The sequence below is a fragment of the Nuphar pumila genome, chromosome 16 (genome assembly GCF_984573655.1).
Source record: "Nuphar pumila chromosome 16, dmNupPumi1.hap1.1, whole genome shotgun sequence".
Classification (NCBI taxonomy): domain Eukaryota; kingdom Viridiplantae; phylum Streptophyta; class Magnoliopsida; order Nymphaeales; family Nymphaeaceae; genus Nuphar; species Nuphar pumila.
In genome coordinates this window covers 78,264,483-78,336,571 of record NC_143264.1, presented here as the reverse complement: position 1 = coordinate 78,336,571, position 72,089 = coordinate 78,264,483, and the positions used below count along the sequence as shown (strand labels likewise).

Here is a 72,089-nt window from a genome sequence, read left to right as displayed (position 1 = left end):
TAGCTAGTGGTGTTCCAAGCCGGCCTATTCCTCTACTCGTTGAACCAACTTTTCTTGTCGAGGCTGCGGGTGGTGGACTACTTGACATTTCCTATTACATTCCAGATTCTTTTCTGCTTGACTATCCATCCCTACCTTCATAAGTGATCCCACCATCCTAGACACCCACCGATCGAATTCTTGTTATCGACTGGCAACAAAGAAAATCTATACATTGGTAGTCCTAAGTTTAACCTGTTGACATTCAACATACTTGAAGGATAAACCTCCAGATTGTTCACCCTCTATTGATGATATTCACTACAAGAAAAAATATTAATTAGCGACAAAAATTTACGACAGAAATAATTCGTTGTAATTTTACAACAGATTAGCGAGAAAAAATTAGTCGTTCCTAAAATTGAAATTAGTTATGGAATTTGCGATGAAAAAAATCTGTCTGCGACGAAAACGTTCCGTCTCAAACTCCGTCGCAACTTTGTGATGGATGAGCGATAGAATTTTGCATCGCTAATTAGCGATGGATTATAAGACAGAATTTTTCCATCGCTAATTTTCGATGTAAAACAGCTTATGTAGGGTACAAAATTAACTTTGCTCTCTCTCTCTCTCTCTCTCTCTCTCTCTCTCCGGCGACCCACCGACACTCCCTCTGGAGACCTCACCGGCCACCTCTCGTTCTCCTCCCTTGATCGTTCCCCCACTATTGCCCCTTTCCCTCGGGTGAGCCCTCTCTCCCGCTCACTGTATTTCAGCCACCCAACGTCGGTAACCCCCACTCCATGTCTGGCCCTCTCAAGTGTTCTCTTCCCCCCTCTTTGTTGTCTTCTTCTTCATCTTCTTTCTTCTCATCTGTCATCTCTCTTCTCCATCCTCGTGTTGGCATGTAGCTCACCGACAACCCGACCCTCCCTCTCTGACAGTCTCGCCGAGCAACCCCACTCTCCCTATCTGGCAGCCTCATCGGGCAACCCCACCCTCCCTCTGTCGCTCCTTTCCCTCGTGTTGGCCTGCAGCTCGCCGATAACCCCACCCTCCCTCTTTGGCTGCCTCGTCGGGCTTCGCCCCCACCATTTCAGAGTTCCAACAGGCAGGGGCTTCGCCCCTGCCTCTCTATATTATGTCAGGCAAGGGCGAATCCTCTGCCATCGGCTTGGTCAAATTGGCAGGGGCAACGCTCCTGCCTGCTCTGATTTTTGGTAGGCATGGGCCTAGCTCCTGCCCCTGTTATCCCTGCGGGAGGTAGGGGTGAGGCCCTTTGCTGCCTTTGGGTTTCCGACACAAGGGTTTTGCCCATTGCCCCTTTTTCATTTCCCTGTCCGACAAGTGTATGTCTCTTGCCCCTTCTTCTTCTTTCATTTTTATTATTTAGCATGCTAATATGTTGTACCTTCATAGATCGCACGACGGAGCCGCACGCGCCTTGCAGCTTGAGACATTTAGCTCGTATACTCGAGACATGTGCAACCCCCGAACCCCCAAGGTAGGGGAAAGTGGATACAAGAATGCTAAGCAAAATATGCACATTTAGCTTGTATATAAATATGCATTGTAGGTGCGAAGCAGAGCAAAATGGGTGGTGCTTAATGCTAAGCATCACATGCGGCTTAAAATGCCATGAAAAAAGAAACAAAAAAAAATGCAAATGCAAAAGCATGCAAATCAGGTAAATACCCGTGGTGAGTAAGTGATGCAAGCGCATCACATGTTATTTACTTTCTTGGATGCAACACTTTCTTGCTCACACACTCACTTAGTTGTGAATCTCTAGAACTGTTTTGCTGGAGTTTGGAGATCATGTTGAGCATGATTTAAATGTATGAGAATAGAAGTGCTCTTATTTTTGAAGTTTGGATTTCATACTAGTCATGGTAGTAGTTAGCGGGATATTAGAGTATTTTGTTACAGGTACATGTTTGACATTATTGTGATATGAATAATTGAATGTATTGCAATGTTTGACATGACTATCCATGCTTGCATGAAGTTCATTTTTATTTGATTATGCATTTCATATAAAATTATATCATGAAAACATGCTTAAATTAAACGTATCATGTTTGTAAATGTGATTTTATCTTTCTAAATATTCGTGTGATATATATCAAATCATTATATCCATCATCAATGCATGATAAATTAGATATTTCTTCATCGAGCGTTATTATAATTCTCTTTTAATTGGTGAAGACAATATCTGTAACATTATAAGATAAAATGGTTGCAAACCGTGAATAGACATAGCGTAGAATAGTTGATAATAAGGTGTCGCTTGAATATATGGATGGTGTTGACAGTTTTATTGAATTTGCAATGGCAAGTGTCAGTACAGTGGATCCCACCGGTCGGATCAGGTACCTTTGTGCAATGTGTAAGAACAATCAATTTGTAGAACCTCATGGCGTTAGACATCACCTATACATGAAGGGTTTTGTGAGTGATTATCAGAATTGAACACTTCATAGTGAAGAATTTTAGAATAATTTTAACACATGGGTGGATGTGGTGCACGATAATCCATATGTAGATTTAATATTTGATGTTGCAGGACCAGAACTGGGTTCTGCTATGAGTCCTAGTGATGTACCAATTGGGGTAGAGGAAGAAACAACAAAAATGCAACTAGTAGATTTTATGACTTACTTAGAGGTATTGATGAACCACTATAAAATGGTTGCGAGAGTCACACTATCTTGTCTGCAGTTTTTCAACTACTAAATTTAAAGTTAGAGTATAATTTGAGTCAATAATGTTTTGACCGTTTGTGCTCTATTGTGAAGACTATGTTGCCTAAAGATAAAAAATTATCACAAAATTTCTACTGTGGGAAGGTTATAGTTAACGCTCTAGGTATGGGGTATCAAAAGATAGATGGTTATCTAAAATCACTGATGTTGTATTTCAAAGATCAAGAAAATAGCAGATCATGTTCATCATGTGGGTATCATCGGTTCAAGCCAAAGACAAGAGGCAATGCTAGCATGAGGTCAAAAGAAGTGTCATACAAATCACTCTGTTACTTCCCTCTCACACCTAGATTGGAAATCTTATATGTCTTCGAGGACAACTAAATACATGAGATGTCATGCAAATAAAGTTCAACATGATGAAGACAAGATCACGCATCCTGTTGACGCAGAAGCTTAGAAGCATTTTGATCGTACTCATCAGACCTTCGTAATAGAAGTGAAAAATGTTAAGCACACTTTATGTACAAATGGATTTAATCCATTTAGGGGTAGATCAACCCCATACTCATGTTGGCCAGTATTTGTCACCCCATACAACATTCCTCCAAGCTTGTGCATGAAGCAGCAAAATCTTTTCATGTCTTTATTGATCACTGGTCCGACATCTCCGGTCAAAATCTTAATGTATATTTAAGGTCATTGATTGATGAACTGAAAATACTATGGGATGACAGTGTTCTCACGTACGATGCCCACAAAAAACAAAACTTTAATATGAAGGTTGATGTTCTATGGATAATTAGTGACTTCTCTGCATATGGTATGTTATCTGGTTGGAGCACACATAGGAGGTTGGCATGTCCGTACTGTATGGAGGATATAAAATCTTTTAGATTCGTGTTGGTTTGATTGTCACTGTCGATTTCTACTCAGCGACCATCCATTCTGATGACAAAAAAATGTGTTCCGAGCATACACAACTGAAATAGAAGGTTCACCTACAGGGTTGTCTGGCATAGAGATTTTAAGACGATTGTAATACTTTCCATATGGACTGACAGATGCCCATAGTCTGACTCCCTTCCTTGAATTTTGGAAGTATCATAATTGAACAAAGAAATCTATATTTTGAAAACTATCATATTGGCCGACCTTGTTGATACAACATAATTTGGATGTGATGCATATAGAGAAAAATATGTTTGATAATGTGTTTAATACGGTAATAAATGTCAAATGAAAAACGAAGGATAATCCGAAGGCCCGTATGAATTTAAAAGTAATATATAAAAGACCAGAATTGGAGCTTCAAGAGTACAAAGGCAAAGTACTGAAACCAAAGGCAATGTACATGCTTGGACCAGATCAAGTAAAGCAGGTATATCAGTAGTTGAGACAGTTAAGATTTTCAGATAGATACGTCTCTAATATTGCTTGGGTTGTGAAGATAGACGATGGATAATTATATGGGTCGAAGAGCCATGATTGTCATGTCATTATGCAATAATTGATTTTCCTAGCATTTCATGATATGTTAGACAAACCTATATGAGGGGTATTATCCGAGTTGAGTAATTTTTTTAGAACATTGTGTGCATCAGAAGTTATATTAACTGAGGTAAACAATCTTAAGGATTCTATCGTCACTACTATTTGTTAGCTAGAGAAGATATTTTCGCCAGCATTTTTCGATGTTATGGAACATGTGATCATACATTTGCCATATAAACTTAGAGTTGGTGGTTCTGTGAAATATCGATGGATGTACCCATTTGAAAGGTATATTTTTATTTATATTTTTCTCTTTAATGCTATTAGGAATTTATTATATTATGAGATGTATATTATTGACAAATACATGTTTGACCTAAAAAAAAAGGTTCGAAATAAAGCAAGAGTGGAGAGTTGAATTTGTGAGGCATACACTTTGGAAGAGATTTCAAATTTCTCATCTATGTACTTTGAACCTCATATTCCAACACGTTATACTTGCCCACCTCGCAATGATGATAGAGAATAAGTTATCGTGGTTGACAAACTATGGATATTTAAACCACTTTGGCAGTTGTCAGTCAAGACTCTTGAAAGATCGAGAGCAAGACGCAACCCAAATCTATATCATTTTTAATTGTTCAGCGATTGACACCTACATCGAGTAAGTATACTTAATATATTATACTAAGTTCTCTACGTACGCACATAGTTCAGTAATATAATTATTTGTTAAGTGCAGACGATTTGATCTGGATTTGCGAAGAAAACTTCCACATCTCACTGATTCAGAAGTACAGAAAGAACGTGAAAATAAGTTTGGGTCATAGTTCAAAGAGTTGGTAAGGACGATAACATGCATTATTTCCGTGTAAACAATAATATGTTACTTAAGTGGTGGTGATTACAATCATTGTTTATGCTTGTAGGTCCACCATGGTGATGTTAATGACCAAAAAATATATGATTTACAAAATAGTCCAGGAAAAGTTGTGCAAAGTTACAATGGGTACATTGTAAATGGTTATCGATTCCATACAAAAGACTACAGTGTAAACAAGTCAACAATGAATAGTGGCATGTGTGTTAAAGGTAGTAGTTACGGTGAAAATGAACTTGACTACTACGGTGTTATTGAAGAAATAATGGAGTTGACTTACTTAGGCATACATAATACGATAACTTTATTCAAGTGTCATTGGTTTTATCCCACATCAAACAAGAGTCGACAAAGCCTCAGGCATTGTGGAGGTGAATCATAAATCAAGGTTTGGAACATATGAACCATTCATATTAGCATCGCAAGCTCAACAAGTTTACTATACTTCATATCTTAATACAAGGAAGTCAGATTGAAATGAATGGTGGGCAGTTTGCGAGGTGAAGTCTAAATTATACCCCTAGTATGATCAGTTACAGGAAGACAAGATTGCTGAAGAGTATGATTACTATCAATCAGATGATATATATGACTTCTCTTATGGTCATGATGTCACACATGATTTGTTTGTCACATCTCCTTTATTTGATGACACACGTATGAAATAATGTGATCCAAATGATATACCAAGTGGATGAGCGCCTAATGAAGAAGAAAACGAAGAGGAGGAGGAGGAAGAAGAAAAATATAAAAGTCAAACAAGTGATGAGGAAGCATACTCGAGCTAGTGAAATACATCTTGTAATACATACCACATCACTTTCTCATATGCTCTTATGTTTGTAGTTCGAAGACCATGATAGTTATGGTTGTAGTTAGTGGGATATTGAAGTGTGTTTGCTGCAGGTACATATTTAACATTATTATGATATGAATGATTTGAATGTATTGTCATGTTTAATGTGACTGTATGCATGCTTGCATGAAGTTATTTTCGATTTGATTATATATCAATGTTCATGGAATTGCATATCATGTTACATTTCATGCATACTTAGCATGTACATGCACAATTCATGCATAGTTATAAAATTGATTCATGTATGAGCTTTAAATATTTATATTTCATGCATATGTTATGTCCATGCTAAGATCAAGAGTTATGTAACTTATCCAAATAACAATTTTATTTGTTAGAATATGGTTCATGGAGGTCACAGTGGTCGAGCACCCAGTGGTCGAGGATCAAGTGGTGGTCATGGGACATCATTAGGTAGATGTCTTTATGTTATATTTAAATATAGGAATTCATTATGTTTTTCTTATATGTTAATATAAAAATTGTTACTTGTTAATCATCTTTATAGGATTCTAGCTCAATGATAGTCAATCTCAGTCTTCACGTAATGCTTCGATAGGTATATCATTTAAATAATTGTATACTTGATTAGTTTATATGTGTATTGTATAAATTTTTAACTTATTATTCTGTAGAGGATGTTTCGTCTGCACATGACCCACTTATAGCAGCTACTCATACACATCACGAGACAATGTCAGATACATGGTCTTTCTAGTCTGACACACGATGACTCATGTAAATAGTGTATATCGATAGTCGACCGTAAGTATTACATTGTCACTTGTCCAATACTTATCTTTTAAATAGTGTATATCGATAGTCGATTGTTAATGTGTATCAATTCATGTGCAGCACGAGGTTCAAGTCACAAAAAGTAATACAAAAAATTAGGAAGTCACTAGTTCAGCATTTTCAGAACCGATCGCTCAATGAAAAGAGTACCCGAAGGACGTGCTTGAAAGATTTTGGTCCTCATTCATGGTATATAATCATTTATCATAGCTAATGTGTTTCATATTTAATTTTTTGTTATAATCATGTGTACTAACTTTTAGAAATTACTTGTAGGCTTCGAATCGCTTCACAACTGTGAAGAAGAAGCAAAACGCGAAGGCTAGTGTGACAGAAGGTGGCTGCCAGTCGATTTGCGGACATGCAACATAATATGAAGACTACAACAATAAAAGTTGTTGGTGGGATAGATGATCCACTGCAGTGGAAGGGCCATGACCCTTCTACTATCAGGACAGATTATTGGGATGAATGTGTGACAAGTGAGCGAGCCATAAATTTTGAAACCGCTCAGTAAAGGCTACACAAAACTGAGCAAAGATGCTTGATGCCCAACTTCACACAGGTGGATTTAGGACTTTTGGGAGCCACTAGAAGAAAATGGTAACTCATCATTATATATTGTCAAATTTATAAGTATTTTTGCATACTTTTTAATTGATTTTTTTTATCATTTAACCTTGCAGGAAGTTGAAAAAGGAGACATTCTGCCTTATAAGGATGTGTTTGTTGAAACACATAAACGTAAGAACATGAGAGAATTTGTATCAAAAAAGGCGAGAGCGACAACGAAATGTATTTATTGTATTAATAAACATTGTAATATACAAGTTACCATAAATTACATTATCATAAACATTATAATTCTTAACTATTAATTCATACTCTAATCATTACTTTGTAGGAGTCATACGAGTAGCAGATGGTAGAACGATATGGCGATGACTTCACTCAGCATCCGTCTTTTGATCCTGCAGCATGGGTGACTGCAACCGGTGAACCCAAAAAGGGTTGTGTGTTCGAGTTTGAGAGTAACATGAACACCACACCAGTCGTTGCCTTCTGCAGTCAGGGCTCTCAGAGTTCTCCCGCCAGCATCAACTTCCACCGTCTGATTGTCCCTGTTGTTTCTTGGGATGGTGTATGTCAGCTTGTTTAGGACACAATGCATGACTTTTTACATGAAGTCATTCTCAACCTTGTCCATAATGAGTTGTGTAACTTTTTTTGGGACAGAGAAACTTCGTCTGTATTCAACATAAGCACTGGTGCCTGTCAGGTATAAAGTTTCATGTCATTTATTTCATGTCATTAGATTTCAAGCTAGTATATGCATAATTGAATCACTATGAATTTTTATTGATAGCATTATAACACATATATGCATGATTGAATTACTATGAAAGTTTTTTGACAACCTTAGAACACATATAAGCATGATTTCATTACTATGAAAGTTTTTTGACTACCTAATAACACATATATGCATGATTGAATTACTATGAAAGTTTTTTGACAACCTTAGAACACATATAAGCATGATTTCATCATTATTAAAGTTTTTTGACTGCCTTATAACAAATATATGCATGATTGAATTACTATAAAAGTTTTTTGACAACCTTAGAACACATATAAGCATGGTTTCATCACTATGAAATTTTTTTGACTGCCTTATAACACATATATGCATGATTGAATCACTATAAAAAAATTTGACTTTCCTTAGAACACATATAAGCATGATTTCATCATTATAAAAGTTTTTTTATTGCCTTATAACAAATATATGCATAATTGTGATACATAACGCATTTATTTGATAGCCTTATAAACCATATATGCATGCTTGAATCACTATGACATTTTTTTGATAACCTTAGAACACATATCTGCATGATTGAATCACTATGATTTTTTTTTGTCAGCCTTATAACATATATCTGAATTCTGTTAATGTCCTTCACTTTATTGCTAGTCTATGTGTCATTCAGTCATGTTACTTTGATTGCCTTAGATTAGGTGCATTGCATATAATTTATTTCATTATATTTTCTTTATCAATACTGATATTTCGGTTCTCTTGTAGGATGCTAGAGATGATCAGCGTAAAGGAGCTGATGGAGGCATGAATGAAGAAGCAGATCGAGTCAATGAAGAGGATGGTGCTCCGAATCTTGGCGATGATTAGATTCATGTGTTGAATTTTTGTCACGCACTTGTTGTTTCAAACGAAACTCTTTACCTATGTTCACTTGTAACTAATTAGAACTTGACGAGGATTATAGTGGGTTGTTAAATTTGTTTCACTTATGACTTTGTGTTAAATTTGTTTCACCTGCTTTGTATATGTATTTTTTATGTGTACTTTATTTTTTATACACAGGTTATATAAATTGTATAACGAATTTTTTTTTATCGATATTTATATTTCAAACAATTTGTTTTTAATTTTTTTAAATTTACGACAGATTAGCGACAGATATTATCTGTCGCTAATATCTATCGTGAATTTAGCAACAGATTAGGGACAAATATTTATCTATCTCAAAAACTAAATCAGTCGATGTTTTACGATGGAATGTAATCCGTCGATAAATGAGCGACGGATATTAGCGATGGATACTTATCCATTGTTAAATTTTAGCGACGGATTATCGACAGATATGTATCTATCACAAAACCAAATCAGTCCTTATTTAGTGTTGGATTAGTGATGGATCATGACATTCACTAATCCATCGCGAATTAGCGACAAAAGTAGCGATAGATCAGTTCTGTTGGTAATTAGCGACTAGAAAAATTATGATGGACGCTATCCATCGCTAAGCCATTGCCAATCCATCGCTAAACGGATTAACGATGAATTATCATCGGATAGCGTCCGTCGCTAATCTGCATAATTCTTGTAGTGATTCTCATGTAATTTGCTAACCTTTTGTACTGGTAGGGGTCTCCCTAGACCCCAACTTGCCTATGAAAAATATTGATTATAAGGATGTTTATATCATTAAAATGGTAAAGGAAAAAGTCAAAACAAACCATAGCGAAACCAAAACAAACCAAATAGAGATGGATTGGGACAAGCAAGTCCAAATTAAAGTCCAAAGTCATCCAAAGTTCAAAATTCAATTGACATATCCGACTCCGATTAGCCAATATCCAAGTAGTCGAATTTAGAATTGATTTTCATCCATATACGAACTATTTACGTCCACAGATAGAGATCATACCTTACATGTCTTTTCTAACATGCAAAATACAGTTCCTTAATATTGAAATTTTGGTACATTGTGGGCCATTTTAAAACTCTTGAAAAAACTGTATAAGCATCACCATCTTGTGACCCAAAACTGAGGATGCAAATGGGTCAGAACCAAGATGAAGTTTTGCAAATTCTGGCTGTTTTGGATTTGTCTGCCCAATTTATTTAGCTCTTATAGATTCAAACCTTTTGCACCCCTACCCAAAACACTTTATTTGCCAAGCAAACCATGTTCATCATATTTGTAAGGTAAAATCCATTAAAAAACTAGACCCCCCCCCGCGGGGATATATAACCTATAAGATCATGAATATTGCAAAAAAAAGTTCATCCCAGTGAATAAACATTCCTTGATTGTTGAATCTGACTTAATAGCCCACAAGGGGTTAAGTCGACAGGTAGGAGTGACTTATGAATCTCACCAAGTTGATGGGATCAAATACAAAACATATTAGGGTTGACAAAAATATAACCAAAATTCAAACATATACCAAATTTCTTATACAGATCCAATCAACTAATCAAGTACAGTTAAATACATACCTATACTTTACATGGTAATCTGTATTCCACAAGGGGAAATGTTTAAAATGTGTGATATTTATGAAAAGAGCAGAGGCATATTAAATTTCATAGGGATAAGATCCAGGAATGATAAGAAAAGTATGAACTCGATCCAAATGTATAATCTCATTTATTTCAATATCTAGACTCAAATTCATTCCTTGTTGGGCTTGCATCGAAAATCCAACCAAACTCAATCTATTTGCACCTTCTATATGGTAGGCATTTATATGACCATGATGCACTTGGTTGGGCTTGGACTGGAGTTCAAACCTTCAACTTTAGCAGCAAGATGTCCAAATTGTGTGTTTTATTGTGAATATATACATACTAGGAAGATTCTCATGCATTGTTTGATACTAATTAAGTGATTATGCACATGAGGGATCCGCTCATTTGGCTAGAGGACCTGTTATAAGTCATATGGTTGAAGGGATGCAATGAGTTTGAGATCCATGATATGTATACCTTATTGCGAGGCCGAAGCTGGTTATACTCTTCGGTGGGTATATGGGAAACATGGTTTTATCCATGGTTTTAAAACCTAGTGACTTATCACTTTCTTGAGTGACTCGTCACTCGATTGGGTCAACTCGGTGACTCAGTCGGGTCATGTTAACTTTATATTTTATATAAAATTTATAAATATATGTATATACTATTTATATTCTATAGTATTTTATCAATATATTATATATAATATGAATTATATGATATATTTTACATAATATTTAATGTATAATTTTATTAATACATGTATAACCATATTTTTATAAACAATATACATAATATTTATATTATATTATATATAATATATGTAATTATATATATAACATATTATATATGTATATATTTGCATGACTCAGCCAAGTTTTGTAAAAAAAGAGCTAAACATGTTTTTTGGCCCAGTGATTAGACGATTCGGGCCGAGTCAACTGAGTCACTAGGTTGACCCGACGAGTTTTTTACGCTATAGTTTTATGATGATAGATGCTGCAAATAATGCACGGTTCAACCACTTGCGCTTTCCAAGAATAAAAAATTAGCAATTGTTCCACCATTATCCACAAAATAATCAAATGATTATGATTGTTTTTTTTTTTTTGCTAGGCCAAGGGAAAAGGAAACCCCCACTCACAGATGGTACATTGCCTGGACTCTGGTTTACAAGCCCCCATGCTCCTAGGGTGTACACCCAGCTTTGACCTTGTGGTTGGGATGCTTCCTGCGGGTTTCGAACTTGTGTCATCCCATCAACATTCACAAGTTGCCCCTACCATATGAGATAGGCCACAAGTTTTTTTTTGCTAGTTTTCTTTGATAGTTATATGTAATGATGAATGAATCAGCGACAACTGGCTGGTTAAGTCTGACTATCATAACCATTGAGTAATCAGGGTTGAATTCAATTCGCATCTCATAACTTATCTATCACAAAACCAAAAGAGGATGAATTGAAATTTTTAAAGGGGTAGGGAAAGAACACATTATCTATCACAAACATATTATTTCTAGTTTTCTTGGAATGTCTGCCATGTTGTTTTCTTAATCATGATTTTTTTTTATTTAGGGTTATTTGGCTTGTATCTTTTAAATTGCCCAAGATGATTATTTGCATATTGGAATCACTCTTCAAAATTTTTCTTTGGCAGGATGGAGTTTTGGTAAAAGACACATCTTGTGACTTGCAATGTATTATGTAAGCCTAAGATGGAAGGAGGTATTGGCCTTTGTAGAGTTGAGAAAATTAATAAGGATTGTCTTGCAAAGTTAGTATTTGATTTATATATTAAAGAATCTATGTGGACTACCCTTTTGAGAGCTAAGTATACAAGGAACAAGAGCTTTTAGGGAGTGTATGTTTCATGAATTGACTCTTATGTTTGGAAATGAATCATTTGGGGTTAGTAGACTGTTTAGAATTTTGTTTGATGTGTAGTTAGGGATGGGAATGATGCAAAATTTTGGATGGATCCTTGGATTTGTGTTTCTTTTGTTTTTATTGTCGAAGACTATGAGAAGAGGTGTATTAGTTTGTCCAAAAGCTTGATGGTGACAAAAAATATATTTATATTTGCTATTTTTTTTAATTTATAACCCGAAGAAACCACACCCGATACGAAGACCTAGTCACACTGGCTCAGGTTGTCATACTTATGGTTGTCGTGCCGGTAGCGTAAAAACCTGAGGGGGCTGGGGCTGATGCTATTTGGTACTTGTTATGATCCTCATTTCCCATATTTGCAACCTATATGGAGTTGGGTTTTATCTCTCTAAAGGAAAAAAGTGCTATTTTTAGGGTTTCTTGAATGGTATATTTGGCATGATTTGTAAGTTATTGACTCAAGACTGGATGCAAAAGTTTGGTATATCTTTGCCTAATAGGTGTTATATTTGTGGCAAAAAAGATAAGAGCCATTGCCTTTTATTCTTTACTTGCCATGTTGTTGAATTTATTTGGAGATTTGTTTGTGACAGATTTGGCAAGAGAAAAATTCCACATACTAATGTAGTTATATCCATTAAATTTCATTAGTCGTGCCTCCATAAATGTTGGAATTCCATATTTCATACTATTCTATGGCAAATATAAAAATTTTGTAATCATGTTATTCAGTAGGAGGAGTTGGTTTCAAAAGACAAACTTGTGAGAAGCATTTGGTCTGCTTGTGTTGAAAGTTGTCACTGTCACTCTTGGTCTGATGGTTCTTACCATCAAACTATTTTGGTTAGGTGGACCTATGATTGAAGCTCATATGTCACCACAAGAAGGGCAAATTATGTTTAATTTTGCAGTTTCATCTATAGTTTAAAAACTCATCGGGTCAACCCAATGATTCGGTTGACTCAACTCAGATTGCTCAGTCATTGGGTCAAAAATGAGTACAAACTCATTTTGTACAAAACTCGACCAAGTTACCGAGTTGACCCAACCGAGTCATGGGTGATGATGCATGAAATGCATATCATATTAATATAATATTCATGCATTTTTACGTGTTTTTAAGGTTTAAAACCCATGTATTGATGTATTTAGGTACAAAGAGGTCTCAATTAAAATTTTACTCAAATCGAAGTTAAAACAAAGAAAATATTGCATTTTTAGGGTTTTGGATCGATTTTCGAGGTAGACTGGATCCAGTTCTGACCCAAGAGATCAAATTTGGATCTTGAACTGAATCCAAACCTTAAATATCCCATACCCACGTGAGCCAAAGTATTTTTCAATTATATTTTTTGAAACCCCCCTCTTTCTAACTCATTTAGGTACCTAGTTGTAAATTCTAACTAGTTTAGCATTTCTATTAAAACTAACTTTGTAGCTAGGTGGTTTTTAGAATTAGGACTAACTACTAATATAAACAGTATAACTTTTTAGGGCTGGACGTTTTTGGAAGTTTGGAAAATCACCCCCCTCTCTCTTCTCTCTCCTCTCTCTCTCTTCTCTACCTTCTTCTCTTTCACACGCCATCCTCTTTTCTTCTCCATTTTTTCTTCACTTTGGTGTTGTTTTCCTTGCAGTTTTGTTGTGTTCTTGCAGGTGTTGCAGACCTAAGAAGGTTGTCCCCATCGATGTGCCGTCTACATCTACGGGGAGGATCGATCCTCCCTCCAATGCGGTATTCTTCTTCTTTTCCTAACCTTCTTGAATCGACCTCCGGACAGGTGTAGCATCGAAGATCTACCGTGCAACAACCAAGAAACGTGATGGGTGTGACTCCATCTTTCATCAACCGCTCTTTTTCCCCTTCACTCGTCGGACAACCCTTGAGGTATGTTCTCTCTCCCCCTTCTTCTAGTGTAGATCGAGTCGATCCCTTGTGTGTCAAATCATGTCGTGTTTAGCCCAGTTATATGTCGATCTTTTCAGTATTTTGTCAGCCCTAAAGTTGTGTTAGTTATTGTTAAGAATCCTCTTTTGATCGAGTTCTTGCATGAGCAAGAACCGATCTTGATCTTTCTCATTAGCCAATTTGATCAAATCTCACAGTTTCAATCTTTATGCATCAATCGGTTGGTAAGAATATCTTGTATACACTGTAAATAGTTGTAAATGTTAATTTTAATTTTTCTTTTAGTTCATTAACTGTAAAATTTCTGTAAAAGTTTGACAGGTCTGGGCGTGATCTAACAGCAGCTAGAACACGCCATTAGTTGTGTAGTTACAGTCATAATTTCAGCCGACTAGGTTAGGGTTAGTAATTAACGTAGGTATTTGCTAAATTCTATAGTTAGTATTACTAATTAATGAATTTTGTTAATTCTGATACTAATAGCAGAGTAGCAGCATATTATTAATACATGTTTAGGTTTAGGTGGTTGTGCATTAGCAATTTTAATTCATGTGGTGTATTAGGTATTGTAGATAGCTACTAAATAGCCGAATATTGTAGTTCCCTTTATAATTCTGTTTGTATCATTTATTTTCTATATAATTAGTTTAGTTTAGGCTAATGTAGATTTAGGTTAACATATCCTTTTCAACTAGGTTAGAGTTTGACTTCTGTGAAATTCATTAGCAATGAGTTTTGATGTTGCATAGAGTAGAATTCGTGAAAAGTGTGTAGGTGGTTTAGGGAGTGTATTTGATTTCTTTATTTAGCTTAGGTAATTTCCTTTGTGAATTGTTAGGTTAAATACTAGATGTTGACTTTTAGGGCTGGTTTTGGTAAATATTAATTTTGGTATGTTATCATAAGTAATCTTGGAGTGTCATAAATCTTAGCAATTTGAATTTTTTTAGAGTTTACAAAATTGTGAATTGTAGCTTAGGTAATCTTTGACTCCTTTGCTCAGCTCTTAGATAAATTAAATATTGAGTCTTAAGTTTAAGTTTGGTAAATATTCATTTATGGTAGGATAGCATAGGTAATGTTGCATGTTATACTTTTTAAAATGTGTTGACTTTTAATTAGCATGTCTCTCAAAACCGTGTAATGCATATTAAGTAGTAACTAATTTCTTTAGGTCTTGGTATACTTTCCATGTTAAATATCAGGCTAGATTCTCAATTCAAGTTTTGTATATTGTTTTTAACAAGTATTGACCTTTAGTAAGGATTTTCCAAAATCGTGTAGTTTTTTTTAGAAAGTTAGTTGCTTGTGTTATTTAGCTCTAGGTACATTCCATACTTTGCATTGGTAGGCTGGTTATTAACTTTTATGAGATTGTTAAAATTAGTAACATTTGACTTTGTTTAGATTTTTGAAAATTTGTGAGGTAGGTTAGCTCTAATGTAGGCAAGTGTAGTGGATTAATTCTTTGTCATTAATTTAGATTTTATTCTTGATTATTAGGCCAGATTCTCAATTTGATTTTTTTTTAATGCTTTTCATTATTATTAGCTAGTACAATTGTAGTAAGTGTTTAATTGTCTTACTTACTCATTTGATTGTTTTTATTTAATTAGTAATTAATCCTAGTTGGGTCCACCTAGGGGGGTGTGAGCCTCTAAGTCAAAGTCAACTTCAAATCCGTCACCTTTAGACCCTAGTTAGGTCAACTAACCCTAGTTAGGTCTAAGCTAGCTTTTAACTTTAATTTAAGAGTTAGTTCTAATTTCAATTTTCCTTTTCGAGTTAAGTAGTTAGTTTATATTAAGTTAATTGTATTAGGTTAGTTCATTTCAGTAGTTTGAATAATATAACTCTTAGTTATATTTTAGTTTAAAGTAGTTTAGTAATTGCATGTAATTTAGAATTTTAGTTTATAATTAACTTGCATTTCTTTCAAGTAAAGTAGGTATTCATGCTAGATTTAATTCTTTAGTGCAATTAGCTTTATTTCATGTCATTAATAGCATAATAGAGGTGTTTAGGTCTGTATTGCATCAGTTTCAAATTATTAAATCATGAATTGAATTAGTGAAAGTGAATAGTGCACTGAATTTCAAAACCGGATTTTGCACCATTTTGCAGTCGATATTTTATGTGCCTTTTTCTGAAATTTTTGTTCTATTCTCTTCATTGGTGTGTTATCTGTCAATTGACCAAAAATCAGCTTTATTGGAGTTGATTTGGTCTAATTTTTAAGCATTTTTTGAAAATAGGTTTTTAGGGTTTTTAAATTTCGGGACAAACGATTTTCAAGTTTTTATTAGATTTGAAACACTTATATCCAGAGCTTCCGGATGAATTTTCCAATTCTGTAAAATCTGACAGATTCTTGAATCTTTCAGAAATAGAATAGAAGAATATTCAGTAAAATCGGACTTTGTTTGCCCCTCCAAACAATCTATTTTCGAAAACCTATTAGATTTCAATTTTGTACTACATCGAGGGCAAAACAGTTATTTTGTTAATTATTTAATTTTTGATAGTTTTTCCTATTTTTCTGCATATTAGTTAGTGTATTTATATTAGTTAACTTAGTTAGAGTTAAATTAATTAGTTAGTTTAATCAAATATTATCTTTTTAGCTTATTTTCGGCTTAATTGCAATTTAGATTTAGTAATTAATTTTAGAATTAGTATTAGTGTAATTTCTAGAATTAATTATTATAATTGTTTACTGACTTTTATTTTCTGTTTGTTTAGGTTGATAGGTTCAATACATATCAAAAGGTTTATTCATATTGAGAGCGCGAATGCAGATGTGGTGAAAAGACAAAAATGCCCCTGGTGATCTGGAAAAGACTTTAGCAACCTCTTTAGGAGTTAATTTTTACTTCTAGTTTGTAACTTAATTAGAATTGCAGTGTTTGACTTAGTTGTACACATTTATGATATTAATAAATTGAAAATTTTAGATCTAATTTGAATATTCTCTCGTTCCCTGAAGATTCTACACGTACTCGCCATATTTTTGGAAAGTCGTTTTTTATATCTTTGGTTGACGATTTTCTAAATCTTTTAGTGAAAAATATCTTTTAAAAATACTATTGCAAAAAGATCAACCAATGGGCTAGTCATCCGAGTCATGAGCAAGTCATGCATATATATATATATATAATATTTTACATATATTATATAAAATCTAATATAAATATTATATAAAATATAATATAAATATTATATAAAAATATGATTATACATATATTTATATAATTATACATTAAATATATTACAAAAATATCATATAATGCATATTATATATAATATATTAATAAAATATTACAAAATATACATAGTATATACATATATTTATATATTTTATATAAAATATAAAGTTAACATGACCCAACTGAGTCATCAAGTTGACCCAACTGAGTCATCAAGTTGACCCAAGCCAAGTGATGCGTCAAAGAGTTTTAAAACTATGGTTTCATCATTTCGACAACATGGCCTGTTTTTTTGTACAATGCATAATATGCAACAAATCTTCTTTGTAGGTGTTACGAGATGTCCTATTAATTGTTGTCAATTTGAAGTTGAATGTTGTCGTTTCTTAAGGAAAGCATTGCGCTTGGGATGGAGGTTGTTATTGCATCTAATAATGGAAGGGGGTGTGCCCTCATTAAGGAAGTTGTGGAGGGTGGAAGGAATTCTTTAACTGCTAGTGCTATCTTTTTTTTTTAATATTAGATCTATTTGTTTGAAGGGGCCATGAGCTATATTTTTTTTTAAATAAATGATAAATATTTGTATTGGAAATATAAGTTATCAGATTATCTTCTCCTTTGGGATGATTGATTGTATCTTGTGATTCTTTATTAATAGAATTAAGAGCATAGTCTCCCGTATTTGCATTAAAAAAATGGGTGTTCGCACTTGACAAATTCACATGCACAAGTTGTTAGAATAAATTATGGGTTTACCATTGTGGCCAGTCTAGGGATGGCAGTGGGGTGGGGCGGGGTGAAGGACAAGGTCTCCACCCCTACCCCGCCTCAAGATTATAACCTCCATCCTCGCCTCCATCCCCGACGGGAATGGATTTTAACCTCCACCCCCGCCTTCATCCCTGTTTCATGTCCTCCATCCTCGGTTCAAAGGGGGATGAGGCTGGGCGGGGATGAGGCTAGGAAAAGGGTACGTTCATCCCTGCCTCCATCCTCGAACGGGGATGGATTTTAACCTTAGTCCCCGCCTTCATCCCCGTTTCATACCCTTCATTCCCGATCCAAACGGGCGGGGCCCCACTTTTCCCCGATCCACTGCCATCCCTAGGCGTCAAGTTGAGCAGTATGAAATCTAGAAGTTACCTGATTAGGGATATTGACCCATTATGCTTTATAGATAACTAACCAGCTTAGAAAATTAAGGGTACGTTGATGGCTTGTCCAAGATACAACTGTACCAAGTTCAACTTTTGTTTCTATCCACCTCTGTTGTGTTCCAAATATCCGTTGGTTAATTATGTTGTACGGACAATTTGGACAGAAAAAAGTAAAAACAAGGTTTTAGATATAAAAACACTTATTGATTTACCATGCATTTACTAAAATAATTGTAAAAACAAACATTAAAATATAAAATCCTTAAAAATTTGCAAAGATCTTCAAACTGACATGTATTATAAACAAATGCTATTAAACTAAGTACATGTCAAGATTTAGCGCCTAAAAATTTTGCAAAAAAAGATTTAGCATTCATTCCTTAAAAAAAAAATGGCAAAAAACAGGTTTTAATTACAAAACCCTAATATCTAAGCATGCATTCACTCAATTTGTTGAATTAATAGGATTTAAAATGAAAAAAACTCTAAAAAAAAATGAGATTGAACAAACCCTAACCTGAAATTGGATTAGGGTTGAAACAATCGGATTGAACAACCAGAGGCAGAGATACGTTCATGCTTACAGAGGATCGGAGAGGGCAGAGAGAGGGTCATCAGAAGTCTGCCGCTCGTTGCGGAGCATTCATCATTGTGATCAGACAGTCATAACAGGGGAGCACCAAGGTCGGGGTGAAAGAGGCAACAAGAAACAACGGTGAGGCAACGAGAAAATGGTGAGGCAGTGAGAGAGGGGCATCGCTCGTCGAAGGCCGAAGGATGGCAATGAGAGCACTTGAGTCTGGTGTGAGAGAGGCAGCGAGAGAGAGAGAGTGGGGAGGGTGTGTGTGCTCAGGGGTGAGGCAACGAGACAAGGGGAGCGTCAGGGGTGAGGCAACAAGAGACGGTGGTCGCTCACCGGACGAATGGTGGTAGTCGGCCGTCGAGGTCGGGAGGGAGACAATGAGAGTAAGAGGGTTTGGGGAGAGAGACAGTGAGAACAGAAATCATCGGTGGGGGTAGGGGCAACTCATTCCATTTTTTTTGTTCCCTCCATCCCTGTTCTTTTCGTAATAGGGGGTGGAACTGAAATTACAAACAAATAAGAATGTGGCGGACACATTCCGCGCGTCCGCCGCATTTCGTACGTCCAATGCATTCAATGTTTGTTTCATCACCCTGTTCCCAGCACAAATCATGCAGGGACAGGGGATCAAACAAACCCTAAGGTCTTGCAAAGACAATTTGGTTCTCCTTTTTTGGGACATACTGAGAAAACTATGTCACTCGCCAGCTCATTGGTGTAAAAACCAGAGGTATTCCTTGCCCACTAGGAAGTCTTGGATAGGTTTCTCTTATGATGTGATTACCAACGCCACTGGCCAATGACCTAGGTTAGCTGGATCGTGATCTTCACCGTTACCATATTTGGGCAGTGTGCCATTGGGAATAAATGAAATTCTAGAAATGATAACTAAACCATGAATAAATTCAAGTAGAGATGCAAATGGGTTGGATCATGTATTGAGCTTTTGCAATTTTTGGTTGTACTAGATCAGTTTTCGATCCAACTCTGAACTGTTTGCACCCCCTAAATTCAAGTGACCCTTTCATGGAGAACGAAGAGAAAAAGAAAAATGAAATACTTAAGAGAACTATCTATATTCTAACCTTATATTTTAAACCTCTAGATTTTTCTACATAAGGGAAAACCCTTCCATCACCGACTGCATATTGGCCGGCCTCTAGTTGGTAAAACCCTTGAGGCCCCAGTTGCCCACCAGAGACTACACTCAGCTTAGACTTCCCATGAACTTGGTGACATTTACATGCCGCCCCTACCAGATGAGAGGAGCCCATGTGGGCTTAATTTAAATATTCTTGGCACATCAAGACATGTAGAAAAGTAGGTGGACATGCTAATTTAAAAGAAAAAGAAAAATCAAATGTTTGTATCTAGACATGCCCTAAATCCAAAATTATGGCCAAGTTGTGCCTTTTTATATTCAATTGAGTTTTTTTGAGTTCTTTTTAAGAATTGACAAAACCAGTCAAGTGCAGTGTCAGTGGAGTTTGTTAGTCTTTTGGGCTTGGCTCTGTCTAGAGAGATTGAATTGGTTGACTTAAAGTAACAATCACAGCTAAAAATCCAAAAGCTGCAATTGTTGGTCACAAAGTGAGTCTAGACCAACTTTCATTGAAGAGAGAAACATTCTCATATAAGAATCACAATAACTTCACTCAATTTGTATGATTGACAATGTTTGAATACACAGTTTCATGCCCTCAATCGTATGACAAGCTCATGCATAATTTTATGCATATTAGATACACGTTTTTATGCATGATTAGTCGCAAAAATATATTAATTACCCATATTTATCAACATTTTTGAGGGCATTGGTTAATTTTCAAAAAAGAGGAAAAATCACACAAAACAAAGTTCACTCGAGTATTTTTTAGTATTTGATTTCTTTTAGTAGCCTTCTTTTGAAAAGGTAGTTTTTGAAATTTTATAAAACTTAAATAGAGTTTTAGAAAATATAATTTTTAACCTAAATTTTTTTTAGTGTAAATAATCTCAATTAAGAGAGGGTAGGCGTCTTCCCTTTAAAAAAATGCTAGCCCTTCTCTCTCTTCTCTCTTCTCTTTCCCTCTCTCTACTGCCAGTTTCGTCCCCATCTCTTTTTCCTGCTTGATTTCATCCGTTCTTCTGATCGTACTTATCACCGACACCTCTTTCCTCGTCATTGGAGCGTGCGTTCCACTTCTTCTTCTCAACCACCTCATCGAAAGCGGCTGCAAAGTTTGTTTCTTCTCTCCCTTCTCTTTATTTGACTTGGAGGTAATTTACATTTATTTTAAGTTCATTGCATAATTTAGCATGGCATATCATATAATTTATTTTCTGTAATATTGTTTCATCTAGGATAGACGATTTTTTATTTGCTTTGCATCGTAGAGTAGTTTTGTTTATTTTATTTTCATCCAGTAATAATTTTTTTAGAATACACAGCATTTATATTTTTTTGGGCATATTCACGCAGGGTTGTTTGATCTTGCCAAACGCTGCATATATTTATTTGTTTCTGAAGAACACGGTCAGCAGATCACGTTTTTCCCGGTCTGCAAGAAACCAATGAACATGTTGCTGGAACAAATTTTTTATGCTGGAACAGACCGTGAGTCTGACCAGATCATGCTGTTCATGTGGAATCAATTCACCGTGATTTCTAGAATCACGTATTTTATCTTCGATCAGATTCACAAACTGCATGTTCTTCTTCTTGAAAAGTCGATCTATCATAACATGCGAAGATCTGATCGTGCACAGTGCTTTGGTAAGATCACACACAAGTGTGTGAACGGCAGGACACGTCGATCGTTGGAGCTAATCATGCAGACCACGCAGTTGGCTTGCATCTCATTCAGCGTGATTGTTGATTAAGTTTTGGTCTGAGCAACGTGATTTGTAAATCATGATTTTTTTTGTCCAGCGTTTTGGTTACTTAGTTCACACACCTCACCAGCTTGAACCAGATCACGCAGATCAAGCTGTTGACGTGAATCACGTAATCTAGCGTTATTGACGCTGGTCACTTTTTCGGCCTACTGATTTCATTCACAGCTGCGTTAATTAATTAAATTTGTTTTAAAACTTGTTGAGTAAGTAGTTTAGATTTTTTATTCTTTTTGTAATTAGTAGTTAGATTGTTTTCATGTTTTTCATAGTTAACCAATTAGTTCAATATTTCATCATTAGCTAATTAAATTCATTTTAATTATCTTTAGTTAATTAGTTTAGATTAGAGTGTTTTTATATTGCTTTGTGCAATCAGTTAGTTAGATTGTTCTAATATTTTCTAGTAGTTAATTTGTTAAGTTAGTATTTCATAGATAGTTAGATTTATTTTGATTCCTTTTTGTAGAATCTTTAAGTTGTTACATAGTTGGTTAGTTAGATGATTTTTACATAGTTATTCTAGTTTTTACTGATTTTGATTTTTATAACTAGTCTTCGTGTTTAAAAAATTGTTTGCTAAGTTTTCTTTTCTTTTGTTTTTGTCTTTGTGTCTTGTGTTTTACAGGTAAATATTCGTGTGTGCAAAAAGATCAATTTTCTTAGAGTCGTGCCAGTGCGAAGAAAAAGAAAGCTAAATCGTGAAGAAAAGAGTCCTGCAGATTTTTCTTTTCTTTATTTTTATTTTTTTAGGCCACAAGCTATTTGATTAAGTGGAGTTGTAATAATTCTTTTTATTTTTGTTTGAGCCCTCCACAGAGGGTAAAACATTTTATAAAGATTGTTTTTATGTGGGGTATAAAAGCTTTTTTAAACACGTTCCTCGTGTTCGACTTAGACTTTACCACTAGTGAACCGAAATTTTAATATTTGATGTGCGCTTTGCATAAACAATTTTTATTGAAAAACACTTTCACTAAAAGTTGCCTGAGTTATTATATTAAAGGCCAACTCGTCTGCTGACATTTGCACATTGCTTGTTTCTCCACCATTATTTCTGCTAGAGAACAAGTTTTTTGAGTTGAATAATGGAAAGGGATCCCAACTCCCAGCTTCTCTCGTAGCAGAATCACAACTTGCACTTTTATATGTTTCACTAAACTTGAGAAAATGCTATCATTGGGATTTGCAATCACACGAAGTTAAGAAAATCCAAGAATCACAGGATCTTGCAAACTTGCCCTTGAGCTTAGTGTAGACATTTGGCATGTTTATAAAATATCATAGAATCACTTGCAATAAAATCATCAAAGGCTTATGCCCTGTCATAATGAGTTGGCAGGTTGTCCCAGTGGTAAAGAAACAAACCCTTTCATGAGCCCCATCAACAGTCTCTTCTCAATGGTTTGGCCTGCCCGAATGCTGCACAAAAATACCATATATCAAAACTATCATGATGCAAGCACTTATTTATTTCTTTGCTAATTCAGAACTCTCAGTTCTCTTCAACCATAATTGTATTTTATGACCCAAACTCATATTATAAATTCTTCTTTTATTTCCTTGGATATTCTTCAGAACTTTAAAGATGAGTTCTCTTCCACAACATTACAAAACTCAGTGAAGGCTTTCCTACATCGTATGAACATTCTTATAGCCTCCAAATCCATCCTATTCAATGCTGGGCAACCTCAAATTTGGCAATGTACAACTCAAATCCTAAAGCCAATGCCCAGTTCAATACACTGTTGATGCCTCCATCTGCAAGGCAGAAGATCAACAAGCAGGAACTTCATGTCAAGATAAAAGCCTAAAGTGCATACATCCTCTTGTACTCACTGTTCAACAGCTCTGTATCTGAAACCACAGATATTGACCACGACCGAGACCGGCTTTCTGATGCTCGCTGTATATTACTCATGTTTGATTCCTCCATCCTGTGTTTGATAACACAGTAGGCCATGGAACCGATGGTGACCAACATAATTGAACCACCAATCACTGTCACAGACTCAGCCAACCACCAGGAATGCCGGCCAACAACAACATATGTGAGAGAGATGAAGGCTACAGATATGAGAAGACAAGCAATCCACATTAACTTGTTAATCACAAACATCAGCTGCTTCTTTGCCTTCTGCTCAATGACAACAATGGATGTCTGAGCAACGACGAGAGCCAAGGATATGAAGAGTGCCAGTGAATCAAATATAAGGAATACAATGAAAGCAGGCTGTCCAGCCACAAAAGCTTGTCCCAGTGAAAGATGTTTGCTATTGTCAGACTCAACATCAGCCGCTTCAGCAAATTGACCTGGTACAGTAAATATAGCAGCGAAAGCAATTGTTGCAATAAGAACTGCAACAATGGTGGCAGAGTTAATGGCGTTGTTGAGCCCCTCACCATGCATTTTCTTGAGACGCTTTGAGATTTTCTGGACCCGCATCCCTGTTTGGCGAGTCTGATGAATCTGTGAGTGGACCTCATGCTTTATGTCACTAACTGTCTGCTTAAGTTGTCTAGCAGCAGTGGGTGGATTTGAACTCTCCTTGGAAATTTTTGAGCCTCTTTCTATCAGAATAGCAGCAATATCTGCATTTGAATTTTTTTCAGCAATATCCAATGCAGTTTCACCAGCCTTGTTGACTGCGTTCAAGTTTAACCCCTCGGCTGGCAACAAAGCCGCTATTATCTGCAAGAGGAAACCATCCAGTAATGATGAATTATAAATCCCAAAAGGTAGAGGATGCAACAACAAACAAAATTCAGAACCCTATTAAGTAGGCATCTGCACATAATCACTAACAACTGATACAACTGCAGAACACTATTTTGTCCGTTGAACAAAAAGAGAAGAAAAAAGGAGCAGCACAAAACCTATAAGCACAAAAGGAAAAATAAAAATTGAAGTAAACAAAAAGTAAAACTGGATCTTCTCTTCCAGTATCCTGTAGGCATTGTACAAAAAAAAATACACTAGCATTGGTAAGATATGGACCGGACATTGACAGTCTACGACTTGCTGCATATCCTAATATGCAAGATACACTGTGGATATTCAGTAATCTTAGAGCTATATGTATATGTTAAATCACAACTTTCATATTACATAACAAGGGCAAGGTCCCAGTTACTGATGGTGAGACTGAGAAAATATCTTCATCAGCATATCTCAAAATTGAGTAAAGCAAGATAATCCCCATGAACATATAAAGGGCACTGTAGGGCCTAAAGGTTATGAAAAACCACAAAAAGTTCTAATAATTAGCAGTTCCTGTCCCACTGGCTAAGATTGAAGAAAACTGCAATGCAATACAATCTATAAGCCTATCATCACTATTGCCAATACTGCTATAGATACTGCAACGGAAACAGATTAGGGATAAAAATTAAGCTGTCAACAGCATATTTTCTTCCATAAACGGCTCTATCATAATAAGGCATTAGTATCACTACTTATACGAAATAAGGAGATGCAGTCCTTTTTGTTTGTGTTATTTCAAATACCACTGTTTGTTCCAATTGGTTCATATTCATAGGATATGAATGCTTTGAACCTCACCGAGGACATGGCATTGGATAGAAATGAATGGAGGAGAAGGATTCATGTGGAAGACCCAGAATGATTTTCTTTGTTGGTTCATATCGCCGACCCCAATTGTTTTGGGATGAAGGCGTAGTTGTTGTTTGTTCCAAGCATACAAACTGACTTCTGGCCATACTGCTTCTTTGCAAAGTGACTCCTGTTTCAATATTTTTTATTTGCATGGAAATCCCAGGTACATTATTATGAGATAGAAAAAGTTCACCTGCAATAATTGTCTCCAAGGTCACAATTATTACCAAAAACTCAGCAGATATCAAGTGTCTGATAAGCAAACACAACCTTCTTAAGAACTCTCTCTCTCTCTCTCTCTCTCTCTCTCTCTCTCTCTTGAGAGAGATTACATCGAACCATGCAGCCATTACAGGACAAACAACTGAGTCACTGACACATCATGACTTAACTTGCAAAGACAGATGCATCCTCCAAATAGTAGAAGCAGGGTGTATTCTTTGACTTTACCATGCATTCTATGTATGGTGCATCATAAAGAACGATACAATTAACATAATATCATAATTTCTTTTATACCACCAAAATTCAATCTCTTTCTGGTTAGTCTTTCATTTCCAACCATTTTCTCCATAAAATTTTCACCAAAATATGGTGATATTTTGTCCAAGGTTGTCTGTATAGAGTGCATTTTTCCACTCAAGTGGGTTAAAGTAAAAAATCCCTATTCTTTGAGTGTTTTTGGGGGAAGATGACATTGGAAGATCCGGCATGACAATGGGGCATTCAAGTAACGAGTGAAAACCGACTAAGAATCAAATGCAACTATTGCCAAAATAGTATTTCAGGTGGTATCTTTCGGTTGAAGCATTATTTAGCCGAGACACATCATAATGTTGTTGCATGCACATCAAGGAAATTGCTGGATGAAGTAAAATGGCAATGTCGGCAATTACTTGATGATTTGAGAAGAAAAAGACAAGAAAGAGAGATGAATGAGACAAAAATGGGGTATGTGAAACCCTGGAAGGATGTGTATTACGAAGATGAGCTCTCTACTTCTTATCCTACAGCCCATAGCATAAAATCAGAAGTAGAAAGTTCTGCAGCGAAAGGAAAATGTGTGGCTGGTGTCAGTAGTAGTGTCACGGGTACAAAAAAGAAGATGAGGAGAAAAAAGAAGAGCAGGAGGGAGTTCTTCGAGATGAGAATTAGGAAGTAGAGCTAAAGGTTCTATTAGGAGCTTTTCCCTCATAAGACTGCCCCTGTGTCGCAACCCGATATTTGTGTACTGCTATGACTCAACATTTAGTCGAGCAAGCAGATGTCATGGTTGAGAGATGGTTCTATGATACCTGCATTCCTTTCAATGCAGCAAATTCTTTTCATTTGCAGGACATGACAGATGCTATAACCGGTATCGGGCCTGGATATAAGATGTCTTTGTATCATGCTTTAATAGAAAAGATTTTAGATGCTGATATGGATGAAGTGAAAGTCTATTATAATGAGATGAAACAATCATGAAGAAAGACCGGGTGTAGTATCATGGTAGATGGGTGAACAGAAAGAAAATCGAGGATCTTGATAAATTTTCTTGTTTATTGCCCCAAAGGAATCATGTTTTTGAAATCAATTGATTTGTCTTATATGCCCAAGACAACAAATGTATTATTGAGGGTTTTTTACTAGGTTGTATAAGAGGTTCAACCTCAAAACATTGTACAGTTCATTACTGATAACGTAGCAAATTATAAGGTAATAGGTAAAGAATTAGAAAAAAAAATTGGGTCATTCTTTTGGACTCCATGTGCTGCCCGTTGCATAAACCTCATGCTTGAGGACATTGCCAACATGGATGAGGTATATTAGACAGTTGAATGCTGCTAAAAAACTACTAAATTTATTTACGATCATGCATGGACTTTGAGCCTAATGAGAAAGTACACTAGTGGTGCTGAGTTGATTCGTAGCGCAATTACTAGATTTGCTACAAATTTTTTGACAATGCAAAGTTTAGTAAAGAATAAAGTTGCACTATTTTTTTTTCATCAAATGAGTAATGCATATCCCCATGTAAAAAAAGAAAGAGAAATTGTAGACATTGTATTCAAAAGTAAATTTTGAGATTAATGCATAAAGTTATTGAGAATAAGTATATCTTTGGTGAATGTGCTTCAATTGGTTGATATGCTTTTAACAACACTGGTTGACAGTGAAGACAGACCACCCATGGGTTATCTCTATGAAGTCATGGATAAGGCAAAAGAGTCTATTAGAGATAATTTGAAGGAGAAGACAAAATTCTACGTACTTATATGGAACATCATTGATCATAGGTATACTAGGTGAACTATGCAACTTTATCAACCTCTTCATGCTGCACCATACTTTTTAAATCATACATTTAAATTTTCTCCTACTTTTAAAATGGACAGGAAAGTCAACAAGGGACTTTTGGATTGCATTGAAAGGTTGAACCCTGATTATAGCATTCAAGATGAAATTCATAAGGAAAGGAAAGCTTATAATAATGCATTGTATGATATGGAGAGACCTGCAACAGTGCAAAACTGTGTCACAATGCGTCCCAGGTAATTTATTTTATCTATTTCAATTTCAATTTTAAATTATTATTTAGTTATAATGTTTTATACAATTGTATATCTCTTATTGTCTTATAATTGATTTCTCATTTTCTTGTTTTTTTTTTCAGACATGTGGTGGGTCAGGTTTGAAAGTGATGTTTCAAATCTGAGAGCTTTTGTGATGCAAAGCAGGATGGACCCAGGTCCATACAGCCTGACCCAGGCAGCGGACCCGATTTGCATGAAGAGATTGAGGATCGGACCCATGCAGTGGATCCGATCCAGAACACGGTACTGAGACGTGGGGAAGTGGCACCACTGCGTACCTACTCCAGACGAGCATGAGGCACGTCGACCCGGACGACCTAGATCTAGCAAGAAGAAAGCCCAGATCCCGTCTCGGGCGCACGACTGCACTCGAGACCCGAATCCGCCAGCCAACTTTATAAAACCCTCTCCTAGGGATTTGTGCGGGAAGAACTTTGAAGATTAGCAGCATCCTCTCATTGTTTATTTTCAGAATTGTCTTTTCCTTCCAGTCGTGCCCCTTTTCCCTATTTTATTTTTATTTCATTGTTTGTTCCCTGTCATTCTACAATTATTTACATTGTTCATTGGATTTTATTATCGAATAAAAGTTTAAGGCCCATCATTCACGTTGGGCATTCTCTCCATGAGGGTCGTGCCTTCATCAATCAACAACAACAGCGTAACAGCCAATCCTCCTGACTGCATCAAATGGTATCAGAGCACCGGGTATCCTCCGTCGCCGGCAACATGCCTCCAGACGCGAGGAACGATTAGGTAACCGGAAAGGAGCAGGAGGACACCAACAGCGAGGGTCCAATGTCGCGTATGATGGAAATGATGACTCGAATGAAAGAAAATTTGTTGTGTGTCAACCAGGACGTGGCCAGCATGTCGAAACGACTCGATGGGGTTGAAACTCGGATTGTGATCATCGAGTTGCGGGTGGAACCACACACGGCGTCTACACAACAAATGGATATGGGAGTGGGCAACAGTGTTGTCGTCCTCGTCAAAGCTGCGACATTCGACCCAGTCCAACAAGCCCATCAGCCTGTCATGCCACCAAAAAACACTAGAAGGGAACTGTGCAGGGGTGCCAGTCACGTGACGCTCCAGCAGGGAGTACCGACCTTTGGCGCGACTGCCACTCGGGTGGGGGAAGAAGGGCCTCCCAGCGACAGCCTGGGTGCGCAGGCCTGGCACCGACCCACGCAGCAGAGGCTGCAGGCCGGGCACGACCTGCGTGACCCGAGCGTGATGCCGAATCAGGCAGCAGGCGTGCCAACACCAGCCCGAGCCGGAGTGGGTCTATCGACCTTCCCAGCGCCTGTGCGCGGGAACTCTGTCGCAACCCACTCGCAAGCTAGGGGGACTGATCCCCTGTGGATCGGGCCTAACCCCTCAGGGTCCGATCAAGAGCCCACCTTAATTGAGCCCAGACCCGGCTACTGAGGACCACCCTTTGGGTTCCCGGGAGCGGGTCCGCGCCTAACAGCCCAATACCCGGCCTATCCGGTTGAGCTCGGTTCGCAGTTTGCTCCGAATCCGACCCAACCCGTTACTTTTGAACTCCAAAATGGATCCTACACCGACCCAAACCTATATCAGACCCGGACGGAGCTCCAACTTGATTTTGAGCCGGGTCAAAACTAGACCCATAACCATATGGATCGTGGATCGAGTTCAAACCAAGCCTTTTATCCCCACAACTCGATCCCCGATCCAACCTACTCAAATCTAGGTCCGACGAGTAGTTTAGGATTAGGCCCGATTCATATCCCGTCAGGCGAATCACCCCAGTTCTATACCAACCCGACCCGAACCAACCCATTAACCCTCTCCCGATCCAAAACCCAATACCTCACCCGATCCAACACCACTATCATAACCCAAACCCGTATTACCCAATTCCTACTCACTTAAAGCCCGAGAGTCCGAGACCCAACAAACCCGTCTACCTTTAGTAGGACCTCCTCACATACCGGTGCAACGCCAGCCACAGATGGCCCCCACCCGTGGGCAAGCCAGACCGCGGCAGAATAAGCAGGGACCGACGTGACTTGAGCGCCAACCACACCTCGGTGGAGTTCGTCAGCACCAGCAGCCAGGCGAGCAATACCGCGTGGAGGGCGATGAAGCAGTATGGGACGACGACGCTTTCTTGTATGAATATCCCGCAGGAATGGTGGAGACTCGTCAGCAGAGAGCACCAAAGCACTCCTCCACTTACGGGGTAAAGCTGGACCTTCCGAAATTCGTCGGATGATTTGATGCGGAGCAATTCTTCGATTGGTCCTATGTCGTACAGTTTTTCTTTGACTACCACACTGTTGCTGAGCACCGTCGTGTCTCTCAAGCGTCCACTTGGTTGAGAGGCCTAGTGCAGATATGGTGGGTTGAGCTGTAAAAGTCAAGGAAGCGACAAGGACATACAGACATGGGAGGAGATGCAATCAAAGTTCGTGCCTTCAGACCATGTCGAGAGAGCCTACAAGGAGTACTTGACCCTGCGTCAAGGCACCCGAACTGTGGCGGAGTACACTACTGAGTTTCATCGTCTATCCCTGCGAGTGCAAGTCGAGGAGACCACCCGCTAGCAGGTCACGCGATATATTTCTGGTCTCTGTCCTGCTATTTCTGACAATTTTAGTTGTATCACAGTTGAGACATTAGATCAGGCAAACAGTTATGCCATGAACGTCGAGGAAAAGTTGAACCCGTAGTGAACAGTCCAGTCGGCCTAAGTCGAGTTTCCCAACCAGGGGAGCAAGCTCCCCTCGGAAGGAGGACTCAAAGTTACTCCTTGAGCAGACCCTAGCAAACCTGACCTGTCCAGACCCACATACAATACCCGGTCCAAAGCCAAACCTAGTGAGCCTACCATCCGTTGTTTTAGGTGTCAGAAATTAGGACATGTCGCGTCTAAGTGCCCCACTGTGGGCAAGAATACCCATCTCGTCGAGAGTATTGTGGAGTCAGCATCCGAGAGTGAGAGTGAGTCGTTGGTCGAGGACGAGGATGAGAGGGAAGTCGTAGAGTTCGACGGCAACGTCAAAAATTTATTGTCCATCCGTCATGTTTTGACCGCACCCCGTGAGTCGACCCCTGCAAAATGGTTGCAGAATAACATTTTTAGAACCCGGTGCAACTGTGAGGGTCACGCGTGTGATGTTATTATCGACACCGATGCTTGTGAGAATATGGTGTCCAAGAGCATTGTGTCTACTTTGAAACTGAAAACCGAGAAATTGTCCCACCCATACAAGATGACGTGGTTCAAGAAAGAAAACGAGGTTCCCATCACCCAGCGTTGTTTAGTTCGGTTCTCTATGGGGGAGCATTACCACGATGAGGTGCGGTGTGATGTAGCCCCTATGAGTGTGTGTCACATCCTTTTGAGTCGTCCTTGGCAGTTTGATCGCAAGACCATTCATGATGGCCGTAGGAACACGTACTCGTTCGTATTTAAGGGTCATAAGATAGTCCTCCCCATCAAGGAGACGAGGTTCCCCATAGATAAGCCTGAGCGAGTTCCCCGGCTTGCAGGCCTATCCTACCGGTCTTTCTTGAGCCATTATTAGGAGGATGGTTATTGTTATGCCTGGTGGCTAAGCCATCGACGAGTATATCCTTACCAGTTCCTATGGACATCGCGCCCCTTGTTAAGGAGTTTAGCGACATTATGCCAGATGACCTTCCTTCCACACGTGTTGTGCAGCATGTTATTGATTTCGTGTCGGGGTCGAGTCTCCCTAATCTCCCCGCGTATCGCATGAACCCATCCGAACATGCCGAGTTGTTGAGGCAGGTCCAGGAGTTACTGCAAAAGGGCTTTATTCGTGAGAGTGTGAGCCCTTGCGCAGTACCCGCCCTGCTCACCCCTAAGAAAGATGGGTCCATGGGCATGTGTGTAGACAATCGAGCGATAAATCACATCACTGTCAAATACCGCTTTCCCATCCCTCGCTTGGATGATATGTTTGATATGTTGGCCGGTGCTTCCATTTTCTCCAAAATCGATTTAAAAAGCGGATATCACCAGATTCATATCCAAGAGGGGGATGAGTGAAAGACAACATTCAAGACACGTGATGGGTTGTATGAGTGGTTAGTCATGCCATTTGGGTTATCTAATGCCCCAAGTACTTTCATGAATATGATGACCCAAGTGTTGCGTCCTTGTATAGGGAAGTTTGTCGTTGTATACTTTGATGATATTTTGATTTATAGTTCGTCTTTGGCTGATCATTTGAGTCACCTGCGTCAGGTCTTAGAGATTTTGAGGAGAGAAAAATTGTATGTCAATGCAAAAAAGTGCGAGTTCATGACGTCCAGTGTCGTGTTCTTAGGTTTTATTATGTCATCTGATGGAGTTAAGGCAGATCCCGCGAAAGTTCGTGCGATTGTTGATTGGCCCACCCCAAAAACTATAGGAGAGATTCATAGTTTCCACGGGTTAGCCACTTTTTACCGATGTTTCATGAGAAACTTCAGCACCCTCATGCCCCCCATCATGGAGTGCCTAAAGGGTACTAGACTACTAGTTTCTATTGGACACCTGTGGCGGGAAAGGCCTTTAAGATCATCAAAGAGAAAATGACTAGTGCCCCCTGTTTTAGCCCTTCCTAATTTTAGTGCAGTCTTTGAGGTTGAGTGCGATGCCTCTAAAGTGGGAATTAGCGCAGTCTTGAGTCAGAACCGTAGACCGATTGCCTTCTTTAGTGAGAAGCTGACCCAGGCCAGGTGCCAGTATTTCACTTATGACGTTGAGTTTTATGCCATGGTACAAGCCCTTCGTTATTCGAGACATTATTTTATTTATAAGGAGTTTGTCTTGTACACGGATCATGAGGCTTTGAAGTATTTGAATAGTCAAAAGAAGTTGAGTGTTCGTCATGCCAAGTGGATCGGTTTCTTGCAAGAGTACACCTTCACGATTCGCCATCAATTTGGTACTCTGAACAAGGTAGTTGATGCCCTTAGCAGAAAAAACAACCTTCTGATGACTATGTCAGTGCAGGTCATTGGGTTCGAGCAGTGTAAGGAGTTATACCCGACGGATCCGAATTTCCAGCAAGTCTGGGAAGGGTGCCACTCCTCTGACCACACGATCGACCCACGATTTAGTATACATAACAGTTACCTCTTTCGCGGTAACAAGTTATGTGTGCCTGACTTGTCTCTGAGACTTCAGCTGATTTTCGAGTTACATGAAGGGAGACTAGCTGGGTATTTTGGCCATGATAAGACGTTCGCTCTATTAGATGAACGCTATTTTTGGCTCAAAATACACAAAGATGTTGTCAAGTTTATTCAAAGTTGTCGAGTGTGTCAAGTGTCTAACGGTCATCATCAGAATAGTGGTCTTTATACTCTATTACCCATCTCGAAGCATCCCTGGGAGCATGTGTCCATGGATTTTATTGTAGGTCTGCCCAAAACCCCGCATCGTATTGATTCCATTTTAGTCGTCTTTGACCGGTTCTCCAAAATGGCTATTTTTGTCTCGTGCAAGCGAACCACTGATGCCTCATTAGTCACCTCATACTACTTCAAATACATGGCCCGCTTTTATGGGTTACCCACACGATCACCTCAGATCGTGACATTTTTGGAAATCGTTATGGGCCCTGTTGAGGACAAAGTTCAGTTCAGTAGTGCTTACCACCCTCAAACAGATGGCCAAACCGAAGTTGTCAACCGCACCTTAGGAAACCTGTTGCGGAGTCTAGTAGGGGAGAACGTCAAAACTTGGGACCTAGTTTTGCCTCAAGCCGAGTTCACATATAACAGCTCCATCAATCGGTCTACAGGCAAATCTCTGTTCCAAGTGGTTTATGATCGGTCGCCCACCCATGTAATAGACCTAGCACCTGTATCTAGCATTCCAGACCCAGACCCAGTCTCAGACGCATTTGATGCCATCAAGTACATGCGTGATATCCACAGACTGGTTCAAACCAAACTTGTTGAGAGCTACGAAGCCTATAAGATTTTCGTAGACCAAGGTCGTCGTGATGTCCAATTTCAAGTCGGTCAGTTAGTATGGGTTTACTTGCGTCCTAAGCGTTTTCCAGTAGGTACCAATGGCAAGTTGAGTCCTAAGACGTACGACCCATTCAAGATTCTTCGGCGATTGAGCCCGAATGCCTACCTCCTTGAGCTGCCCAATGTTTGGCATATTTCGTCTATTTTCAATGTGTCTGATCTTTATGATTACTGTGGAGACAACAAGTCGTCAGAGCCGACTTCTTCCCAACCAGGGGAGAATGATGCAGAGCAGGATGGACCCAGGTCCATACAGCCTGACCCAGGCAGCGGACCTGATTTGCATGAAGGGACTGAGGATCAGACCCATGAAGTGGATCCGATCCAGAACACGATACCGAGACATGGGGAAGTGGCACCCCTGCATACCTACTCCAGACGAGCACGAGGCACGCCGACCCAGACGACCCAGCAGGAAGAAAGCCAGGATCCCGTCTCGGGCCCACGACTGGACCCGAGACCCGGATCCGCCAGCCAACTTTATAAAACCCTCTCCTAGGGTTTTGTGCAGGAAGAACTTTGAAGATTAGCAACAGCCTCTCTTTGTTTATTTTCAGAATTGTCTTTTCCTTCCAGCCGTGCCCCTTTTCCCTATTTTATTTTCATTTCATTGTTTGTTCCCTGTCATTCTCCAGTTATTTACATTGTTCATTGGATTTTATTATCAAATAAAGTTTAAGGCCCATCATTCACGTTGGGCATTCTCTCCTTTTCTGCACAACGCACGACTGTGAGGGTCGTGCCTTCATCAGTCGAGAACAACAACATAACAGCCAATCCTCCTGACAACATCATTTTGTCATTCACATGCTAAGCCAAACATGCCAAACATGTAGTGCAAGTGGATGTGAGAGAAACCGGAGTGTCTTCGAGAAAATCCATACCAAAAGAAGAAACAGATTGAAGCACAAAAGGCTCAATGACCTCATCTACATTCACTACAACTTACGACTGATGCAGAGGTATATAAAATCGTAAATTTTATTTGTCATTTTCATTCAAAACTCAACTAATTTTAATTTTTTCATGTCATCTTTTTAGACAAATCGAAAAGTTATCAGCAAGGAGGCACAAAAAGCAATTCAATCCCATCAGTTTGGAACATTTTGATAAATTGGATGCATGGGTTGAAGAAGAAGCAGACGTTCTTTTGAATGAAGATGACATTCAATGGATTAACATGGACGGACAACAAGAGGTAGATGATAAAGACTCCGCGTATCTTGGGAACGATGTAGATGTCGAACAAAGAAGATAATGAAGATGATTATGATTATTGATGTATCATGCATTCATGTTTTATTAAAAAACCTGCTCTTGTGAAATATTTTTGTTTAAATAATATGAAAGTATGACTCTTGTGGTACGTAATAGAGACATAAATGCTTCAAAATATGATTTTATTTATGTAGTTTGTGCAATTCATCATTATTTCATGTGATATGACTTTTTTAGAATTCTTCTTGAAATCTTCTGATTTTTCTTGATTTTTTTTGGATTTTTTTGAATTTTTTATTAAAAAATTATGATACGATACGGTGTTACTATTGGGTCGACCGATACGGGTAACTATACGCTACTTACAACCTTGATTTTGACTATTTGCATAAACACCAGGCAAGCCTATTCATGCTCAAAAGTATTTACAACATACCTATGAATGATTATTTTCTTGATTTCAACCACAAACACAGTAAGTAGATGCCAAGTTGATTGGAGGCAGCAGAGGGCTCCCCCCCAACTCACTGATCACATTAAAGGAAGCTTGACCTATAAATTCATGTAAAAGGATAAGTTTGTACTTTGTACACTTATTTTTTGAGGCTTCATTGTAGATTTCCTGGATTTCTTTCCATATTTTGGTCATTTCAGTAAGGTTTCAATTTCACCTTCTGTACATTGCATAATTTAATACTCTTAATTATTGCACATACTTGCAAAAGCAACCCTTTAAGTGTCATGTTTCTATCCCATTTACTAGTTTTTCAAAAATTACAAATAAAAATTGGTGGTGAAAACCAAGAGAACTATAATATATTTTTCGAGGCTTCATGGTAGATTTCCTGGATTTCTTTTCATATTCAGTAAGGTTTCAATTTCACCCTCTGTACATTGCATAATTTAATACTCTTAATTATTGCACGTACTTGCAAAAGCAACCCTTTAAGTGCCATTATGTTTCTATCCCATTTACTAGTTTTTCAAAAATTACAAATGAAAATTGGTTGTGAAAACCAAGAGAACTATAATATACACTGGAATGTTATGAACCACTTAAAAGTACAAAAGTTCAGAAGGTTCTAGATTTTATTCTTGAAGAGAAGGACAAAAAAAGATTTATTATTTTAAAAAATCATCTAGCAGGTTACAATGATTATGTCATTGGATGTAGAACAATCCCCCCAAAGGTACCCACAGACATAAATCTGCGGTTGAAGGATGAAAAAAACAAGAATTCTGGGAGTTCTGGATGGATAAGAAATTGATGAATCTGTTCAAATGAAGAGATTGTGGAATAGATGAGATGATGAAGATATGGTAGGGAAAATATGTTGAAAATTGAATAGGAGTTATCATGATACAGTAATAATAAGGCAACAATACCTCCATTGCCAAAACTTGAAAAAAAAAGTCTTTATATAATTTTTCCTTTACCCTATTTGTGGTGAAAAATCCTCTTTATGTAACATTTTTATTTATCTTATCTGGGGTGGTATTTTGAGAAAACACAACTCGGGATACACCTTTATCAATAAATTCTCGTGATCAAGTATCAGCAGCATGGTTTTAATTTTTAAATAAACACTTTGCCTCCCTGAGTGCCCTTTGGAGAAGAGTTGGAGTGCTAGCAATCAATATTTAATGCTCTGTGGATTCAACATCAACATTTGTAAGTATACAAAATATTCAAGCACAAATTCTTGACAGATGACCCAAGGGATACAAGCCCCAAAAAATGGAATTTAAATGAATAAATAAGGATAGAGTATGTCACAAACACGTTCTCTCCTCTAAGGAACACAAGCCTCTCAAAATGGAATTTCAAATCAATAAATAGGGGATAAAGCATGTCACAAACAGGTTACAGATAAATTTGTGTTTTTTGTAGACATTGTGGAAACATGGATTTAGAATCTCCCTTGATTAATAGGAATTAACAATTATCTGTTCTTCAAAAGCCACTATCAAAACAAGAGGGAAATGAAGGTCATATACATGTTAATAGGTACAAGATAACGTCTTAAATCTATACAAAGAGTGGAAAACCTACTATACAGTCAGGGCATACACATGACCATGCCCGTGAGCATGCAGTGACAGAGGACCAATGCAGTCAAAAGCAAGGAGTTCATATCAGTGATTGTGAAACTTTGCTCAAGGTACACAAGAAGAAACATGAAACAAAGACCAGAGCAAGGGAAGCAAAATTTAATATGCAAAGGTGAAAGGCCTAGATGTAGACATTGACAATGCTGATTCCACTTGATAACATGAAACAGTGGTAATACACCAACATCAAATTGAAAGACCTGACATAGCTTCAAGCCTTCAACTGACATCAAGCCAAAAAGATTTCAGTCACAGTAATACAAAATGGCCAAAGAAAGCAATACTGTTTTTCAACCAGAAAATAGAAATGTCTCATGTTAACTCACAAGGAATAGATACCATGCTTACACTTCCAAAGGCCTGACATAGCTTCAACTGACATCAAGCCAAAAAGATTTCAGTCACAGTAATGCAATATGGCCGAAGAAAGCAATACTGCTTTTCAACCAGAAAATAGAAATGTCTCTACATGTTAACTCACAAGGAATAGATACCATGCGTACACCCACTGCATACATCAGGAGAAGACAAAGATTATGTATTCTATGGAAATAAGATGGTATATTACATCAACAATTGGAACAACTATGCACAGGACAATGTTAAAAACAATTGATAGAAAAGAGAAGACAAAATTTCTTTGGATTCTATAAAGCCTGCAGAAGGAAACACTATAATGTATACCTGGAGGCGCCCCTTGCTCGTTGCAATATGAAGAGCTGTGTTTCCCTTGTTGTCCTCCAATCTGATTACTGTTGGGTCAGGCCTGAGCAATTCCTGCACCACCTCAACATCTTGCCCTTTAACAGCCATGTGCAATGCAGTCTGTCCCTTTTTATCGGTCCTAAGACAAAAACTTGGATCATTGGTTAGAAGGGCTCTCACTACTGCTACGTGCCCCTTTCTTGCAGAGGAATGAAGGGCAGTCTTTCCGTTGCTCTTCGCTATCTTGGCCAAGCTAGCATCTGTCGCTAGGAGAAGATTCACAACATGAATATGGCCCAGATAAGCAGCAGAGTGCAATGCTGTTGAATTTGATGGGTCTGTAGTCATAGCTAGTTCAGGGAAAGGACGAAGTAGCTCTTTCAAGACATCTGAAAGACCCCAAAAAGGAACAATTTAAGGGAAGAAGAAGAGTAAAACAGAATATTTGGAACCAAATTCAGCTTCAAATTGATTAGAAATGATAGATGGAAGCGATATAGGGAGATTTTCTTCAGAATCATCAAAATCAGAACTGAAACAAAGCAGGAGAATTCAGAAACATATCTATATGGTTAGATCATTCGCAAGAATTATCATTTCCCTTCAGAAAGATGAGTTACCATAATTCACATAATCTTGATCTGTGCATGTTCTTCTCTAGGACAAATCATTATGGATCATGCGTGAAATTTATGCCAAATCAATCACTTTAAAGCATCAGATTACGCACAATTCAACAATCCTACAAAAACTTAAAAAAGATTCAACCCAGCGGATTTTCAAAAGATGATTGATTACCAACATGGCCCTGCTTTGCCGCAACATGAAACGAGTCAATACCATTCCTGGCCTTGACAGAAGCGGTTTCGACATCGCAGACCTTCAAAAGCTCAGCAACGACGTGAGCATGGCCGTTCTCCGCAGCGACGTAAAGCGGGATCTCACCACCTTGGTTCTCCTTGGAGAGCAATGCTTTAAGGCCATCTCCCTCTGATTCACGGATGATCTCTTGAACCCGCAACAGGTCCCCAGCTCTACAAGCCGAATGCAAAGGAGTATCACCCCTCTTCATTGATAATTCTCTTTTGCCCTTCTTGTCAGGGAAACTAAGCTGCCTTGCATTTGACAATTCTCTGGTGAGCTTCCTTTCATGGAAACTAAGCTGCCTTGTATTTGGTAATTCTCTGGTGATCTTCCTTTCATGGAAACTAAGCTGCCTTGCAGTTAATAATTCTCTGGTGCTCTTTCTTTCATGAAAACTAAGCTGCCTTGAGGTTGATGCCATAGAACCAGATGGGTAAAAAGGAACAGTGGAAAAGGAAAACCTTTCGGGGGCTTCTATAATATATCCCAGTTTCAAAGGAAGATAGAAACTAAAGACCCAGAATAAGAAGAAAGAAAAACTCTGACCCAAAAGATAACACCCAATTTCTAGTTCGTCTTTTACAATCAAAACCCATGTGCCATGTTTATCAAATTTTAAGAGGCCTAATTCCTCTCTTTGGCATAAAAAAACAAAAGAGAAACAAAAACAGAAAAAAATTGGGAGTCCCAACAACAGGATAAGAAAAAAAAACTGCTCTCTTGAAGAGCCTTCAAAATACAATTATGCTCCTCAATAATAAAAGCCCTAGTTTAACAATCAACACCCTTACATACGTTCAGAAAGCCACCATGGTTTCTCAACAAACCAATCAACCTGTCCTTATTATCTTTACCAATCATGGCAGCTCAAAGTCTGAAATCAAAACCAGGGATAAAACCAAACAAGAAAAAGAAAATACTGGGTTTTCTATCCTTTTTCCTTTTTCCTGAATAAAGATTTTAAAAGATCCTGAACCACAGAAGCCCCCAAAAGAAAGAAAGCAACCCACAAACTGAATTCTGAGTCAGAGAACTCCCCGCTTCCTCTTAGGATGCGAAAACCAACATTTTTTACTTTCAATCCTTTGGGTCTCTAAAAGCCAACAGAAGAGGTTTTACAAGTTGGGTAATAAGAATTTCTTGAGAATATAAAACAGGGTTTTGACGGCCGTTTTGGGGGACAAGAAGAGCTTTTCATAAGCTTTGAGGAATGCAAGGCACCCGTGAAAAAGCCAAAATGTAGGCAGAGAGGGGATGCATGCTCCCACCACTAGAAGAAGCACAAAGGGATGGATTATTTAATTGAATTAATTAAAATGCAAAAGAGATAATAGCAAAAAGTAAAGATGGTGGGATGAGAGAGAGAGAGAGAGAGAGAGAGAGAGCTCTCCATCCAACACCATGATTGGACTGCTTCGGCACAATTTTTCAGAGCCAATGAACGCGTCTCCAATGAAGGGCTGAAAATGGAAAGCAGAATCCGTGGTGGTTGAGTCGTTCATCGCGTAGATGAACGGCTAGTAAGGGAGATTGACGTCACACCATAAGGAGCACGTCAGAAAAAAAAGGCTAAAATTGTGAGGGATGTGATGAAATGGGGAGCCAATAAGAGAGGGTGGGCAAAAGGGTTTCTGACATCAGGTGGCAGTCGCTGTCTCAAAATATTCGTGATATTTTTTAAAAGAATTCAATTTTATTTCAAAACAATAATTTTAATATTAACACGATAAGAACCTTTTTCTAATATTTTTTATTTTCTATGAATGTACACTTTTAAGTAAGACTTCATACATTCTATATTTTGTATGTGCCAACATTAAACAAATCCCAGTTCTTACACAAACATTTCTTAGCCAAAGTTTTTTTGAGATAAGTGACAGTTTTTACTTTTTTTTAAAAAATCTCTCAAAAACTTAATTTTTTCAAGTAATTCTAATATATTTTTTTGTTTTTTCATTACTACTTGTCCATTCATTAAATACAAAAAATACTTATATATTCATTCAATAATAAAGCCGATGATTCTTTAACTAAACTCTTGCTTTAGCCTTCAATAATTACATTTTCCATAACTTCAACATTTACAATTGAAACATTGCAGAAAATATCACTTACAAAGCAATTAAAAATATATATTTAATATATAATCACTAAATAAATAATAAAATATATAATTAAAATATAAAACTCTTAAAATCTAAATCATATATAAAAAAAATAGATTTAGCATGCATTCAATAAATAAATCATAAAATAGGTAATTAAAAAATAAAACCTCTAAAATTTAAATCATATGTAAAAATATATATTTAACATAAAATTAACTAATAAATCATAAAATAGATAATTATAATATAAAACCTTTAAAATTGATATCATATATGAGAAAAAACATATTTAACATGCATTCAATAAATAAATCATAAATTAAGTAATTATAATATAAAATTCTTAAAATCTAAATCATATATGAAAAACGTATTAAGCATGAATTTAATAAATAATTTATAAAAATAAACAATTAAGATATAAAACCTTCAAAATTTATATTATATATAAGAAAAAAATATATTAATATGTATTTAATAAATAAATCATAAAATATATAATTAAAATGTAAAACCCCTAACATTTGGATCATATATGACAAAAATTTATTTTACATATATTCAATAAATAAATCATAAAATAGGTAATTAAAATATAAAAATCTTAAAATCTAAATCATATAAAAAACATAATTAGCATGTATTCAATAAATAAATTACAAAATAGATAATTAAAATATAAAATCTCTAAAATTAAAATTATATATGATAAAAAATATATTTAATATGCATTCAATAAACAAATCACAAAATAGGCAATTAATATAAAGTTTGTAATTTTTTTAGATTTTTAAAAAATAATAAGGGATTATCCAGGTATTTTTATGAGAAATTCATCGATAAACTAATTAATAATCGATAAACTTTTGGATGTTTATCAAGTTATTTAACTTATGCAAACTTCTTTAAATACTTTTGGTTCTGGATCTCGATGGAGGATTTGTGAGGATCGACTCCCATAAAACTCAATTCAATTCATACATTTGACATGCATTGGATCCACTAAACCTCTTAATTAAACATGTTTGGATCCAGTGCATGATCCAAATTTGTGAAACATCATAACAAGGACTCAAATCCATTCAATGGACCAGGTTCGGGTTTAGAATAATTTAGAATCGGATCTCGAAAGAGATCCAGGTCACTCAAAACCTTTAATACATAAGACTGGATCAATTAGAAGGATTCACTCTCAAAACAAGTTGGATCCAAATGAGATTCATATTGATAAACACTATATGTCTAGAATTTGATTCAGAGATATGGACTAGTTCTCAACACTTAGAAAGACCTAATATGTATATATAGATGGATTATTTGGATAAGAGATCCCAACATGGCCCAAAGTGACTCTCATAAAATAATTTAGGGTTTGAGTCCATTCGGACCCAACCCAACAATGAACACAATACTATTGCATTAAAATTACAATTGGATCCAATCTAATCTCAATTTGATGTACTTTACCTTAATTAAGGTTTTGGAATGAATTTGGATTTTTAAGGATCCAAGTCCAAACCACACCCGTTCATGGGAGTGAGGGTGTTTGGGTGTGGGTTGGATCCAACCCCAAACCCAAAATACTCGAATGTTTGGAAGAGGGTTAGATTGGGTTGGGTCCATTTGGACCCATCTCAATCTAATTACACACACACACACACACACACACATGTATATATATATATATTAGTTGTGTGTTTTATTTAGGATTGAGTTGGGTTCATTTGGATCCAACTCAATCTTTATTATATATCTATCTATCATATATATATATACATAGATAGATAGAGAGCGTTTGTGTTATAAAACCCCATTCTCACTTATTTTTTTTCAAAAAAAAAGATGGCAACACCCATCCCCCACAGTCTCTCTCTCAATTTACTCTCTCTCCCTCTCTATTCTCTCTCAACTCTTACCTACTCCCAGACGCCACCCACCTGCCACAGGTGGTCCTCCCTTCTGTCTCCACCCCCTCGGTTGAGGTAAGGCAGCTCCCCTCCCCACCTTTTTCTTCTTCTTTTATTTTTATTCTTTCTCTAAGAATGACAACAGTAGTTGTTGCTGCCATTACTGTTGGTCGTAGGCCACCCAAAATCAGGGTGCCTCTGTTGTCCTTCACAGCCACTCCTGCCCCTCTCTTTCTTGTGGAGACCAACAACAATGTTGTTGCAGCTACGGTCTGACTAGGAGGGTTGGACGAAGGCCACCCTCGTTAGGGTGTCTCCGCCACCCTGCGTCATGTCTCTCTTTCTCTCTCTGGCCATTTCGACAGCACCCAACAGCAACAACCATGGTTGCTGCAGGTTTGAGCTGACTCTATTGGATTTGGGTCCCCTCCATGTGGAGGACCCGATCCAAGGAAGGTGAAGAGATGCACTTCACCTTGCCTCTTTATTGAGGCTTGAAAAAGAGTAAAATAACAAGAAGTGAGGGACTAAAATTGAAAGAGTGAAAAAGAAAGAAAAAGGAGAAAAGAGGGCACGATGGCCCATATGCTTAGTGGAGTCCTTTTTTTGGGTTTTGTTCTTTGAAGAAAAGAGAGAAAGAAAGAGAGAGAGGGTTTTCTTCCTCTTGTTTTGTGTGGGGCTTCCACAAGATTGTGAGAATTAGAGAGAGAGAGGGAGAGGAGGAAGAAGGAAGAAAAGCTTTGATTGTTGGTGTTCATCTTATTTATTATCCCCTTCTTGTTTTGTAAAGATTAGAGCATGAGAAAGAGGGTTTTTGTTGTGGAAAGGTCATCACTATTGATTAAGTGATATTCTTCTACTTCCACCTCTTTATTTGCTTTGTTGTTTTCCTATTATAGTGATTTATGAGTTTATTGTGTATGCCCTTTTGTAGCCATTCTTTATATCACATAGTGGAGTTGTTGTTTGGTTGCTCTCAACCCTATGGTTTTTACCTCTCATTTTAAGAGAGTTTTTCATGTTAAAATTGGTGTGTGCCTCTTTTTTATTGTGTTCTTTTTTTTTTTTATCCCTGGCTCTTGTGAATCAAAGTATATTATATTTTGTGGTATCCCTTAGATGATAAGGGTTTTATTTTGGAGCTCAGATGGAAGGAGTTATTCTATGTGTTGTGTGCAAGGCATAGAAGTGTTCTTCTTCTAGGTACTTTATTGTCATCGCCTCATTTGAGAAGTGGTTGCATTCGGTTTGTGCTTCTTTTTTCCAACAATGGAACTATGTTGATGCTCAAATATGTTAGGCATATACCAGATGTTCGCTTGACTTTAATTTCAGCGTGAAAGCTTGATGATGAAGGTTTTTGTAGTACATTCAATGATGGACAATGGAATCTCACTAGAGGCACATTGGTTATGGCTCTTGGAAAGAAATGCAACATCTTGTATGTTTTACAGACATCAGTTTCAAAGGATGTCATGAATGTGACTGAAAATGAGAAGTCAGTTGAATTGTGGCACAAGAGGTTGAGTCATATGAGCAAAAAAGGCATTGAATGTTTGATAAAGAAGAATCTACTTCCTGGAGTGAAGAAAGAGAAGTTGAAAAGATGTACTCATTGCTCGGATGGGAAGTAAAGGAGAGTATCTTTCAAGAGTCATCCTCTATCAAAAAAGAAGAAAATTTTAGAATTGGTACAATCAGATGTATGTGGTCCTTTGAAAGAGAGTTTGCTTGGAGGTGCACTTTATTTTGTGACTTTCATTGATGATTATTCAAGAAAGTTGTGGGTCTATGCTTTGAAGAAAAAAGATCAAATGTTTGATGCATTCAAGCAATTTCATGCTCTTGTTGAGAAACAGACAGAGAAGAAGTTGAAGTGCATTCGAACTGAAAATAGAGGTGAATATTTAGAACCATTTGATGAGTATTGTAAGATGCATGATATAAGGCATCAAAAGACTCCTCCTAAGACTCCTCAGTTGAATGATGTAGCTGAGAGAATGAATAGAACTCTTGTTGAAAGAGTTAGATGTTTGTTGTCAGAGGCAAAGTTGTCAAGACCTTTTTGGGGTGAAGCATTATGCACATTGACTTATGTTATTAACTTGTCTCTTCATGTTCCTTTAGTTGATGATGTTCCTGACAGAGTTTAGTTTAGAAGAATGTTTCCTATGACTATTTGCGTATTTTTGGATGCAAAGCTTTTGTGCATGTTCCTATAGATAAAAGGATAAAGTTAGAAGCAAAGACATTATAATGTATATTCTTGGGATATGGTCAGAATGAGTTTGAGTACAGGTTGTATGATCCTATTGAGAAGAATCTTGTCAGAAGCAGAGATGTTGTCTTTGTTGAAGACCAAACCATTGAAGACATTGAGAAAGTGGTGAATAAAAAATCTCAGAGCAGTGACAGCTTGGTTGATATGGATCCTATTCCTTTGTCATCTTTCTCAAATTCGGTTCAAGATGACACACATGAGGATGTTAAAGATTCACAGTAGAATGTTTACAAGTCAGATATGTCTAATGGTGATGATGTTGAGCAGCATGAGACAGATTCCTCTTCAGCTGCAGAGCCACTTCGCAAATCTACTAAAGAGAGACAACCATCCATTACATATCCTGCACATGAGTATATCTTGTTGACTGATGGTGGAGAACCTGAGAGTTATGATAAAGCTATGCAAGATGTGCAGAAAAAGAAGTGGATTGAAGCAATGAAAGATGAGATGCAATCTTTTTATGACAACCATACTTTTGAGTTTGTACAATTGCCTAAAAGCAAAAGGGATTTGAAGAATCATTGGGTTTTTAGAGTGAAACCAGATGAGAACTCGTCACACCCATGATATAAAGATAGGTTGGTTGTAAAAGGTTTTAGTTAGAAGAAATCTGTTGACTTTGAAGAGATCTTCTCTCCAGTTGTTAAAATATCTTCTATCAGAGTTGTTTTGAGCTTAACAACAAGTCTTGATTTGGAAGTTGAGCAGATGAATGTGAAGACAACCTTTCTCCACGGTGATCTTGAGAAAGAGATATACATGGTGCAACCTGAACGGTTTGAGAAGAAAGGAAATAAAGACTATATCTGCAGATTGAGAAAGAGCTTGTATGGTTTGAAATGAGCTCTCAGACAGTGGTATAAGAAGTTTGAGTCTTTTATGGGAGAGCATGGCTACAAGAAGACTACTTGAGACCATTATGTTTTTGTAAAAAAAAATTCAAATGATGATTTTGTCATTTTGTTGCTCTATGTTGATGACATGCTCATTGTGAGAAAGAACACTTCAAGAATTACCAACTTTAAGAAAGAGTTGGGCAAATCATTTGCGATGAAGGACTTGAGAGCAACAAGTTAGATTTTGGGCATAAAGATTGTTCGTGATAGAAAGGTAAATAAGTTATGGCTATCACAAGAGAAGTACATTGAGAAAGTACTTCAAAGATTCAACATAGACAAGGCAAATGCAACAAACACCTCACTTGGAGCACAATTCAAGTTGAGTGTGAAACAGAGTCCATCTACAAATAAAGAGAAAGAGGATATGCAAAATATTTTCTATGCTTCAGTAGTTGGCGGTTTGATGTATGCAATGGTGTGTACGAGGTCAAATATAGCTCATGCAGTTTGGGTTAGCAAATTTCTCTCAAATCCTGGTAGAGAGTATTAGAATGTTGTGAAATAGATTTTGAGATATCTTAAAGGCACAAGCAATTTGTGTCTTTGTTTTGGTGAGCAGAAACCTACTTTAGTAGGTTATACAGATTCAGATATAACAGGTGATGTTGATTCTAGAAAGTCTATATTTGGATATTTGATTACTTTAGCAGGTGGTACAATGTCTTGGCAGTCGAGACTTAAAAAATGTGTGGCATTATTGACTACAGAGGCAGAGTTCATTGCAGTGACAGAGGCCAGTAAAAAGTTACGGTTGATGAAGAAATTTATGCAAGAACTTGGCTTTACTCAAGAGAAGTATGTTTTGTATTGTAACAATCAGAGTGTGATTCATCTTAGCAAGAATTTTACTTTTCATGCAAGGTCGAAGCACATTAATGTAATGTATCATTGGATGCGTGATGTGTTAAATGCAAAGCTAATTGAGCTTCAGAAGATTCATGCAGATGATAATGGTGTAGATATGATGACCAAGGAGTTGCCTCGTTGTAAGCTTAAAGTTTGTTGCTCTATCGCCGGTTTGACAAAGTCCTCCACATAGTCGGTGAGGGGGAGATGTGTTGGATTTGGGTCCCCTCCATGTAAAGGACCCAATCCAAGGAAGGTGAAGAGACACACTTCACCTTGCCTCTTTATTGAGGCTTGAAAAGGAGCAAAATAAGGCACTAAAATTGAAAAAGTGAAAAAGAAAGAAAAAGGAGAAAAGAAGGCACGATGACATGTATGCTTAGTGGAGTCCTTTTTTTGGGTTTTGCTCTTTGAAGAAAAGAGAGAAAGAAAGAGTGGGAAGAGGGTTTTCTTCCTCTTGTTTTGTGTAGGGCTTTCACAATATTGTGAGAAAGAGAGAGAGAGAGAGAGAGAGAGAGAGGGAGAGAAGGAAGAAAAACTTTGATTGTTGGTGTTCTTCATCTTCTTTATTATCCTTTTCTTGTTTTATAAAGATTAGGGCAAGAAAAAAAAGGCTTTTGTTGTGGGAAGGTCATCACTATTGATTAAGTGATATTCTTTCACCTTTTTATTTGCTTTATTGTTTCCCTATTGTGGTGATTTGTGGCCTTATTGTGGGTAGGCATTGTGTATGCTCCTTTGTAGTCATTCTTTATATCACACAGTGGAGTTATTATTGGGTTGCTCTCAACCCCGTGGTTTTTACCTATCATTTTGAGAGGGTTTTCTATGTTAAAATTGGTGTGTGCATCTTTCTTATTGTGTTTTTTATTTTCTTTATTATCCCTTGCTCTTGTGAATCGAAGTATATATATATATATATATATATATATATATATATATATATATATATATTGTGGTATTCCTTGGATGATAAGAGTTTTATTTTGGAGCTCAAGTGGAAGGAGTTATTTTATGTGTTATGTGCAAGGCATAAAAGTGTTCTTCTTCTAAGTACTTTGTTTCCATCGCCTTCGTTTGAGAAGTGGTTGCATTCGGTTTACGCTTCTTTTTCTCAATAGACTCAAGCAAGGGCCGAGTTTCCTAGCCCTCTATCACACCGGCTAAGATGGGCAGGTGCCCCAGCACCCTATCGCACTGCCTGAGATGGGCAGGTGCCCCAGCCCCATGGCGGAGGAGCCACAATGGTGCCTGCATTGTTGTGATGCTCCCTCTCGCACGATTGCTTAGGCAGTGATGTTGCCTCTCGAGCAGCATAGCCCAACATCGACCTGAGCTCAGTCCCCCTTAAAAAAAAAGCCCAGACAACTCAGTCATGGCCCCCTATCCTTTCTCTCTTACCTCAATCGAATTGGTTCTTCCATCAAATTGAGTCAGCTCGATCATGAACCCTACCCCTTCTCTTGGGTTGATGTTGCTCAACCGGTCTCAACTCGGCTAACACTGAGCCCACCTCAGTAAAAGTCTTCACGATTCCTCCACGGCTTGGCTAAGGCTCTTTTTAGAGCCGATGGTGTCGTACTCGACTTGAGCTCAATTGAGCCCGACTCGGTTGAGCCCTAGCTGAGCCACTCACCCTCTCCTTGCTTTTTAGCTTAAGCCAAGCTCAGCTCGGATAACATAAGTGAGTCGACTCAGTCCATTCCCAAACAAATCCAACTCGAGTTAAAACTCGACAACCTGCCTTGGTTCGAGCAGCTTGAATAGGATTCAGGCTCAACATCGGTGATACAATAGTCGCCTTTTTTGTCAAAAATAGGTTTTAAGCTTCGTTCTTTCCACAATTTGATAAAATCTTTTGAGCGCTTCAAATTCATATAACTTGTGAGATTTTGTACCTTTAACACAAATACTGAGGCATGAGCAAACTTGCACTTATGCTTAGAATTGTCAAAAGTCTGAACTATCTCTGGGATAGGAAAAAATACAAGCGATGACAAGGTTGGAGACCACCCTGTGGTTTCTGCCTTTTAACCAGAGGAACAAACCTTTTTCCTCCATGGTTCTTCTTCTGAAAAATTGACCTTTGAACTTGGCCACCAGTGGGTAGTTTCTTTAAATTCCCACCAATTGCAACTAGCTTCTTGCTCAAAACACCTTTGGAATGCCCTCATTCTTCTGTAAAAAGGGTGGTTGCTGCAATGGCGGTGGAGAAAGACGAGGGCATACTGGTCAAGATCCTATAACGAAGCCCTTCTTTGAGCCTCTGAATGAATTTACTAGCCCTTTCACTGTCATCTGTGAAGATGTTACAGCAATATCACTCTATGTTTTGGAGTTTGGTGATATAATCCACTAGACTTAGGTTTTTCTGACACAACTCAATGAATTCAATCTGCTTTTTGTCACGAGCATGGAGTGAAAAATAGTTTTTCAAGAAAGCTCTTCAGAATTCTTCCTAGGGAATAATGTCTTCTTTGAAAAAATAGACTCCTTGAGTCATGTCTCATCATTTTCTGGCATTGTTCTTGAGTCAAAAAGTACAAAAATCATACTTCTCTTTTCTGGTACATACAACACCCAAAATGCTCATTCAATTTTCTCAACCCAATTCTCGACGAGCTCTGGATCGGCCCTTTCTGAGAAGGTTGAAGGATCTAATGTCAGGAATTTCTCATATGTGATTACACTTTGGTGACGGTTAATCCCCTTAGGTACAACAAATTTTTGTTGGTTTTGTACTTGGTTTTGTATGGCAGTGGCCAGGCTGTTGAGAGCGTCCATGAAAAAATCTTGTTGGTCTGCCCATTCGTTAGGCAATCACCATTTGTTTGTCCAATCATTCTTTATTTGCATCAAATGATGATTAAGTTAGGATTCGATAAAGCATTTGAGTCATACAAAGAAGGCAATATTATATTATACAACCAAATGTGTTACAAAAATGTAACATCATTGGTTGACCCTATAGAAAGAAAATCTACTAGAGAAGGGTTCACTGGCTATGAAAGAAAAATAAAATCCTTACATTCCATACTCCTCCTAAGAACGGTTCGAGTATTGCTTAATATAGTTTTGTATACTAATGTGTCTTGGTTTGCACGGAGTTGAGGAGGGCAAGGTTGGAGTGCCAATAGGTGATTCTGACATGTAGAGGGCGTAGTTGGCATAAAAAAAGGTGAGTCTTGTACATAGAGGGGTGAAGTTGGGGTGTAGACTAGCGAGTCTAGCATATAATTGCGTTATTCATCGTATTATGCACTTGATGAGTCTAATGAGATCTCAACTAGTTTGAGTATATCAGGAGGACCGCTAGCATACGAGGCTTCATCTTCAAGGTCTTGCGTGGCCAACGACCTTCTGTCATGGCCTTGCTTGGGATGACATTCTTCAACAAAATGACCCACCTCTCTGCATAAGTGACAATCTTCTGTTTTTCATGAGTACTCTGACCAAGATGGGCTTGGCAGCAATAACAACATTCCAGCTTGTTACCAGATCATCCTAGTTGGTGTTTTCATAAACCAACTTACTCATTCAATGATCTATGTTTTGGACAAACATTTATAGTTGTTAAACAGCCTCGATAAAGGCATTCATCATCCTAACCATCTCACTATATGTCATCTATTTGAAGAAGATTTTTCTTATCAATGATAGATACACAATGATTAAGCAAAAAATTACGTACAGTGCGATACAGATGTCAGATGGTTAAGAATCATAATTTTTTGTCGCTCTAATACCAAAGTTGTAACCCTCCAGAGTTTGGAACTTGTGAACTTTAAGAAAAATTAAAAATTTTGGTGGTCAATTCTTTTTTAAAGTTAAGACGATAGTGCAATGAAAGTAGTAGTTTAAAAAAATCCAAGTTAGCAAATCGTGGGTAGGTTACATGCAAAACTTCCAACAAATGAATTGGGTCTCCAAATGTCTTGGATTTGGGCTTGCATTTTCACACATCCGTTAAAAACCATGAAGATTCAAAACAAAGATTTATATAGAATTTGAGTTATACAAAGGTCTTTATACAAAATGACAAAAATGTGCTCAAGAGCAAACAACAAAGAGAATAGATTCTTGATATCGTCATGTCATCGTGTCATCACTTGTTGCATCAATTTACTCATTATCTAGATCCTATAAAATGGGTCAAACTCATGAAAGCCTGGTAGGTATACGATCTTAGACAATAGAATAAGACTAATACATATATTTATCATGCTTCAAAACATTGAATTGTATGGAATTAAACAAATCGTGAATTTGTATAAGTGGGGTATTATTTTTATTTTAAATAAGAGTACGCAAAACTACACACTCTAAATAAATGTTTGTGTAATTTAGATAGAGTAGGAGTATACAAAACTGTACACTCTAAATAATTATATATGTATATATAATTACATGTATATCAAAGCATCGTATGTCGAAATGCCATCTTAAATAAAGCTAAAGTATGTAAAATTATGTACTTAAAACAAATATGTTATTTAGAGAAAGCAAGAGTAGGCAGATTTGCGTACTCTGAATATATATATATATATATATATATATACACACACACACACATATATCAAAGCATTGCATGCCAAAAGGCTATCATAAATTAAGCAGAAGTACACAAAACTACATACTTGAAATAAATGTATAATTTGAATAAAGTAGAAATACACATAACTATGTACTCTGAATAATTATATACATATATATAATTATATACATATATATATTTATATACATATAATTATATACATATATATAATTATATACATATAATTATATACACCTAGCTAGAGGATAGAGGCCCTCTAGCTTGGAGTAGGGCCTCTGTCCACCGTGTGTGGTGCGGCAGGGGTTGGGCCATTGCCCAGTGGTCGCGGCTGGAAGGTGCTGCTGCCACGGTGGTCGGATGAACAAGAGACTAAGGAGAAGGGGTGACGATAGGGGGGGCTAGGACGACATCAGTCAGCCCCTTTCGTTCAACCACCCAATGACAACAACAATAAGTTGTTGTTGCTGTCCGCTAAGAAAAACATAGGAGGAAGAAAAATGGGAAGAGGAGGAGGCAGGGTCTCACTTGAGCGACGACGACAACAACAGAGGGCGTGGGTGCGGTGTCGAGAAGAGAGGGATGGTGGTCGTCGAGAGTGACTCTGGTGGAGGTCCGCTAGAGGTGTGCAGAGAGAGAGAGAGAGAGAGAGAGCAATGGCGATGAGTGAGGGTTTTTTATAAAACTCGGGGTAGAGGTTGGTCAGGTGTAGGTGTTTGGATCTAGGTTGGATCCAACTCTGATCCAAACCCCTTTCTTTTTAAGAGGGTCGGTTAAGGGGGTGTTTGGATCTAGGTTGGATCCAAGTGGATCTAACCTTGATCCAAACCATCTTAAGACACGGGATCGTTCATGGTATTTGATTGGGTTGGGTTCATTTGGACCCAACCAATAACACACACACACACACACACACACATATATATATATATATATATATATATATATATATATATATATATATATATATATATATATATATATATATATATATATATATATGTGTGTGTGTGTGTGTGTGTGTGTGTTTATATTTTGGATTGGGTTGGGTCTATTTGGACCCAACTCACTATAAATATCATATATATAGGAGTGGCTTGTATTTGGATTAAAAAACCAAATCCATTCCCAAAACCCATTTATAGGTTTTTAAGCATTTTATTGAGATTGGATTCGATCCATTTTGGATCCAATTTCAATTCAATGCAATAAAGTTATGTTCTTAATTGGTTTGGTTCTGAATAGTCCCAAACCCTAAATTATCTTATGTGAGACCTACTTTGGGTCATGTTTGGATCTCGTTTCCAAAACACAAGTATCAATGTATTAATTTTGATATATATATATAATTAAAATCTTTGCACATTTGAGAATTGATCTATGTTTCTGGATCCAATTCTTGATCTATAATGTCTATCAATATGGATCTATTTGGATCTAAATTACTTTTGAGATTGGATCCAATCTTATGCCTTAAAGGTTTTGAGTGATTTAGATTTCTTTAAAGACCCGTCTTTGTATTATTCTGAACCTGGGTTAGGTTTACTAAATGAACCTGAGTCTTTGTTATGAGGTTACACATATTCGGGTCATATACTGGATCTAAATTTGTTTAAATGAAGAGATTCAGCGGATCCTTCATATTTCAAATGTACGAATAAAACTGGGTTTCAAGGGGTTTGATCCTTGTAGATCCCCTTTCGAGATTCAAATTCGTAAGGAATTTGTATAAGCTAAATACCCTTATAACATCCAAAATGTTCATTGATTATTCATGGTCGATGAATTTCTCATAAAAATGCTGAGAATAATACCTTATCATTTCTGAAAAACTCAAAAAGTTTATAGACTTCACAGTAAATATCGAAACAAGACATGATACACACTCCTTATTCGAAATAGAAAGGATACTCTGCTTATACCAATTTGTGGATCGTTCGGTTATATGCAATATAATATTTTTGAACCATGATCAATACTTGTATTAGCACTGTACAATTGTGTAACCTTATAGTACCTACCAGGTTTTCATGAGTCTGGCCTATTTCATGGGATGCAGGTGACGAGTAGACAACTACTTCAGACGATGGTGCGATGACGCGACAATCTCAAAAATCATTTTTCTCTATTGTTTACTGCTAAGCACATTTTGACAATTTATCTAAGGATTTTTGTATAAAACTATTTATATCCCAATATTTGGTTTGAATCTTTATGGTTTTGAATGATTGTGTGAAAATGTGGACCCAAATACGAGACACTTAGGAATTCAATCCATTTGCTGAAAATTTTGCCTACAACCTGCCTAGGGTTCCCTAATTTGTCTTTTCGAATTATTATTGTGTTGAACAATTGTTTTAACTCTTAAAATGGATTAGCTATAAAATTTTAAAATTTTTGTTAAATTTTACAAGTTAAAAAATTGAGGTGTTACAATTAAAATATAAAATCCCTAAAATCTACATTATATATGAGAAAAAATACATTTAACATGCATTCAATAAATAAATCATAAAATAAGTAATTAAAATATAAAAACCCTAAAATCTAAATCATATATGAAAAAATATATTTTGCATGCATTCAATAAATAAATTATAAAATAAATAATTTAAATATAAAAACCTTAAAATCCAAGTCATATATAAACAAATATATTTAGCATGCATTCAATAAATAAATCATAAAATAAGTAATTAAAATATAACACCCCTAAAATCTAAATCATATACAAAAAAATACATTTAGAATGCATTCACTAAAAGAATAAAAAATCAACCAATTAAAATATAGAAACCCTAAAATCTACATCATATATGCGAAAAAATATATTTAACATGCATTCAATAAATAAATCCCAAAATTGGCAATTAAAATATAAAACCCCTAAAATCTAAATCATATACAAAAAAATGTATTTACTAAATAAATTAAAAATCAAACAATTAAGATACACAAACCCTAAAATCTATATCATATATGAGAAAAAATGCATTTAAAGTATTCAATAAATAAATCATAAAATAGATAATTAAAATGTAAAACCCTTAAAATAAAAAACATATCTAAAAAATATATTTAACATGCATTTACTAAATAAATTAAAAATCAAGCAATTAAGATATACAAACCTTAAAATCTATATCATATATGAGAAAAAATATATTTAACATGTATTCAATAAATAAATCATAAAATAGATAATTAAAATATAAAACCCTTAAAATCTAAATCATATCTAAAAATATATATTTAACATGCATTTACTAAATAAATTAAAAATTCTTAAAATCTTAATCATATATAAAAAATGCATTTAGCATACATTTACTAAATAATTAAAATACACAAACCCTAAAATTAATAAATAAAAATTTGCCTTGAGAGATTTGTCAGTGAACACAACGTGAGAGAGAGAGAGAGAGGGGGGCAAAAGAGAGAAAGGTCGGGGTGTGTGTGTGAGAGAGAGTCTCTCAAGCCTTCCTTTTTATTCTTTTTTAACCTAAGTTAGTATTGACATAATTTTTTTTACGCCAGTAAATACGTTTATTTTACTAGTGTGAGTGCACACCAATAATAGCGTTATACTTATGCTAACTAATGTCGTGTTAGTATAACGTACATCTTTACTGGCATGAACATATTTAACACCATTAAAGATGTTTACTTCACTGAAGCAAAAAAATTATCACATCGGTAAAGTTGTTATACTAACACAATATACTGCTGCGTCATTAAAAAAAAGTAATTTCTTGTAGTGTTTGTATGCATAAAACCTATATGAAAAGTACATGACCTCGTAGATAGAACATATATACAGATAAATTTTTTTATTTTTTATTTAGAGAGAAAGCAGGGGTTAGGTAGACCCCTACCTGTAACGACCCAAACCCAGATTTCCCGACCTTTGAGGAAACTTTTTTTTTTTTGAAAACCAAAGCGCAAGCGCGGAAGAAACCAAAGGGGAAGACCAACAAGCGGGAAGCCCTGGGCGGTCACTACAGGTGTGAAACAACATTTAAATGAAACAACCTTTATTAAATACATCTTTACAAAATTGTATATCCAATCCCTTATACACAACACTGCCAGGATCCAACAAGCGAGGTTCAGAAGTGTGGGTTCGAAGTCCGCTGCAGCACATCGAGCTCCACCGCACGACGAAGTAAACCTGTATCCCCATGAAACGGGGTCAGTACTCTTTCGAGCTGGTGAGACAAACCAAGACACATTACCCAAGTGTGGAATACGAAAGAAAGCTATACCAGGTAAACTTAGCATACCATTATACAATATTTGAGCAGTTGCAGCATAGATAAGTATAAAACAATGATATCTACACATGGAGCATTATCAACAATTCCTATAGCATGCACCAAGACACATGATTTAGCAATGGATCCACATTTGTAACAAGGTATGCATCACAGAACATAAACTACAAATGTATCAATATGAAAGACTGTAACTAGCATACATCAATGCAAGTAGTCAAAGCATAAGTGACTATTATGTATCACAGAACATAAAGTACAAATGTATCAATATGAAAGACTGTAACTAGCATACATCAATGCAAGTAGTCAAAGCATAAGTGACTATTATGCATCACAGAACATAAAGTACAAGTGAACAGTCTTGTGCATTGTGTCATAGGTGAAAGAACTATCCTATGATGATTCCAACATCGTATGTTATGATGCTATGATGGGACAGTTAGAAGCATTTGGCATGAAAGGCTTAACTCACAAGCAGTGCCAAGGTTCCCAACTCGTACGTTGCAACCCTAAGCGAGCTCATTTCGCTAACAACTCGCAAAGGAGTCCAAGGTCGCGTAAGTCTTGCACCACTGCAATACCCATAGGCTAATTACATGAATCTCGCACAACCTGCAATATCCATGGTGCATCCCAAGACATAGCAAACACGATTATGCCCACGTTCCTTGGGCGGCAACCACCAAGTGTTCACCAATTATGCATCAGCGATCACATTCATCACGCGTGTCATCTATGTACTTAAAAATTGTGTACCAACTACGCTAAGTCGAATCATGATGCATTACATCGATCCTCACACTTATATCGCATAAGTCAAAACACTTAGTGCACTTGGGATATTGGATCCCACTCCAAACACACTTGCAGCCCTTTGAGCTGCAGTCCGGATGCGTGCTAAACAAGTAAAGGTGAGGCAAAAAGAAGTCCAGTTGCGGCTGGTGTTGTAAAAAACGTATCCGCCCCAAACTATCACTTGGTGCCATGGGACACCAAACCCGTACATTGCAGGCCCGGTTGGATAGAATGGCGAGGCTGCAACAGGGACAACTATGTTGTCACAAAAACGCAGTGGCCGAGTGTTGGGTCTGTGTAGGGGCTGGTTCAGAACATGACCCCGACATGGTTCAGCAACAACGCAAGGCAGCCCAGGCCTGGATGGGACATCCAGACCGGATGGGCTCAACTACACAGAAATTGGTCCAGGTCTGGACTAATTGGTCCAGTCCCAAAAGGAGGCACACTCAGATCTGAGCATGGTCTGGACCGATTGGTCCAGACCCAGCTGACTACAACTAGCACCGAAAAAAGGGAGGTGGGGGTGCAGGCCTACCGCCTGCACCCAGCTGCAGCTGCAAGGCTGCAGCCAAGGCCGAAACGCAACTCAAAAAGCAAAAAGGGCTAAATGCCCAATTCGACTATGACCGGCCATGGCCTTTGACAGGTCTGGACCGATTCGGTCCAGACCATGTCAGGCCCCAACGAAAACCCCAGCCACCCGCAATGGGCGCTGGCAAGGGGTTTTGCTCAAGTAGGACGAAGACGAGAGGAAAGAGGCAAAAAGTTACGATAGGAAGCGATTTCCCCATGGCTCGGACTGCTTGAGCTTAAGCCAGCACCTCCAAAGGAGGTCAACCCGAACGGGTAGGTAGCTAGGCTTATGCCAAGGCGTGCCACCTTGCCAACCGAACCAAACTTTAAGAAGTCTTGCTGTTACAAAGCAAATCATAAAAAAAATGATACTTGAAGCTTTTGAGGAAAACGAAAAGTTAAATCGTTATCTTGCAAGTCACACTTTTCAAATGCTAAAAATGGGATTCAAGAAGTACTAATAAACATGCCAACGTGGAAAACCGTATGGCCTTGAGCTACAATGCCAATATTGGATGAGAAAGAAGCTTGAAAACATACTTAACCGGACATTCATTATGCATGCAATCTAATCCATTAAACAACCACAAATCCGAAGGAAAACATGTATTGGCAACTTACGAAAATGCATGAAACAAGGTGCATTTACTTATCCGAAGTCCACACTAAGCATAGGGAAAAGGAGGTGTCTCACATTCGCGGCTTTGAATCAGCTAAAGAGGTGAAGGAGGTGCTCACGGCTGGAACCACCCCACACTCACACTCACGACTCTTCTCACTCGGTTTTGGAGAAGAAGAGGAAGAAGGGGAAGAGAGAGAGGTTCCTCCAAGTAAATCGCCCAAGAGGTCCTCTCTTTCTCTCTCTTGAAACCTTAAGTACATAGGGTTTACAAAAAGGAACGGCTAGGATTAAAACTCATAAGATGGAGGGCTGGAATGCTCCACGCCTCACCCCTAGGTATCCACGCCCAATGCATGTTGAGCTTTTAAAACATTTCAGAAATCTTTCAAAAACACCATTGCAAAGTACCTTTAATGTTTGAAAGTTTTACGAAAGAGCCACCCAAGCTCACCCAATCAGATTTTAGCATTTGAATTGTTTTGAAACAATTACAAAAACGCCATGGGGCGCCTACCCCATGGTCCCCTTTATTGAAAAACACCTTTCATGATGAGCTTCAAGGCTCATCATGAGTTTCAAAAAGAAGAAATGGCCAATCGTGGGCTATGTTTTAAAATCCATGAAATTCTTTACAAAAGTACCACTCAGCTGGTCAAACCTTGACCAGTTGGTCAAACATAGACAAAATCGTCCCCCTAGAGGGGCGCCCAAAGGTTTTGGGTCCTCTAGGTGACTCGGATCCAAGATCCCAAATCGCTAACACATTAAGTTTCAAAACAACGCTTCATTAATGCCTTAAAATATCAATTTAACCCCAACGAATTGTTTAGCTCTCTATAACACCTCAATTAACATAGAATGCTCGAAGTCCCTCAAGAAAATCACCTTTCGTTTGTGAGAATTAAGCGTATCACGATTCAAGTCCAAACTTGGGTCAAAACTCTTAATTCGCATGCACTGACGAGGTTTTTACATCGTATAAGTCCCAAATTCGAGGACAAACCATAAAAATATAATATAATTCAACCCTTAAATTCTTAGAGGCTAATTCATCCAGAATTAGACACTTCTTACTTGCATATTATATTTACGCGATTTTCAGGTTGCGAATACAAGGCAAAAAAACAAAGCATAGTCAAATTTCATCAAATCACGTGCTACTTCACAAGTACACACAAACATACATTCCAACTCAAATCACACAATAAAGCACTCAGAAATTCGCGGGTCTTACATTCTACCCTCCTTAAAACGGATTTCGTCCGCGAAATCACGAAACAACAAGCAATAATGCAAGGGTCAGATCTCGCCTTACTGCGCCTACTCGGCAACAACTAAGTCTGTTGGAGGCTTCTCCAAACAAAACTTGGCAATATGCCCAGGTTGTCCACACTTGAAACATTTGCCCTTGAAACGAGGACAAGCCCCAAAAGCGTGATCTACATCGCATTGCCGACACTTTCGCTCTACTTCCGGTCGCTGAGGTTACTTTTGCTGGCGATTCGATTGTTGAGGTCGTTTCCGCTGGACATTCAGTTGTACTCTCTGACGCTTCCGCCCTCTAGTAGGTGGCGAGGACTCCACCACACTAGGTTTCTTCTCCGCCACAATCATGAAAACTTGAGCCTGGTGCTCGGATTGATCTTCATCTAACAGAGTAGCTACCTCAATAGCTTCTTCGAGCGATTTAGGCCCGTTAGTGAACACCTTTGTTTTCAAAGTAGGCCTCAACCCACGAGCAAACTTCATTGCTCGATCATTCTCTGTAACGTAAACGTTCGGACAATATCGTTCCAAACAACAAAATCTTGTAGAATAATCGGATAAGGTCATCGCTCCTTGCTGCAAGTCCAAAAATTCTTGCATCTTCCTACTGCATTCGTGCTTAGGAAAATAAGCAGAGTTAAAAACTTCCACGAATTCATCCCACGTAACAGTCGCGTCCTTGAATCTGACCGAAGAGACAGTGTCCCACCACTTCTCAGCATGGTCCTTCAAGCGATAAGTGCCAAAATCCACTTTTTTCTCTTCCGGTACATCCAGAACACGAAAAATACGTTCCATTTCACGTAACCATGACTTAGCAGCTTCAGGGTCTGTCTTACCCATAAAAGCAGGAGGATCTAACTCCATGAATCGCTTATACGTAACCGCACTACTGTTTTGCACACTCTGTGCTACATGCTGAAGATTCTCGCCCATCTGATGCATTGCAGCCGCTTGCTGATGCACAACCTCTGCAAGGTTGTTCACAGTGCCCATAACGACATTGCATCTAGTCCTCCAAGTCATCTATCATTATCAGAAGCAAGGTGAGTCAAAAGGTAGGTCTGAAAAACCTAGCTCACGAAACAACAATCGCAGCAACCAAACAACTATCATAAGCGTAAGCACACAAAAATTCAGACAAAATTTACATCACATTCAATCGTGCAACACAACACGACGAAAGCGCGTTCTACGAACGATCTCAAACGACACCAAACAAGGTCGCTATCACCGAAAACCACTATTCTTGACGACGAATGTTAGAGAACACCATTCTAACGAAACCAAGAAAGTCATCATCACATGACAAGGCAAAAATACGAGAGTCATCTATACTCATCTAGCATCGTCACGAGACATCGTTGATCGTAACGTCATTAATCGTAACTAGTCAAGCACACCATCGTTAGGGAACCACTACCCTAGCGACATCATTAGGAAACCACCATGCTAACGACATCGCTGAAGAATCACCACTTCAATTGTATCACTGGAGAGTCACCACTCCAATGACCTTCATTAGAGAATCACCACTCTAATGGCATCGCTAGCGAATCACCACGCTAACGGCATCGCTGAAGCGTCACCACTTCAACTGTATCACTGGAGAGTCACCACTCCAAATGACCTTCATTAGAAAATCACCACTCTAATGGCATCGCTAGCGAATCACCACGCTAACGGCATCGCTGAAGAATCACCACTTCAACTGTATCACTGGAGAGTCACCACTCCAATGACCTTCATTAGAGAATCACCACTCTAATGGCATCGCTAGCGAATCACCACGCTAACGGCATCGCTGAAGCGTCACCACTTCAACTGTATCACTGGAGAGTCACCACTCCAAATGACCTTCATTAGAAAATCACCACTCTAATGGCATCGCTAGCGAATCACCACGCTAACGGCATCGCTGAAGAATCACCCCCAACGATATCACTGGAGAGTCACCACTCCAATTGACCTTCATTAGAGAATCACCACTCTAATGGCATCGCTAGCGAATCACCACGCTAACGGCATCGTTGAAGAACTACTCCATCCAGCGGTACAGTTGGCGCTACCAGGAATCACCTCCTGAGCCAACACACCACTATCCTTCAGACAGTGGTGGGGGAAACAAAATTCTCGCAATGCTCTCTCACGAGCGGCCATGCCCTGGAAATCGGTGTCGAGCCATCTCCAGAACACGACCCTCTCAGGAGTCCAATGCCATCACCGGCATCCCACACAACATGCAAAGCACGAAACAACAAATATGTTCTCATCACCAAGAACGACTGGGAAAAATGACAGTGTCAAGTATCCGCCTACGGGATAAGTAAGGGCTCACCGGCACCGACGAGGCTTCTACCTCTCTGTCTAAAAAGGTTCACATCAAACGAGATACCCTTCGTCAAGGACATGACTACCACAATTCCAACGAGGTTGGAAAAGAGGGAAAACATCCACACCTGAACCTCACACGATGGTTCTCATCGAAGCCATCTCATCTATAATACGATAAGGCTAAAGCTCGATAATTGCTATGACATCTCAATCGTTTCCACTAACACAGCGTGGAACGAGAAGGGTGAACTACGCAAGTAGCTCCCTAAATCTTAGTCGAAAACTCTTACTTTCACCGGAGTCGACTTGATACAGCTTGGAAACTATATCCACCAGCACAAACGAACACTTAGGTTCTGATAAACGATGTCTCAAGCCTGTTACACGAGGGTTAAGCACGAAATGGGGCCTCACATCGGAAGACACCCGAAAGCACACAATTCATCAAATCAAGCAGAGCAGCTACTAAACAACAGAAACTGGGTTAGAAATACTCACAGTGCGATGGCTGATGCGTGCAGAGACTTGAGCCACACTTCTTAACTCCTTTTAAAAACACTGCTCTGATACCAATTCTGTAACGACCCAAACCCAGATTTCCGGACCTTTGAGGAAACTTTTTTTTTTTGAAAACCAAAGCGCAAGCGCGGAAGAAACCAAAGGGGAAGACCAACAAGCGGGAAGCCCTGGGCGGTCACTACAGGTGTGAAACAACATTTAAATGAAACAACCTTTATTAAATACATCTTTACAAAATTGTATATCCAATCCCTTATACACAACACTGCCAGGATCCAACAAGCGAGGTTCAGAAGTGTGTGTTCGAAGTCCGCTGCAGCACATCGAGCTCTAGCAATTCTGTAACGACCCAAACCCAGATTTCCCGACCTTTGAGGAAACTTTTTTTTTTTTTTGAAAACCAAAGCGCAAGCGCGAAAGAAACCAAAGGGGAAGACCAACAAGCGGGAAGCCCTGGGCGGTCACTACAGGTGTGAAACAACATTTAAATGAAACAACCTTTATTAAATACATCTTTACAAAATTGTATATCCAATCCCTTATACACAACACTGCCAGGATCCAACAAGCGAGGTTCAGAAGTGTGGGTTCGAAGTCCGCTGCACCACATCGAGCTCCACCGCACGACGAAATAAACTTGTATCCCCATGAAACGGGGTCAGTACTCTTTCGAGCTGGTGAGACAAACTAAGACACATTACCCAAGTGTGGAATACGAAAGCAAGCTATACCAGGTAAACTTAGCATACCATTATACAATATTTGAGCAGTTGCAGCATAGACAAGTATAAAACAATGATATCTACACATGGAGCATTATCAACAATTCCTATAGCATGCACAAAGACACATGATTTAGCAATGGATCCACATTTGTAACAAGGTATGCATCACAGAACATAAACTACAAATGTATCAATATGAAAGACTGTAACTAGCATACATCAATGCAAGTAGTCAAAGCATAAGTGACTTATGCATCACAGAACATAAAGTACAAATGTATCAATATGAAAGACTGTAACTAGCATACATCAATGCAAGTAGTCAAAGCATAAGTGACTATTATGCATCACAGAACATAAAGTACAAGTGAACAGTCTTGTGCATTGTGTCATAGGTGAAAGAACTATCCTATGATGATTCCAACATCGTATGTTATGATGCTATGATGGGACAGTTAGAAGCATTTGGCATGAAAGGCTTAACTCACAAGCAGTGCCAAGGTTCCCAACTCGTACGTTGCAACCCTAAGCGAGCTCATTTCGCTAACAACTCGCAAAGGAGTCCAAGGTCGCGTAAGTCTTGCACCACTGCAATACCCATAGGCTAATTACATGAATCTCACACAACCTGCAATATCCATGGTGCATCCCAAGACATAGCAAACACGATTATGCCCACGTTCCTTGGGCGGCAACCACCAAATGTTCACCAATTATGCATCATCGATCACATTCATCACGTGTGTCATCTATGTACTTAAAAATTGTGTACCAACTATGCTAAGTCGAATCATGATGCATTACATCGATCCTCACACTTATATCGCATAAGTCAAAACACTTAGTGCACTTGGGATATTGGATCCCACTCCAAACACACTTGCAGCCCTTTGAGCTGCAGTCCGGATGCGTGCTAAACAAGTAAAGGTGAGGCAAAAAGAAGTCCAGTTGCGGCTGGTGTTGTAAAAAACGTATCCGCCCCAAACTATCACTTGGTGCCATGGGACACCAAACCCGTACATTGCAGGCCCGGTTGGATAGAATGGCGAGGCTGCAACAGGGACAACTATGTTGTCACAAAAACGCAGTGGCCGAGTGTTGGGTCTGTGTAGGGGCTGGTTCAGAACATGACCCCGACATGGTTCAGCAACAACGCAAGGCAGCCCAGGCCTGGATGGGACATCCAGACCGGATGGGCTCAGCTACACAGAAATTGGTCCAGGTCTGGACTAATTGGTCCAGTCCCAAAAGGAGGCACACTCAGATCTGAGCATGGTCTGGACCGATTGGTCCAGACCCAGCTGGCTACAACTAGCACCGAAAAAAGGGAGGTGGGGGTGCAGGCCTACCGCCTGCACCCAGCTGCAGCTGCAAGGCTGCAGCCAAGGCCGAAACGCAACTCAAAAAGCAAAAAGAGCTAAATGCCCAATCCGGCTATGACCGGCCATGGCCTTTGACAGGTCTGGACCGATTCGGTCCAGACCATGTCAGGCCCCAACGAAAACCCCAGCCACCCGCAATGGGCGCTGGCAAGGGGTTTTTCTCAAGTAGGACGAAGACGAGAGGAAAGAGGCAAAAAGTTACGATAGGAAGCGATTTCCCCATGGCTTGGAGTGCTTGAGCTTAAGCCAGCACCTCCAAAGGAGGTCAACCCGAACGGGTAGGTAGCTAGGCTTATGCCAAGGCGTGCCACCTTGCCAACCGAACCAAACTTTAAGAAGTCTTGCTGTTACAAAGCAAATCATAAAAAAAATGATACTTGAAGCTTTTGAGGAAAACGAAAAGTTAAATCGTTATCTTGCAAGTCACACTTTTCAAATGCTAAAAATGGGATTCAAGAAGTACTAATAAACATGCCAACGTGGAAAACCGTATGGCCTTGAGCTACAATGCCAATATTGGATGAGAAAGAAGCTTGAAAACATACTTAACCGGACATTCATTATGCATGCAATCTAATCCATTAAACAACCACAAATCCGAAGGAAAACATGTATTGGCAACTTACGAAAATGCATGAAACAAGGTGCATTTACTTATCCGAAGTCCACACTAAGCATAGGGAAAAGGAGGTGTCTCACATTCGCGGCTTTGAATCAGCTAAAGAGGTGAAGGAGGTGCTCACGGCTGGAACCACCCCACACTCACACTCACGACTCTTCTCACTTGGTTTTGGAGAAGAAGAGGAAGAAGGGGAAGAGAGAGAGGTTCCTCCAAGTAAATCGCCCAAGAGGTCCTCTCTTTCTCTCTCTTGAAACCTTAAGTACATAGGGTTTACAAAAAGGAACGGCTAGGATTAAAACTCATAAGATGGAGGGCTGGAATGCTCCACGCCTCACCCCTAGGTATCCACGCCCAATGCATGTTGAGCTTTTAAAACATTTCAGAAATCTTTCAAAAACGCCATTGCAAAGTACCTTTAATGTTTGAAAGTTTTACGAAAGAGCCACCCAAGCTCACCCAATCAGATTTTAGCATTTGACTTGTTTTGAAACAATTACAAAAACGCCATGGGGCGCCAACCCCATGGTCCCCTTTATTGAAAAACACCTTTCATGATGAGCTTCAAGGCTCATCATGAGTTTCAAAAAGAAGAAATGGCCAATCGTGGGCTATGTTTTAAAATCCATGAAATTCTTTACAAAAGTACCACTCAGCTGGTCAAACCTTGACCAGTTGGTCAAACATAGACAAAATCGTCCCCCTAGAGGGGCGCCCAAAGGTTTTGGGTCCTCTAGGTGACCCGGATCCAAGATCCAAAATCGCTAACGCATTAAGTTTCAAAACAACGCTTCATTAATGCCTTAAAATATCAATTTAACCCCAAAGAATCGTTTAGCTCTCTATAACACCTCAATTAACATAGAATGCTCGAAGTCCCTCAAGAAAATCGCCTTTCGTTTGTGAGAATTAAGCGTATCACGATTCAAGTCCAAACTTGGGTCAAAACTCTTAATTCGCATGCACTGACGAGGTTTTTACATCGTATAAGTCCCAAATTCGAGGACAAACCATAAAAATATAATATAATTTAAACCTTAAATTCTTAGAGGCTAATTCATCCAGAATTAGACACTTCTTACTTGCACATTATATTTACGCGATTTTCAGGTTGCGAATACAAGGCAAAAAAACAAAGCATAGTCAAATTTCATCAAATCACGTGCTACTTCACAAGTACACACAAACATACATTCCAACTCAAATCACACAATAAAGCACTCAGAAATTCGCGGGTCTTACACTACTAGTTACACACCCATACCATTTGGGGTTTGAACTTGCAAAGTCCCAACACAAGGTGAAATGCACTAACTGCTCCTCCTCCTTCCCCTTCCCCCTCCCGGTTGGTAAAATATATACATATTGTGTATGATCTTGTTGGGCCCTTTAAATAGGGTTTGCTTCTAATTTGGACTTGATGTGAGAATGCTACAACCCAACACGAGTCCGGTTAGCTTTTAGACATGGTTATGGTTACCAAATCAAACTAAATTAGTTCGGATTTGGTGGAATATCTGGCCCAAACCTGAAACTAACGTGTGTAAAGTCAAGAAGCCCAAAAGTGCATACATCAGATCAGGTGATGTCAAAACACAAATTTTCACTGCTATTGATTGTACATGCAATGGGGCCCAGCAAAAGTGCAGATGTCTTGCTTCCGTAAAGATGAAGACTATGAACTATCAACGGTGGTGATTTCAAACACAAAAAAATTGGGTTTTGACATATCACTTGATTTGTGTAGAAAGAAATGAAGACGCATGCCCCCACCCCACCCCACCCCACCCCCCACTGTAAAAATGGTGCAAAGAACGAGATTTCTTTAAAGTTAAGTCGATTTTCCCCTCAATATCTTCCGGGAATCCAAGAATCAGGTTTCCATCATGTCATGCTTCCATCTGCAGCTGCCAATGGAAGTGTATGTTCAAACTAATGTTATTAAAATTGAATCGAATCCTGTTGAATCGGCCCACTTTCGATTTGATGAATGGATGCCGGATCCGACTCAGCCAGTGCATCCATACGAGCACTTTATCTCCACTAATCTTTTATTATCATATCATTGATTTGATTTGCAGATTTCTAGAAGCTCTCTCTCTCTTTCTCTTTTTCTTTCTCTTTCTCACATGCGTGCACACATAAAATATTTGTTTAGTGATTTTTTTTAAATTTTAATTATTTTTTCTTCTGATATATATGTCAGGTTTTACAAGGATTGAAAAGTTAACGATCAATAATGTACCAAATTTCCAACATCAAAAAACTTGCTTTTATGTCCAAAAGCTATGATCCAAAAATTGATTCCTACTAATTTGACTACGTTGAACTCATTTTATAGAAACAACCTCCCCTTATGAGTTCTAAGAGTTCTTTGTCAATGAGGGTAGCAAATGTTTATATATATATATATATATATATATATGAAAACTGAATATATTAGGTCCCATTTCTTGTTCTACCCCATTATGCCCCATAGTTTTGAAATGTTTTATGATAGATCTGAACCCTTAAATGTGTTTAGCATGCTCAATTTAGTGAGAATCAACTCTTGGATTGTAGTTTTTTGATGAAAAAACATGTTTTTATGAACTGAAAAAAACTGGTACCTTCATAGCCATTGATTTTGGATCACAAAAAAAAAAAAAACTGTATACAAGTCAGATTTCGGTGATCCAAAAGTTGGTTCTCACTAAACAAAACCTATAGATCACATCTATGGTGTTAGATGTGAAAAAAAATGTCAAAAAAGACATTTTTGAGGGGGCAGAATGAGAAGGTTTGTAGAAGGAGCACATTACTCTCTCTCTCTCTCTAATATATATATATATAGGGTAATACATCCCTACTAAATGAAACATGTTAAATGAGTTATTCAGTTTTTATATACTTTTTTAAGGGTTCTGATCCCATAGATATGTTGGGCATAGTCGATTTACTAGGAATCCACACATGCATCATTCGTTTTTTATAAGAAAATGATATTCAAAGCCTAAAAAATTTACAAAGATTTTGGACCATTAATTTTTCAAACATTATAAAAACCCACACATGTCTCGAAATCAAGTGTTTCAAGAACTGATCCCTATAAAATAAAGGACATAGATCACATTTGTATAATTAGACTTTAAAAATAGAATGAAAAATCATGAAAAACTCATTTAGCACGGATGTATATATATACACACACACAATTGGGCGTGAGAGTAGATGCCCGATCATCGAATGCACGTTCTTTTTTTATGATTTGCGGTGTTTAGAGGTGGTCTTGACCGCCGCTAAAGAGCTTAGAAAATACCCTTTAGCGGCGGTTGAGAACCGCCTCCAAATACAGCTTTGTTTTTTTAAACAGTAGTGTTCGTGTGTCCGATTAAAGTGATGACATCTGTTGTCCACTGTTAAGGCCAACTCTCTCTCTAGAGAGTGTGTAACGTGTTTGATGATTCGTCGAGCGAAAGCGTGCTGCTGATTGCTCGTGCGATCAGCGATGCACTTTTTTTATGCATTTTATGACTTTTAGCAGCGGTCTTGGACCGTTGCTAAAAGCAAATAAAAAATAAAAATCAGACGGACCACATCTGGTGCATTTAATGCCGGAGGGGACTGACGTTACGTGCACTAGTGTGTGAAAAAGTGATAGCGGCCTACCATTTTTTTTTAGCTTACTACCAGTTTACCATCAGCAAAGAGGTGTTTTTGGGTTGTTTTTCACAAATCTTACCTTGAAGATTAGCTCGACGTAATAGATTGGACTAAGAAATGATAATTGGATCATGTTTTTTCGATAAAAACTATGATCTTTTAAGTATTAAATATTATAAAAATGATAGATTATTGATTTTTAAATCTTATAAAAACCCACCTGCGTGTGGAAATCAGACGATTCAAGAATCGATTCCTATAAGCAAGTCTTCAAATGCGTAATTATGTAGGAATCGATGATGTAACCATTCGCGTATACTCGTGGACAGTTTCACACTCAAATATGAGTTTTCTCATCTGGAGTTGTCAACGCCCAATAAGATTTTCTTCTCGTTTATAATTCGAAATGCATACTTTTTTTAAGGGAAAAAACAATCACTTGTAGTCCACGTTATTAGTGATATCCAACAGCGCCATTTCCGCACAAGCAGCAAAGTTTTTGTGGGCCCTACCTTTGCCTACGATATCTTGAAAACATCGTTAAAAAAAATATATTTTTGCAGTTATTTTAAATGTTAATAGCGTGATGTTATTGTTTAAATAAATATATTGTGTGCAAATGTTTTTTATGGTAAAATAGGGGTTCAAAATGTTTACTTTTACTTTTACATATTCTTTGAATTTTCATTCTCTTTATTTTTTATATTTTAAATACTTTTATTTTTTGCTTAAATTCTCTTGCGAGAGATTGAAAGAATAAAACTAAATTCTCTCAGGAAACTAATCAATAAATTTTTGCTGTTTTAAACGTTCGCCGCTAGATACTGTGAAAACATGAAAGCCACTTTAATCGGGCAAAGTTGCTTCTAGATCATCAACACCAATCATCTCATTTGCTCGTGATTGAACGATGCATGCCACTCATCTTTCAGATGAACGACACCCAAAACCCTATTAAATGCATGCACTTCATGTAGGGGTGTCAACGGGTCGGGCTTGATTCAGACCCAGGTGGAATGAGACTTGGACCAGATTTTTGGGATGGTATCGGGTCTTGACCTGGGTCTAATCGGATTCACTATAAGAAAAACCGTACACTGACCTGATAAGAACTATATGAACCAAACCCGATAAAACCATATTTTTTACCATTTTTAGATTGAAAAATTGTGGGTCTTAATCAAAACTCGGGTCGAGTCCATGTCTGGTATAAAATTTCACAAACTATACCCAAGTCCATGTATTAATCGGACCTTCAGGTCTGGACTCGGGACTTAATCAGGTCTTCTTATTTATTGCCATACCCAGACAATATAGGGTTTGGTTCAGGTAAACCAGGCCCGTTGACATCCCTGCCTTCACTTTGCGGCAATGTCACAAGGACACACCATTTTTGGTGGCATCCCTAGTGACATGACCGGACACGATCTGATACGACATGGATATTGACACATAAAAAATATAATTTTCATATTTTAAATAATATTTAAAAATGTTTAATTAAAAATATTTTATGTATTAAATATCCAAAAATAGTTTTCATTGATTCAAATGTTTAAAAAAAAATCTATGCCCTTGCGTATGATTTTTTTTTTTTAATTTGCTTGTTGTACCATGTGCGTAGGGTCGTACCATATTTTTGTGACAAAGCTTCTCAGTATCGTTCACTCTATAGATGAACGGCATCCAGGTTTACAAAACATGGGCTATGATGCACAAGATATGAATGTTTTGGGTGATGAATGAGCCGACGAGTTCTAGACATCTCCAAACTCATATCCATTTATCGTACGACCATTGAAATTTCATTGTTGAAAGTTGTTTGGCCCCAATCATGTGTTATAGATGTGGGGATCTTGGGACCTGCAAGGCGGTGTACCTGAAGAAGCCATTGAGAACCGGCAACAGTTGATGGTTGGCGCTGGTGGCTTAAACAGGGTGAGCTTCGCTCCTCAGTCGGATTGCAGCCCTCTGATGAGCGCAGGCTCCTTCAGCAATTAGTGAGCATGATTCCTCCTCCCTCATTAGTTGAAAAACTCAGAAAAGTTATTTTTCTTTTCTTAACCCTTTTCCTGCCTTTTTTTCATTGACACCCGTTTATATAGCCTGTAGCAGGGGGATCGGTTAGTGTAATCATTCCCTCTCTAATCTTCCGTATGTTTATCGAAAGGAACACAAAAGGAAAAAGTTACCAAAATTGTGGGTAATTGCCACGATGTGTGGCTTATCACAACAATAGACAGATTCTAAACCGATTTAACATGAATTAAACCTTGAGATCGTGTTTTTTCGATGAAAAATATCATTTTTCAAGTCATAAAACTACAATTGAAGCATGGTAACTTTATATGGGCAAGCCATAAGCCCACGGAGTTTTACTCTGTCAGGACAGCGATCATAGGTACTGCAGGCAAAACCAGTGCGGCTAGGTCTATGACCCTGAGGGTGGTTTATCCAAGTCATAAATCTTTACCATTGCCATGGTTACCCATGTGGTCAGCAGGGTCCTGTGTCCCAACATTGAATCTGGCTGGCACATGGGGGCTGCCATTGCTTTATCACAACGAAAAACACGTTGTGACAAGGTTTCCCCACCAAAGGACATGAGATGCTGCTCATTACGCGGTGATTCTAGCAGTTAGTGATGCCAATCAATAGGATTTTATCCGATATCCGACTAAATTGGATTTAGTTTACTTGCATTTGGTAAGCCAAAACCGCATCCGATTATAACCTGAAGTGAGTATGGTTTTGATTTTTTTCTTCCAAATCCGATAAATATTTGAATTTGATGAATATCCAAATCCATTTACATATAAAAAGGAGATCTAGTAAGAGCATTTCGCCATCCCAATCTTAATCTTAATCTGGATTCAAAACTGTTTAGCTTGTCAGCATCGGTATCAGCCCGACAACGATTCAGCCGAATCAGTCGATACCGATACGTCATTATGAATCAGCCAAAAAATAAAATAAAAAAAATATTACTTCTCAATCAGACGTGACAAGTGTTAAATCCATTTAAACAATATTAAAATAATAATTTCAAGTTTTTTAGCCGACATGTGATGAGTCGAATATGGTATTGCCCATATACGAACCGTTTACATCCCTAGGTCCAACCAAATGAATCTTGTCCGACCATATCCATCAACATTTTCGTACATCTTCTCTTAGCCGTCCAGATGCATTGATTGGATGGGTAGGATAAGACCCTTTTCAATCACCATCATCTCATTGTGGAATCAATGGGATGGGAATGCTGATGTCATTATGGTTGGCGTCACTGATGTTGAAAGGGCAGTGTGGACCAATTATTTGGTAAGTTTTTGAACTTGGTAGTTGATAAATCTAAAAAATATTTAAAGCTGATTGTCCTTTATGTCAGAAAGATACGCGTTTGACTTGACACACCCCGTTCATAGATTTATTAATTTGAAAAACAGGACACGAGGAC

The 72,089-nt window shown here is 38.0% G+C and overlaps 1 protein-coding gene across 1 annotated transcript; it reads right to left on the bottom strand.

Moving 5' to 3' along the window:
- Positions 1-23,696: 23,696 nt before the first annotated feature.
- Positions 23,697-40,701, bottom strand: LOC149813731 (ankyrin repeat-containing protein At5g02620-like). Its single transcript, XM_089991330.1, has 3 exons — positions 39,214-40,701; positions 38,395-38,804; positions 23,697-24,850 (listed from the first exon to the last, which is right to left on the bottom strand). The coding sequence occupies exons 1-3, from the start codon at positions 39,698-39,700 to the stop codon at positions 23,969-23,971; spliced, it is 1,779 nt and encodes a 592-aa protein (XP_089847456.1). The 5' UTR covers positions 39,701-40,701; the 3' UTR covers positions 23,697-23,968.
- Positions 40,702-72,089: the final 31,388 nt, after the last annotated feature.

What these genes read in the sequence shown, in the direction of transcription:
- LOC149813731 (XM_089991330.1), bottom strand. Translation starts at nt 39,700, where the DNA reads ATGGCATCAACCTCAAGGCAGCTTAGTTTTCATGAAAGAAAGAGCACC. An exon ending in GGCAAAGCAGGGCCATGTTG is followed by an intron (nt 38,805 to 39,213) that starts GTAATCAATCAT and finishes GGGGTCTTTCAG; the next exon opens with ATGTCTTGAAAGAGCTACTT. An exon ending in CGAGCAAGGGGCGCCTCCAG is followed by an intron (nt 24,851 to 38,394) that starts GTATACATTATA and finishes TTCCTCTTGCAG; the next exon opens with ATAATAGCGGCTTTGTTGCC.